General features: G+C 48.5%; 1 protein-coding gene across 2 annotated transcripts; it reads left to right on the plus strand.

Annotated features, from left to right (window-relative positions):
- The first annotated feature begins 7,902 nt into the window (after positions 1-7,902).
- JDP2 (Jun dimerization protein 2) lies at positions 7,903-49,238 on the plus strand. 2 transcript variants are annotated; one of them, XM_080920234.1, is made up of 4 exons: positions 7,903-8,407; positions 17,439-17,671; positions 41,425-41,529; positions 48,215-49,238. In XM_080920234.1, exons 1-4 carry the CDS (start codon positions 7,993-7,995, stop codon positions 48,398-48,400), a joined length of 939 nt encoding a protein of 312 aa, XP_080776360.1. In that variant the 5' UTR covers positions 7,903-7,992; the 3' UTR covers positions 48,401-49,238. The 2 variants fall into 2 exon arrangements, with proteins under 2 accessions (XP_080776360.1, XP_080776361.1); XM_080920235.1 differs by lacking the exon at positions 7,903-8,407 and adding an exon at positions 8,559-8,794.
- Positions 49,239-71,020: the final 21,782 nt, after the last annotated feature.

The following is a 71,020-nucleotide window of genomic DNA, read 5'->3' on the forward strand; positions in this document are numbered from 1 at the left end:
ATGATTTCGATGATTGATCTGGATTGTCAATCCGTTGAGATCTAGAATTGCTTGGGAGACGGATCTTTTGATACACCTGTGAGAGAGTATCTTGATTAGGTTGAGGTCAGAAGACTCACCCACAGTGGGCGGTACCATTCCCTAGGCTGAGATGCTGGGCTGCTAAAAAAAAAAAAAAAAAGGAAAAAGGAAGCTGAGAACCAGCATTTATTACTTTCTTCTTCCTGACTGCAGAAGCAATGTGACCAGGTGTTTTAAGTTCCTGCTGCCTTGACTTTCCCACTGATGGACTGTGCTCTTGATCTGTAGCCAATATAAACTCTGTCTCTCTAAAGTTGCTTTTATCGGGGTATTTTTTTTTTTATTAAGTAACAAAAAAAAAAAAAAAAAAAAAAAAAAAAAAAAAAAAGAAAAAGAAAGAAAAGAAAAGAAAAAGAAAAAAGAAAAGAAACTAAGACAATGATGGTGTTTATGAAAATAGCAAAATGTATTGATTTCTTTGCACATGGCAGATATTGATGTGGTTCTAGACCCTCAATTTACAAACAAAAAAATTAAGGTTCAGCTGATTTATTCCCTGCCTTCCTTTCTTCTTCTTCTCCTACCTTGGTATCTCAGGTGGCCCAGTTTGTTCTCTAACTCAGTAAGTAGCTGAGGATGGCCTTGAACTCCTTATCCTCTTGACTCTATTGCCTAAGAGCTAGGATTGCAGGTATGAACCATTGAGTCTGGTACTAGGTTTGGACTTCTTACCTTTAAAGTCTGGTTGGTCTGCAGCAACACCTTGGCATGGGAAGCAGGTATAAAGGAGGAAGGAAGAAGTGGGAGGTTTAGTATCTCTAGAAGCATCATTGTATGGGGCTAAGTAAAAGCATTGTTGGATTCCCTCTTGTAAAAATACCCTGCCCTTTCTTCATGGTGCGTCTCTGAGATTTTAATATGCTCTCCAGACCTAAGCAAATGCTCAGACTCATCTCAGGTCCCATTTCTGTGTTGTGTTGTTTCCTTCCTTCCTCTCTTCCTTCTGTTTTTCCTTCCTACCTTCCTTCCTCTCTTCCTTTCTTTATCCCTTTCTACCTTTCGTCCTTCTCTCCCTTCCTTCCTTCCTTCCTTCCTTCCTTCCTTCCTTCCTTCCTTCCTTCCTTTCTCCTTCCCTCCCTTTCTTTCTACCTTTGCTTCTTTCTTTCTTCTTTCCTAGCTTCCTTTCTTCCTTCCTATGTTTCTTCCTTTCTTTCTTCTTACCTTCCTTCCTATTTTCCTTCTTTCCTTTCTTCCCCTGTTTTGCTTGTTTATTTTGGAGACAGGATCTTACTATGTGGCCCGTGTTGGCCTGGAAATCACCACGTATCCCAGGCTGATTTCAAACTCCCCCTTGTCCTGCCTCAGCCTCTTGAGCACCAGGGTTGTAGATGTGCGCCATTAGCCACAGCTTACGTGCCTTTTCCTATTTGCTTCATGTTGAATGATAAACTTGCTCTAAGTCCGGGTCCTATTCAGAATCTGTTTATTCATTCACTGATTTAGTCAATACTTATTTGTTGATAACTTATGACTTGAAATTACGACTGAAGCATCATTTTTGATCTAACAGAGTTTAAAGAATCTACCTACAAAGCTACTGTTGCCTTCAGGGACTATTTACTGTGGGGCTCATTTATTGCCTCAGTTCTATGAGTAATACTTGTCTTCCTGGACCTCGAGAATGGTTTTCCTTGTTGTTTTTTTTCTTGTGTGTGTGTGTGTGTGTGTGTTCTATTATTTTTTATTTACTTATTTATTTTTGAGGCAGGGTCTCCTATGACTGAGGTTGACCTTCAGCTTGCTATGGGGCTGAGACTGACTTTGAATTTCTTATTGTCCTGCCACGAACTCTTGAGTGTTGGGACTACCGGTGGGCCAATATACATGGTTTCTGTGGTGCTGAGGATCAGTCCAGGGCTTTGTGTGTGGTAGCCAAGCACTCTACCCTCTGGATTGAACTCCCAGTCTACGGGCTGCCATTCTTTACGGGCCAGGAGAAATGGTATTTTCTTTTTCCTTTGCTTCTTTTATAAGGGTGGTGTCAGCTCCTAGCAGATATTCAAATGAGGTTGACTGACTAGATTATTTAAATGACTAACTCAACTGTGAACCTCGAGAAAGCAGTTCCAATGGTTCTGCATTTAGTTGCAAATCAGGGGTTGAGTGGCATTTGATGGATGAGCAAGAATAGAAGCAGATAGACTTCCACGGAGCCAATCCATCCTTCCTCTCAAAGCTTGCCTTTGGTTATCTTCTTCCTATATCCTTCAGCATTCTTTAGCGGTGAGAGCCAAAACCCCGACCCAAGCTATGCTTATCAAGACAGGAAGAGGAGGTTGATTTCATCACTACAGTGTCTAAAGGCTGATCATCATGCGCTCGTGACATGTTAGACTCAGTGACTCAAACGGTGAACTCGTGGCTAGTTCTCTTCTTATACATCTGAACTTTCTTTTCCTCTATATCTATGTGCTGGTTTCTTTCTGGGTCAGACTCTTGTCAACGTGACAGGAAAATGGCTACCAACAGCTGCAATCTGTATGCCTACAATGACAGTTTAAAGAAACCACTCTTTCTTTAAATTTCAGGGAAGACTGGCTGTTTGGGTCATGGACTTATCCCTAAATCAATCTCTACAGTTTGAGACATGGACTACCACAACCGGACTACTCAGGTTATACCCTGAATTTGCTGTTCTGGGGTTGCTATGGTCCACAATCCCTCAAAGAAACAATTTGAAGGTGGAGAGATTCGTTTTGGCCCATGGTTTCAGAGTTTCAGTACACTGTGGCGGAGAAGATGTACCAGCAACACTGTGTGAGAGAGGCTGGTTGAGTTGAAACAGCTCTGGAAACAGTGATACAGGGAGTAGGCAGGGATAACACACTCCCAAGGCTCATTCCCAGCCTGTTCCTCCAACCTGCCTCAGACTAGCACTACCAGCTGGAGACCAAGATTTCAAACTTGAGCCTGGGGGATTCAGGGGTAGGACAAAGATAATTCTGTAATATTAGGAATATACAATAGATGGAAACTGAGATTAGCTTATCTCTATCAAGATTTGCAAAATCAAACATCTTGAGAGTCGAGGCAGGTTGTGTAAGTGACTGAAAACAGATAGGACTGTATTAAACTGGGGTACTAACAGCTCATGCCAAGGGAGCGGCTCCTCATGCTAGTTCCTTGCCATAAGGGAGTGCATGCTGTGGTAGATATTACCTGCTCACTAATTCCTGGTTCTCTACTGACTTTGAAATCAAGGGCCACATTACTTTGGCCAACAAAAATGAAGCTAATGTGATGGACTCCCAGAGGAGATGACGGAGCTACTGCTGCCTGGTCCTCTCTCCTCTTTTTGTTATGGTGCCCTCGCTGACAGGAGGCACACAGCTCTGCCCTCAACTATAGGGTTGCCCTGGGCAACCACTGAGATCCATAGTTGTCTTGTGTGAGGGTTGTGTAACCATTTCACCCTGCAGGGAAGCTCCTTAAGCACAAAGGTAAACAACTCCAAGGAGCACCTTAGAGTCCCGGAAAGTGACCGGATTCACCAGGCCCCTCCCGGCCAGAAGAAGAAACACAAGCCTTCTGAGAATGGCAGAGCAGAGAAGCAAAGAAGACTAAGACCACCCCAGCTGAAGAAGTGGAGTTGCCTGGAAGAGGTTTAAACCAACTGAAGTACCTGGAGAGGACCTCAGCAACTGGCTGAGCAGTCTGCAGGCTGTGGTTCCCAGCTTTTGTGAGATGTCACCCATGCTGGGGGGTGGGAGGGGGCTTTGGTGATGCAGCTGTCTTTGAGTCATTTCTGCTCCTGTGAGTAACCTCAATAAAACACAGGGTTCCCCAAGTTGAACTCTAGTCGTTTCTCTTTTGGTCTCTCATGGCTTCCTTCTCTGGGCTGAGTAGATATGTTGCATATCCTCAGGAAAAGTTTTGTCCTACAGCAGTGAGGAGTAACCTTTCCTTGTGTTAAGTAGGTGGATTGGTGGATGCTTGCTACTTATGTAACTAGCTTTCACTCCTGGATATATACCCAAAGTTGCCCGGCTTTGAGATTTTTGGTTGTGAGCCTTTAGCCTTTCATGGCTGAGCTATCTATCTCTCCATCCTTGGCTTGATTTTCTGGCCTTGAACTCGCAGAGATCCACCAGCCTCTGTCTCTGAGTGTTGGGATTAAAGGCGCATGCCACCAACCAGGTTTGGCTTTGCTTTTTAAAGAGAAGTTAGAAATGCAGAGTTTGAGTGAAATATTTGGTACCTAGAGAGGAGAATGAGAGGAGGGAGGCCAGAGGGAGAGAAGGAGCAGAAAGACAAAGATTAACTCAAGGGAGGTTTAATTGAGAAAACAATGCCTAGAGGGATGTGGGTGTCCGGGAGCCCCATCCCATGCCCAGGGTCCTGGACCTAACAAAAATGAAAACAGGAGAAAGCAAGCTAGGCGCAACATGGTGTCCCCCTGCTTCCTGATGTGTCTAAATGTGCCCAAGACTCTGCTGCCTTCCTGCTTCCCTTACTAAGATGAACGCTATCCGCTGAGCCATGAGACATAACCCTTTCCTTTCTGACAGATATTTACCATAGCAATGGGAAACAGCAATACAAAGGCTGAAGCAGAAGCCCAGTCACTGCGGCCCACGGCCCACGACTTACTGCTGCACACGGCCCCCGACTTACTGCTGCACACGGCCCCCGACTTACGGAGACTTGATGTACCATCTTTCAGATGTATGCTGGTGTTAACACCCCTTCGTAAAAACGTTCTGTTTCTCTCCTTCAGTCAGTCCGGCAGTTGGTAAACTGCATCAAGTATGAACATATAGGATACGTTCTGTGTTAGAACTCTTTGCCCAGGTGTAGACCAAAAAGCTGTGTTTTGAGCGAAGCTGAAGGTAGGTTGGGCTAAGCCCTGATGTTTTGTAAGCCAGATGAATTAAGTGCATCTTTGACTTATGGACTCTTCAGCTCACGGTAGGTTTGCTACGGCATAACTCCATCATGTGTTGCCACGGCATAACTCCAAGCATCAGCGGTTTATAATTTAGGTGGCTGCAGCTTGAATGGAGACTGAAGCCGGGAGCCTGCTTGGGCTCCTGCCACGCCTATGTTTGGTTCCTGTCACACTTGACCTTGCTGCTCGATTCTTGCTTTTCACTCATTCTGCGTAACTAGATGGGAGGTGGGAACAGGTGAGGAACCATGTCTGTGTGCACGTCACAGGTTACAGGCATATAACATATTTTCAGTAAATACTACAGCATAAAGGCGAGCCGTTGGTTAGTCAGAACTGTTGCTTCCTCTTTTACTGTCGAAGGGACAGTTCCGGGGAATCGTTTTTTACTTCATCAGTGTACCTTTTCCTCTGCAAAGAGCCTGGGACTTATTAATGTCCATTGAAAACAAGATAGTCCAAATAAGAGATAATAACAGCTAGTGCACATTTATCTCCATAGCAAGAGTCTCGTGTATACTAGGCTGGCCTGAAACTCACTATGTGGCTGTAGTGGTTTGAATAGGTTTGGTCCCCAGAGACACCTTCTTTTGAATGCTTGACTCATGGGGACTGGCACTATTATGAGATGTGGCCTTGTTGGAGTAGGTGTGGTCTTGTTGGAGGAAGTTTGGCATTGTAGGGGCAGGCTTTGAGGTCTCCTATGCTCAAGGTCTGCCAGGGTGGAATCCAGTCTCCCCCTGGCAGCCTTCAGATCAAGATGTAGAACTCTCAGCTCCTCCAATATCACGACTGTTTGCACGATGCCATGAAGATAACAAACTGAACCTCTGAAACTATAAGCCAGCCCCATAACATTATATCTTCTAAAAATGTTTGCTTTTATAAGAGTTGCCTTCTCCACAGTGCCTCCTTAAAGCAGTTACAAACCAAGTTACCAAACTAAGGCAGTGATGGAGGGTGACTTTGGACTCCAGGCCCTCCTGCCACCAAAACATTGACCTTATAGGTGTGCTTCACTATGCCAAGTGTGTGCTGCCGCTGGGGACTGTGTGTGCTAGGAAGCACTCTACCAACCAGGCTTTATCTTCTCCCCGACACCCGATCCACTGATGCAGACTTTACCAGCAAATGATAGGAAATCTAAACCCAGGTTACTGCGGAGAAGAAACAGTTTACAGATTCCTTGCAGTGAAATCTTTACAGGTAGGAAGGAGAGCCGGCCTGGCTGGATGCAGGGACTTTGTAACCAGTGTTCCATTAGTGTCTTGGTTTCTCTCTTTTGTTATTTGCATTAATATTATTACCAGTAAACAGTTTCAGGTCAGCTTCTCTTAGCCTCTCTTCTTGGCCAATCCAGAAAACACCTAGTTTCACCCACTTTATCTGGGTTGGTGATTGTCTCTGAATCAGCCCACCAGCCATGGATGTGTGTCTTAATGGGGACTTTTTTTTTTTTTTTTTTTTTTTTTTAGTTGCAAGAGACAAGAAGGTACCTAAATTCAGACTGCCTTAAGCTAGATCATTGTTTCCCTAAAAGCCTAAGGTAGATCAGTTGCTTCAAGCGACTAGAAGTTTGCATAGAGGAGCCAGCTGTGGCCTTCCCTTCAGCCTTGCCCAGAAGCAATGACTACACAGAGAGTTTTGGTAGGAAATGGTGTGGCTAGGAGGGAGGTCTTGAGCTGTATTTGTATAACATCCTATATGAAACCGGGGAACAACTATATCAAAATGGGGGAGCCCAATAGATATTATGGGGAGATGAAAGGGAATAAAGACCCCCTAGTGCTCCCTCCCCAGTGTCTTTCCTGTAGCATATTTAATTTGTGGAGGAAGTAAAGGCCTCTCAGGACTATGGTCACCTAGCCATGATCCAAAGGCCTTGGAGAAGACCAGCTTTAAGCACGCTTTAATTATTAGATCCTGCACAGAGATGAGTTTAGCTTTTTCAGAGTCCCAGTAGAGAACACATAAAGTAATGCTTCCCTTGTTCAGTGTTTTCTTTCACATAAATATCCAGACCCTCATCTTAGGAGAGAAACATCGTGTAAGCCAGTTTCCCAGTCTCCAGCTTTGATCATTGTGAAGATGTTGCTGGCTTTTCTGGGATGCAGACTCATGTTCTTTTACAGGGCTATCACATTGCCACCGAGTTTGCGGCTTGTGTTCCTCCAGAGTCTTTCTTTTTTCTTTAGTCAGTGTTGCCAGGGAAGTTGCTAATGGTGACCAGGAAGATGGACAGTGATGTCATTGGGCTTGGTCTGTCTCTTTCCACTCAACCTGTTCTCCCCAGCAGGAAGACTTAAGGGTAAAATGAAGATTGATTCCTCGCTGTAGGCAGGCACGCACGCACGTGGAGACCTGCTTGTCTGGCTTGGCGCGTGTACTTCCTTCCCTCCCTGTTGGTCTTTTGCTCTCAGCATTTGCACTCTATGAAGATATGAACTTTTTCTTTCACTTCCTTTCTTCTATGGGTGATGACCTGCTGTCTCTCTGAGAAGGAGGCCGAAGGTCACTGAGTGTCAACATTGCCACTCCTCTCTGGCTTAAGCAGAAAGGATGGGGGGGGGGGGACAGACTGGTCACCCAAGGGTGACCTGTGTGTATGTGTGTGTGTGTGTGCAAATAGTTCTCAGATGCCACACGCATTTCTGCCTGGGGTTTCTGTGTACCAGCCTTCAAAGGATTGTCATATTTTCTCTGGAGTGTCCTTTAACATGTACCTCCGTAGGAGTTTGGGAAGAGGGCACCGAAGCTGGCCCTGGAGTCCTTGAGTAAGAAAGCATTTGGAAGTCTTGCTGGTCGGCTCACTTCTGCGTCCGGTCAAAGGGAGGCAAAAGCCTGCTGGAGTTGGGCAAGGAGCCCTGGGTCAAACTGGGCCAGCCACGGACAACAACGGTGGCCTCAGGGAGTAGTTCCACTTCTGGATCTCAGTCCACTCATCGCATGGCCTCAGGACGTCAGGGCGCTTTGGTGGACAGTGGGTAGGGACTGAGGCTTCCAAACGCCTTAAACCCCCGCCCATGCTTCTCACGGCAAAACAAAACAGGCTTGCGAGATCCTGCAGCGTCCGAAGACACCACTGCGCGGAACGTCACCCTCGCTCTGGATTTGGGGGAGAGCGCACCGGACGCAGGAGGATGGTTCGGCGTGGGCTGAGCTGGAAGGGGTTCTCTGCTCATCCGGCCGCCGCCTTCGCGTCTCTGCCTCCCGGGCTGTGCAGCATTTTGGGGGTGGCGACCGCGAGGCCGAGCAGGGGATGCGCTTACATAACCGCTCGCCGCGTCCTGCTGCCTCGCGCTCTCGGGAGCCGCGGGCGGGGCGCGCCGCCGGACCGAGATGCTGCCGGGACAAGCGCGGCGGGGCCCGGACCGGCCCCGCAGGCGGAGGAGCGAGAGCATCGGCGGGAGGAGGGCGCCGGCGGCGGGGGAGGTGAAGGTCAGTGGGTGTGAAGCGCGCGATCCACACCCCCTCCTCCCCGTCCCCTCCTTCTCTTCCTCTCCGTCCCCCTCTGACGTGTGGAGCTGGCAGCTCGGCCGGTTCCGCATTCCCGACCCCTCCCCGCCACTCTGGGCCCGCTATATAGCCGGGGCTGATGCAACCCGTCCCGCCGCCCGCCACAGCCTGCGGGAGGGACGCTCGGCGGCCGCGACGGGGGGCGCTGGCGGCAGCGGACGCTGCAGCGGCGGCGGCGGGGCTGGCGCCGCGGCGGCTCCCGGGCCGGGACGGGCCTGGGCAGCGGGCGGCAGCAGCGCGGAGCGGGCACGGCGCCTGCAGCAGGGTTCTGGGCCCGGAGCCGCCGCCTCCGCCAGTGGCTACTGCACGGTGGGTGCACGGAGGGAAGAGGCGGGGCTGCGGGCACCTGGGGCGGCCAACCCCCCGTAACTACCCCTGGGGCTCCCGCCACCCCAGGGCCGGAGCACTCTATCGGAGCGCTGGAGCCGCTGCCAACCCGTGGTTCCCCAGCTGGGCCGGACAGCCCTGTCTGTGGCTGGGACAGCGGGGCGCTCCCTCCTTGCTTTTCTTCCCCCCAGTGCGCGTGCTGGGAGGTGCTGTGCACAGACGACAGGGAGGGCGGGGTGAGCGGGAGAAAACTGTGTCTGGGACTGCGGGGGGTGGGGGGTAACGGAGACTCGAGGCGGCATGCACACCCCAGACCTGCTGACAGGTCGCGCCCCAGCCTCTTCCGCAGCTCCGCAAGACCTGGAGGAGGGTATTGGGAAAGGCATCTAACCAACAGGGCTTCCTTCTCTTAAGAGCATTGCTGCGGGCTCTGGCTGGGTTAGGAGGGAACCACAGGGTAGTCCCGAGTCCTCTTGGGATCCCATCTGGCACATCAGGTTATATAAGAAGGTAAGCAGGCTTCTTTAGGTACCTGCCCAGTTTCGAAAGCATTCTTCTGTCCTTCTATTCCAAGGCTAGGTCTTCTATCTGGACTCCTGGACCCTGGAGCGACAGAGAAGGGCTTTGCCTTGGTATCTGGGGGAGCTGGCAAGCCTGAGAAGCCTTGGCTCATTTGCAGAAATGGATGGGCCATTTGGGGATAGAGGTGGAGAGGCGGGTGCAAGGAGGGAATCAGTCAACCGAGTCAGCTCCAGGTTGTCCAGCCCTTGTGTGTTGGAGTGGCACCTTCCAGGGGACTGTGGCACAGGTCTGTGTATGATTAAATCTTGGTCCACTCCACCCAAGATCTTTATTCAGGCAGCATTAGAAACATGGTCTACGCCGCAGCTGGGTACCTGCTTGTCCCAAAGGCTGTTAGCAACAGTCTTCCTCATCCCTCCCCGTTACCCCCAAGTCTCTCTTCCCTCTGGGTTTAAAAAGCACCCCCTCTTGCTTTCACAGCTTTTCAGCAAATCTGGCTTCAGCTTGGATGGCAGGCTTATCTTCCTGTGCAGGTTTCTAGGGGAGAGTTTAACCAGGGATCAGGTGTGAGCCAGGCAGGCTCTTGATTTTGCAGAAACCTGAGGTCCCGGGGATAGAAACAACTATTCTTGTGCCCCTGGGTGCTAGAGGTTTCGTTTTGCTTAAAGTAGTAGGGAGGGTGGGTTTTTCAAAGACTCTGCTGTTTCCCTTCCACGTTGGCTTCAGTTCAGAGGAGCTCTAGAATCTTCCCGAAGAGCTGGGTGCTGTGTGGTTTAAAAGGTTGCAGGAAGGACTCAGGGAGAATCTTTTGTCAATAAATTGGTTACAGTCATCTCCAAGGAGATAGGTCTGTCATGGTGACCATGTCACCTAGGAAAAGCTTCAGTACTGTCTCCCTTACTCATCCACCAACAACATTTGCAGCTACCAGGGAACTGCCTGTCTCCCTGGTCTCTTTATCTCTCCCACCTGTTGGCAGCATGTCTCCTCTCCCACCTTTTCAACCTGGAGAACTAAGGCCTACTGGGCCCTAGTTTGTTATGGGGTTACAACTGGTATTGCAAATTCATGGCCCCACTCCCTCCCCATTTCCCTCCCCATCTCCCTAACTTCCTTTCTCTCTATCCACTCAGGAAAGGAAGAAGCCAGCACAGACACTAGGCTGGCCCACCTGGTATTCATTCAGCTCTAATTCTCCCTGACCTTCTAACCCTCCAGGGCTGGAGACAGCTCTTGCTCTTCTCTTCAGCAGAATTCGGACTTTTCATGGCAATGAATTGTGTTTAAGACCCAAAATGTGAGGAAGAGAAAAGGAATAGCCGCGCAGGGGGTTTGTGTGGGAGTACCCCCACAGGCAGGGGGAGAGCAACAGGCATGCTATTTTTCCATTTTCCTTTAATTAAGGCTCTGTGGAGGTGTGTTTGAAAACAGAGGGTCTCCTATGCCTTTGAGGAGGGTGAGAACACACTCTTTTGGCTGCGTCCCGGGCCATATGCAATGTATGGTGGCCAATGAAACTGGGCCTGGCTCACTCTGTTGCTTGTCTTGGCAGTCAGCTCCATGGCTTGTGTTACCAGCTCTCTGAGCTCAGGGGCTGCCAAGCTCAGTATGCCTGTGTGTTCGTGTGTGTGTGTGTGTGTGTGTGTGTGGTTTATTGAGACTCAGCAGAGACAAATACCTAGGTGATCTAGGCTTGGAATTTCTAGTCTTTCTTTGCATTCACTGGTGGTGAGATGCCTGACCAGAGTCCACCATTAAATCTGATTGCTGCATACGGCCCATGGGGTTTGGTGGTAGGGCTTTATTTGCAAAACTTAGCTGGACAGTGCCTCTTTTCTCACGGGCCATCATACACCATGGTGTCTAGACCCCGAATTGTCTCCCTGAGGGACAGAGCTGAAGAGAGGCAGGAGAGGAGAGAGATAGCAGTAGGTCCTTCTTGGTTCCCAATAGAACTCCTGGGTTCTGGCAGAAATGACTTGGAGTCATTTATTAAGTCTCTATGGGCAGAGGATAGAGCTGTATTTTCAAGCAAAGCTCTGTGGAAGACATCTTTCTGGTCTCCAGAGAAAAGCAGGCATCTATTGGGGAATAATTCCAGCTTCTTCCATGACTGGGACAGCTCCGCAGAGCCCATTCCTGCCAGCATACTGTGGTTTCTTCTGACCCCAGCTGCCTCTCTCCATCTTCTCATGACTACCCAGAGAGTAATCCCTAATGACCAGCCAAAGAGGTAAAAGATACTGGCACTGTGGTTTAGGATCAGGGCCAGTGCCCTAGTCAGTCGTCAGTGGATCCCGTGGCCAGTAGTGTGCACTGCTGAACTCTGGCCTGCAATGTTCGGGACACTTCAGGAGAAACTAAGGAAGCTGCAGGTGCCAGGCTTCCTTTCTGTCCTGTCTTAGCTGTGACTCAGCACCTTTCCTTTCTATCCTGTAGTTTACTGTCAGCATTTGCTATGGATCTGCCCCCTTGGGACTTAGCATTGGGAAGAGGGAAAGTAGGGAGTCCTAAGAGGAGACTGTGACTCTGGAAAGAGAGAGCATTGTTAGATAGGAACAATCTAGAGGTTGTCTTGAGTGGGTCATCTAGGACTGGCACCTCCTCGGGAAGGAAGACTGCTACCCTGACTTCCTCATCAAGTGAAAGGTTTTGCTACATGCTTTGAGAACTAAGTACTTTAATCTTCTCTACTGCCTTACAAGGCGGATGATGTCATTGCACTTTATAGTGTTGAAAGTGATACATAGAAAGGTCAGAGAACTGTCCTGGGTCACAGAGAGAGCAAAGTTTCACACTCAGCTATCCGGCTCCATTGATTCTCTCTCTCCCGCCTGTAGAGTTCAGCGCAGCCTTTGCAAGGGCAGCATTTGTGGTTTGGGCGCCTGTCATCCAGGCGCCTTCTCTGCCCTTTGCTCCTTGCCCTCTGGGTCTCTTTGGTTTCAGAGGCTGTTTGGCAGTGCCATTCAGATCTCAGGAAATAAATCACCGCCTGATTTTGTAGCTCCAAGGAGCAGCTTGGCATCACTTGCTAGCTGTGTGACTTTAACCAAATTCCCTAACCCCACCACGTCTCACTTTCGCTGAGATCCCTAACTTTTGATCCTTTGCTCCGTGGCCACTGGCCTTGCCACCTCTCTGTCCCCCTTCCATGGGGTCCTGCTCTACATCTTCTCCCTCCTGGGAATCTTCCAGAATCCAACTCCCAAGTCTTCCTGACTCTGCACCATTGCTCCCTGCCAGTGACTTGGGGATTACAGGCACCCCGCTCATTTCCTGCTCTGTTCTCTTTTCTCAGCTGGGAGTCTCAGACCCGAGGTCATCTTGCACACTATCTGCACACCATTCTCTACGCAGACCCAGACTATCTGCTTATCTGGAGGTCCTCTGCTCCGCTCCTCTAGTCTTTTTAATCATTTTTGTTATTCTGGATGAAGAGAGACCTTTCCGAAAGTAGCTCGCCAAAGTAAGACTTACAGGCATAGGGAAAGACGTGGGATATTGTATTGCTTTCCATATGATAAATGAGAACGGGGTGGAGGAGCTGAGTAAATCACTACCACCTTTATTCTCTCGAGTGGAAGAACTCTTTGTGTTAGTATCTGCCACTGGGTATTTTTGGCCTGGAAAAGCTTTGTGGCTTTTTATTCTGCACATCCAACGCAGCACCCAACTGTGTTCTTCCAAGTCCCCAAGGAAGTCAGCACAGACATATAAATACTAGACACTTCCTCCACTTTTTTCCCCCTTGAGGCCATCTGGCCCATTTTCTTCAAGCTGATTTTCAGGGGGCTGTGTCAGCTCTCCTGGTAACTTAGCTCTACAACAACCGAGGAAGGTCCCTGTGACTCTCTGAGCTTCTTCTAAAAGTCTTTTTTATACTGGGCTTTGGGTGTCTCCCAGGTCTTCTTTTTGCCTTTTTCCGTTCTTTTTAAAATTATTTTTGTTTTGCATACAGAGTAAGCGGGTGGTGCCTTGATACATATGCACCTGCCTTGGGTTCTTTCCTTGGCTTACTTCCAATTTATCCTAGGACAGTGTCCCAAATCACCAAAGTCACTTTGGGTTCTATCCTCTATTTGGAGGCAAAGCACACAAATGGGACATTTTGCCAGTATTGTACGCTTGGCTTATACTCACGATCCTAATTGCTCATGGAGACATGGAGGGTGTGTGTCTGCACTGCTGAGCGCCTAGGCCCTGGAGGGGAGGAAAGCGCCGGTCTTTCTTCTTCAGCATCCTGGCTTCACCTCTTTCCCTCTAAACTGCTTCCGTCTGGACCAAGCACTGTGGAGGATGACTTGGCCTCATGTCACCTTTCCTGTGTCTTCTCTGGAATGGGAACTTCCTCCTCTCTGTAAAGAGTTCCTTACATGTCCAACCCCTTCCGCTCTTACAGATTTCCTAAATCTGTATTGTCTTGTATTCCAAAACACCGAAGCTGCCTTTTGGCTTCAGATGGCCAACTGGTGGCTTTGCAGTTAATGGGTTCCCATTTTGCTGCAGCGTCCCGGCCCTCCTCCCACCCCCTTGCATCCCCAGACAGCTGGAATGACTTCTCCCTGGTGAATGTCAGTGCTGTGGCTGTCTCCCAGGAATGGCATGTATTAAGGACTTTGTGGTTTGCCTCTGAGCAGTTAGGGGCTTCCAAGCAGGGGGAGGAGAGATTGAGTTTTGCTTCTTCAAAGAAAGCCTGGTGCCTGGGTCCCCTGGCCAAAATTTGTCTTTGGGATGAATCCATAGGGGAATGTAAAGAATTTGGGGGGCAGCTCTTCAGGAGGGGGGCTCTTCGGTAGCAGAGAGTCATGTGTTGTGAGTGTTAGTGTCTCATGTATATCATCTGGAGGAACATAAACAGAAGCTGCAAACAGAGCCTGCTGTTCCGGGAACAGAATGAGCTCTGGCTTCCATCTCGAAGGGATGGCTGAGGCAAGAAAGTGTCAGAGTCCTTGGGGCTTCTCTCCTCTTAGGCTCTTCTATGAAAATGAGTGGCCTGGAGGGGAAACTATGGCTTGATAGAGAACCCGGAAGATTCCATCCCCTACGTACCAAAGTCCGCTGCCGTGAATTTGCTGTTGTTCATCTATTAACACATTCACTCATTCAACAAGGCTTTCTTCATTGCTCCTTGGGGTTGCCTGTAACAACCATCCATGACCTGTTTCCAGGTGTAGAATTGCTGGGCACTGGTCTAGCTTTGCCACAAAGGAGGAAGACTTGGTACCTGCCCCTTTCCTGTTCTTTTAGGAGATGGCAGCTTGCCTAAGGGTGCCCTGGATATCTCTTCCAACTTTACCTTCTGAGCCTTTACAGCACAGACCCTACTCTGTCACTGGATACCATCTTGGGGCTAAGGTGTCTCATGTGGGAGAGGCCTCAGGACTGTTTTTAAAGATCTATTTATTTATTATATATCAGTACACTGTAGCTGTCTTCAGACACACCAGAAGAGGGCATTAGATCTCATTACAGATGGTTGTGAGCCACCATGTGATTGCTGGGACTGGAACTCAGGACCTCTGGAAGAGCAGTCAGTGCTCTTAACCACTGAACCATCTCTCTAGTCCCCGCCTCGGGACTGTTTTACATAGGCTTCTCCTACTCAAGCTGCTTTGGTGCTATTAGGGGAAACTTCTTAGAATTGGGTCTCCATAGGAAACAGAGCATCCTATTCTATGGTTCCTACATGAACATTTGTCACTGGGAGACACTGCCTTCTACTGAAGACATGAACACCTTCTGAACCTCCGAAGGAGAAATGAGAAAGGCAGAGTCCTAAAACTAGGGACCAGAGTCTGGTCTGCCCTCATCTGGCTGTGTGACCTTGGGCGAATCATTTAGCGTCTCCGAGCTTAAGTCTCATTGTGCAAAATGAGGATGTAGGTTTGGACCAGTTCAGGGCCTTTTCTTTATCTCTGAGACGTATCCTCAATGTGAGTGAGTCTCAGGTTTCTGAGGTGGTCCAGAGCACACTGGGTTCTCAGGGGGTGGGAAGAGGGTGTGTTGTACCCGGGGAGCTGAAGGGCTAGATATTAAGGGTGTATTAGGTGGAGCTCAGGTGAGAAAGAACCTGAATGCAAGGGAAGGATTCTGTGTAGATGATTTGATGGACAGAGGCCACGTGGGTACTGAGAAAATGACCAGACTGCTATCTATGTATGCCTTTATCAGTGGTTCTCAACCTGTGGGTCTCAACCCCCTTGCACAAAGGTTGTAACCAGTATTTACTACAGCAGCAAAATTCCAGCTATGAATTAGCAACAAAAATAATTTTATGGTTGGGGTCACCACAACGTGATGAACTGTGTTGAAGGGTCGCAGCACTGGGAAGGTTGAGAAGCACTGACTTAGATAAAGCAACATTCACTGGAGTCTGTAGTTTGAAGGTGCCGATCACTTGTATGTTTTTAAGAAACAAGCCCAGGGGACTTGAGAGGCTCAGCAATGAAGCACACTGGCCTCTCTTCCAGAGGACCTGGATCTGAATCCTAGCATCTCCATGGTAACTCACAACTGTCTGTAACCCCAGTCCCAAAGGATCTGACACTTTCTTCTGGCCTTCAAGGGCAACATGCCCACCATAGTGCACAGATACACATTGCAGGCAGGACACTTTTAGACATCAAGTAAAATGAAAAAGAAAAGTCAGTAGGCCCCAAACTTAGGGAAGCAGATTCAATCTGCAGAAGAGGAATGGAGAATGTGTAATGGGGAATATTCATGAATATAAGGCTTCCAGACGTACCGTCCTCTTCATTCTAGATCTGAGAAATCGTATGAGGACAGGGTGGGCTACTCTCTAGGGTAACTTACAAATAAGGACAAACATCATGGCCTTATGAATACTTGAGCCCTGACAGCAGAGAAGCCTGGCCCAGCAGATGTCCGTCTCCCTTGGACTCATCTGTGTGACCTCTACAAAAGGACAGATGGATATGGGACACATGTTCATCGACTGCCCACCCACCTTGATTTCTAAAACTGTAAAGATCGGGTTTTATGGACTTGGGCAGACTTGTGGGAAAAAGGAGAAATTACTTCCCTTACAGCACTGGAGTGTAGGAATGGTTTTGTTTTAGATTGTTCCACACAAGGACGCTTTGAGGCTGGGAACCTCTGACATCTATGTTGTAGTGCCTGCTGGATCCTGATAGCTGGCCGGTCAGTGGATGGATGGAAGGGTTATAAGAGGATGGATAGATGGGCTGGAGGACTAGATACATCTGTACTCATTGACAGACTTCTTCCTATCTGTGCCTGCAAATGACTGTCTTACCCGTGAGATTCCCCCAGTAAAGGGAAAGAAGAAATAAGAATTCCCTGGGTGTTCATCCCCATTTTATATAACCTTTCAAGTTTGCTTCTATCATTTTTGTATGGTGCTCTGAGAATAGAAAAGTCTTGAAGGAATTTTCTGCTGGTGCCTGGAGAAAGTACATGCAAATTAATTCCATCCTCTTTACCCCAGACTCTTCCTTTGGGTTTCAGACACATACACACACACACACACACACACACACACACACACACACTCACACACAGTCACCTTTAACTTTGCTTAGGTTCATCTTGTATTCATGCTGTCTTAACGAGACAGAGTAGGATGTGTGATTTGAGGGGAGGCTCCATGCCAGACCAAAAATAGCTGCCTCTTGAACAGGTGTGAAGGTGCTTCGGATTCCACGGCTATGCTCTCTCTCTCTGGAGGCTGCCACTGCTGTTTAAATCTAGCCCACTAGCTTCAACTGTGCAGCATCCTAAGGAGATCTTTCTGTCTTGCGAGAGATTCTAGCCAGGTCTGCTGAGGTGGGTGGGTGGGAAGACTACAGGCATTCTGGGGCCAAGCCAGGGCCGGACAAATGTTGCCCACAGTTGGGCTAAGGATGCCTTTAGGAAGGGCCAACTCTCCTTGACACCAGAGATGGATGGCCTTAGTGTGAGTCAATTGGCTGAGTTTCCTAGTATCACAGGGCCTTGGAGCTTACAGGTAGGAAGAGCAGGAGGAGAAAGGATTCGGGGAAACCCTGGTGAGAGAAAGGATGGGCCCTGACAGCTCACAGAACCTCTTCTCCTCAAGCTAACCTTCCCATCCTGCTTTCTCCAGCCCCTCCAGGACAGCCTGCCACTCCTCCTGCTATGATGCCTGGGCAGATCCCAGACCCTTCCGTGACTGCAGGCTCTCTGCCAGGACTCGGCCCCCTCACCGGACTTCCCAGCTCTGCTCTGACCACAGAGGAGCTGAAATACGCTGACATCCGCAACATTGGCGCGATGATCGCGCCCTTGCAGTTCCTGGAGGTGAAACTGGGCAAGAGGCCCCAACCCGTGAAGAGTGAGGTGAGACCTTTGTTCTCCCGACAAAGCCTGTGTTTCCTGGTTTGGTTCTAAACACTGGACCCTTGACCTTGCTCTTCAATGTGTGGTCTGAGAAAGAGCAGGAGAGACAGAGGCTCAGGCTTCATTCAGCCCAGCCATGCTCTCTCAGAACCTGTATTTTTTACCAAGCTTTGGGGATTTCATGCATGCATTCAGGTTTGAGCTGCACAGGGCTAGGGCAGGAGGCTTACCCTGCCTGGGGGTCTAGGAGGTGAGCGGAGAGTGATAATTCTGAGCATGAATACTATCTGAGAAGTCTCTCTAGGGTGCTGGGAGGACCAACAGAGGTCCTGGAGATGTATGCGTGTTTTGAAAAGCATGGTGGGGGGGTTGCGTTCTTATAAAAGTCAGTGTCAATGGTCACATCATGTCTTCTGCCCTTCTTGGCCCCCATCTGGAGCTGCACAAGAGAACTTAGGAAAAGGATGGCATGGCCTTCCTCTTTACCATGCAAAGATGGGCGTGGTTTCAGTGCCCAGCACCATCTGCATGAGATGAGGATTGCAAGGGACTCATGCACCCCATGAGAAGGTCTCCTGCACCTGCTGCTTGCAGGACTGCCCTGTGTCAGGGCAGCTGTTACCCAGTGATTAGAGAGAGGCAGCAGTCCCTAGCATGGGTACCAGTTCACCAGTGTAATGCATGCCTCTGGCATTTACCCAGAGGCCTATCCTGTTTAGGGCTCCTATAGAGCTATTTCTTCCAAAAGCTACCACCTGGAAGGAGCCAGGGGTAGGAGGTAGAGGAAACTGGAGTGGGCTGGGAGTAGGCAGTGGCCCTGAGTGTGTATGTGTGTGTTTCTGCCTGGATAAAGTATTCACGTGCAAAGGTGAGCTTCAGTGGGGTCTCAGAGTTTGGAGGGCTGGAAGCTATGGAGGTGGGGGCTTCTGGATGGAGAAGGTGTCAGGCTACACACTGTGCATTTACTGATCCTTGTTCTCCCTGTTCGCTTTCTCGGTATGAGCACCATTCAAACTGCCAAGAAAGGCTTCTAGGGACTTGCCTTGTTAGCAAGCTCTCTCTTTGCACACTGAATTCTTGGCTTTCAGACGTGTTTGGTTTGGCCTGCTTGGTGTTTTAAATGCAACCCAAACTGACATTTCACTTACATTTTTCAACAACAACAACAACAACAACAACAACAACAAATTGGAAAATCTGGTCACACACTGCCAGGCATCGCAAAGGACAAACGAATAGAGAGAGTCATCTTACTCTTTCGGTTTGTTCGGGAGACAGTTTCTTTGTATAGACCTGGCTGTCTTGGAACACTCCATAGACCAGGCCGGCCTTGAACTCACAAAGATCCTCCTGCCTCTGCCTACCCTCAACCTCCTACCCCGAGTGCAGAATTAAAGCTTGAGCCACCAGCATGTTATTTGTATCTATTGTAGACACCGAGGGCTCCCTAGAACGCTGACTCTGCTTTTCCTGTTGGGGTCACCTTTCCTTCCACTTGCTGTCTTTATTCCCTTCTACTGCGTGGTCCCTGCTGGAGCCTGAGACATGTGGATTAAAGACATTCGAGGTGTCTACTGAAAACTTCAGATTCTAACGTGGGAACTGACTGACTATTCCCTGAGTTCGCTGTCAGTGAATGTTGTGCTATTAATCGCACCTCTGCAAATGGAAGACCCTGTCTTTTGGCCCTGTGCTCCTTACCTTCCCCAGCCCAGTGCCTGAAAGTGGTGCCTTCTGGATGGTTCTGTTATGAGAACCGCTAACTGAACTTTGAGGTCATGATGAAACCAGAAGCCTCTGGTGAGCATTGACCCAGCTGTGACCTGCCTGGGGTGCAATACGTTCCCCTTGTCGTCTCCCCCAAAAACCTTGAAGGAGCTTCCTTTTTTTTTTTTTTTTGGAGGAAAAAGCCCATTTTGGAGTTGGGTATTTTTACATTTCACAGGCACCCCCAGACTGGTGGCATATGCCCTGTACCTGATAGTGACGCTCTGTCCTCACAGCCACCCACAGACATGTACCATCCAGGCCGTGAAGATGACAAGCTGTTTTTAGGGCGTATTTGCATGTCCCCTCTCTCACTGTCAGGCTGCAGCATTGTGGGGGCAGAGAGGCAGTTGGGCCTGCTGAATTGTGCCTCTGAGGGGAAGGCCAGTTGTGCCTCTAGAATGTACTTCCAGATGTCCCCTAGGTCATATAGAGGGGTTAGAAGCCCTATCTTGGAGAATCTTGCAGCTGACGAAGACCTGTCTGTGTATGGCAAACAGCCTTTGTGAATTTTTCCCTTTGGCATTTGAGGCTCATACAACCTTGTGCAGGGATGCTACAGCGCCAGCTCACATCCATGGACCGGGCCAGGCCCCATGCAGAGTTCTTACCACTCTTGATCTTTCATTCCTTAGCTAGTCATGTGACTGTGTGCTCTGCATAACGGAACAGGAATTTGAGGTCTAGGATGGAGGTAATGTGACTTAGCTCATGCTGCTGAGCAGGGCCTGACAGGTCCTGGTCCTGGTGGCTAAGCTGCGGTCATCACAACTCCATCTCCCTTGCCCTGGGTTAGGCAGCGGACATCGTCATTGTGTGAGGATCCCTGTTTGCCTCACAGGCCCCTGTCACCCCCTCGGCTCTCTGTGCACTCATGTGTGTGGATGCAGATGCTATCATCATCATGGTTTGTGTGCAGAGGTTAGAGGCATCAGACCTCCACATTCCATCTTGAGCAGGGTCTCTGCTGTTTTCCACTGTGTGTGTCAGGCTAGCTGGCTCGAAAGCTTGGGACGATTCTCCAGTCTCCACAGCGGAGCAGTAGGATGCTCAGGCTCTGTGTCCAGGTCTTACAAGAGTTGCGAGGATTCTGTCTCAGGCCCTCAGACTTGTACAAAGTGCTTTTACCCACCGAGCCCCAAAGTCACAACAATAGTTGTTACATGTGAGGTCTGCTAGGCTGAGTGACTGCCAAGGTCAACCGCTAGGAGGACAAATAAGCAATAAGACCCTGGAACCAACGGGTTTAACCTTACACAGTGTTGTTCCCTTGTTTTTTGTTTCTGCCAGGCTTCTAACTGAGCCCTCTCTTGACTTGAGGATCCCAGACACTCTAAGCTCTAAAACACGCATCCATTCAAAGAGGCCAGTTCAGTAGTGAGTGTCTCAGGGCCGCAAGGAAGCATAACCCCGAGGAAGCCCTGTGCTTGTAGCTCTTGCAGAGGTGCTCTCCTGGACCACATCCAAGCACACCCAGAATTTCAGTTAGAGAAAGCCAAAGGGATTAAGCGACGGGTTGTGAATTACGAAGCATTTTGTGCTGATGTTGTCGATATTAGCAGGTGACATGATATTATAATAGTTTGGGGCCAATTACTTATCTGCAGTCCATCCCCTAAGTATCCCCTGCATAACATTGTGTTATGCACCGGGGATGGAACTATCAGTAAAGGAGATAGACTCCTTCCTCTCTTGGAGCTCTTTATGATTGTGAGCATCACTAACAAGGAAGGCAATTAATTCATAGTAGTGGTCAGTCATCCCCATCTGGTGAAATGCTTCGTGCTTATTCTGGTGACTGGCCAGGGACTCTAGGGACATTCTGTCTTGTTGTGTGTGTGTGTGTGTGTGTGTGTGTGTGTGTGTGTGTGTTAAGAGACAATAGTTCTTTTTTGTCCACCTTCTTTTCAAGGCAGCATTGCTTTCTAGAAGACTATGATTCTTTTCTCTCCTGTTATTTTAAGTCCTATGTCCTCTGAGGGGGTATCCCTTGGCCAGCCAGCTAATCCATTCCAACCTGGAAATGTCAACCCTGCTACAGTGGGCAGCTGTGGCCTGGTGGCCTGGAGTGCATTTTTAGTTGGGAGGGAAGGAGGCAATGTACACTCAACCACACAGCAAGCATTCACTCACCCTAGTTGGACAGGCCCCTCCTGCAGGTCCCTGACTGCTCCACAGTGTCTGGAGGAAGCTTAAGGATTCAAAAGGAGATGGTCTGAGTGAGCTAGAACAGGGGCTGTAAACTCAGCCTGTAGACTGAGTCTTGTTGGTGCTGTGAACTGTCTAAACAGCCAGTGGTCTCCTCCGTCCCTTGCCTTCCCCTCTCTTCCTTCTTTATTTTGATATTTTTCCCCTAATCATCTGTATCTGTGTATGTATATATGTTTGTATGTATCTGTGTGTGTATGTATCTGTATTCATTGTGTATCTGTGTCTGTGTGTGTGTCTGTGTATGTGTCTGTATCTGTGTGTGTCAGTATCTGTGTTCTATGTGTCTGTTTGTCTGTCTGCCTCTCTCTGTGTGTGTATCTGTGTGTGCACCTATATATACATCTGTATCTGTGTGTCAGTATCTGTCATCTGTGTGTCTGTGTGCCCCCCCCCTCTGTGTGTGTGTGTGTGTGTGTGTGTGTGTGTGTAGATTTCTCTTTTAACATAGCCCTCTCTGGCCACTGCGGGCCGACACCCTTCTACGCACAGGCATTTCCCATGTCACCGTGCCCCACTCTGCACAGCCCTGTTTGCTGTCCAGCATGGGCCCACCTCCCACTGTGTTCTCTGCAGCAGAGTTGTGAGTGTGTGCTGAGCTCAGGTGCAGGGCTCTGACCTTACATTTTACATCTTCTGTCTGGTCCTTTAGCTCCTCACGGAGATTGTGTGTCCCGAACCTTATTGTGATGCCTGTTATTAACTGTGCCAACCCTCTCTGTGTGTGTGTCTAAGTCTTACTTTCCCTGGTTTTTCTATTTCTTTAATTTAAACGGGGGGGGGGTGGGGGGATAAAAAGTGAAAGAGAGAGAAGATGAATCAGAACATTCTCACACTTGGTGGATCATCCATATCTCCTGGGAGGCTTTTTCCAAGCTTGCTTTCCACGTCCTATCCACCCCCTGCCCCCGGAATGTACTGGGTGTAGAATTTAGGGGCACTGTATACTTAGCAGGCTCTGGGTACCCTCAGATCGTTTGGGAAGTAACTCTTGGGCATCTATATCTCCAATATCCACGTCCTTCCCAACTCAGAGCTGGCTCTACCCCTTGTTGCTTTCAGAGCAAGAGAGGAAATCTGCTGTTGGCAGATCTCACTTAGTGACGTCCCACCATCTCCAGGACTCCAAAGGACATTTCAGAGCTTTCCCCCATTAGATGGAGGTGAACTGGAGTCTGTGGGCCCAGGATGACCAGTTCACAATCCAGTGCAAGTGGTCCTCCGGGGAGTATTCACAAAGGGAACCAAGACATAATCCTTGTTCTGGCCTGAGAATATGAAGTTTCATTAAGCCAGTGCCGGGCTAGGTAAACATTGGCCCAAGCTTGCTAGTGTTTTCAGAAACTTGAAACACAAAGGCAGTCCACTGACATTTTTAGCAATCCTTGCACAATTGGTTTTTAATTTGTGGCTCTTTGGAATAGGCTTGGCCTTCTTCCCCTGGCTCAGGTTGATTTTTTTTTTTTTTTTTTTTTTTTTTTGTCTCATACTTGACTGGCAGAGAAAAGCCAGTCTGACCTTTCTGGGAACAGACACACAGACACTCCCTGTTCATCTTTAAAATCTAGTTTCCACTTTGGCCCCATTGGTTTGCAAGCATGTTTACAAAAGTAGTTGACTGTTTAGAATGTGAGTATGAACGTGTATGCTCCTGTGTATGCAGGTACACGTGCGCAGAGGTGTGTGAGCGCATAGGGCAGAGGGTACCCTCGGATGTCATATTTCCTTAGTCATGGTCCACCTTGATTTTTGAAACCAAGTCTCTTTTTGAACTGTCACTCCTCAGCTGCAGCTAGATTGCCTCGCCAGTGACCGCATGGGTCTTTCTCACCTCCTGACAATAAAATTGCAAGCATGTGCCCAAGTGCCCAACGTTTTAGGTTTGCTCTGGGGTCAGAATCAGCTCCCTGTGCTTGCTTGACAAGCACTTTGCTGACAGAGCTGTATCCCCACAGCCCCAGATTTTGTGTTTTTAAGCAATTAAATTGAAGGCCTAAGTGATACTGGCTCTCAATGATGGATATGTCAGATGTTGGCTTCTGTGGTCCTGAGTCTAAGCTGATACCAAATCCTGAGCATGTACAAGGCTCATGGAGTTTTGTTTGCTTTTTTTGGGGGGAGGGGGGATCGAGAGTACCTCAGTGGTAGAGTGCTCAGGGTCCTGGGTTCGACCCTTAGCACAAACACATGGGTCATGGCTATTGTCCTGACACAAGGTCCTTTGGAGAGGTGATGGAAGATATGGACGAATCTGTATTTTTTGGGGGGAAAAAAATCAGATGCCTTTGAAAAGCTTGTGGGGGATGGTTCTTGTGTCTTTATGCTCCCACCTTCTGAGGGGCATGGTTACGTCATCCTCTTAGGGTTGATGTAATCCAGTGAATTAATGTAAGTTACGATTTTCCAGAATGCCTGGCATGAGATAGAAGACACGCAGCCGAAGTGTTGATTGTGCAAGTTCATTTATTGATTAAGTCCATTCCATGGACTCTCATTTCCTAGACAGCCCTTTGTCCCTGGAAGTCCTGGACAGCCTGACTGTTTGGAGGTGTCCAGGAGTCAAGGGAGTGAACACTGTCCTGGCTTCCTAACCACCGGGGCCACTCCTGGGATCTGGGAAGAGCACTTGGCTTGAGTTTATGCTCCTGAGTTTAAAACAGAATGCACTCATTCCCAGTGTGACTTTGGGCAAGTCGCTGGCTGCGCTGAGTGGTAGGTAGATGGAGAAAACTCAGACTCAGAACTGTTGAGTGAGGCACTGGACAAAGATGTCCTTGACCACAGAGTGACCTCCCCTGGGAACGGATGCATTTGCTCTGACTCAACTGTCCTGGAGGTGCTGGTCTCATGATGTGTGGCACTTGTGACCTGGGCTGCATGGAAGCAGCAGACATTCCTGTTTCTGGTTGTTCCTGCCCCAGAGATGCAGCTGGAGCCTGTCATCTTCAGACTCTGGGTGGGGAGGTGCTCTAGCCCTTTGCCACCTGTGGTGTTAAGGTCACTGATGGATGCCTCTTGGCCACTGTGTTTTGTTTTGTTTTAAAGCAGCCTTGTAAAGTAGCCTCGGTCTCTTTTGCTGTCTCCAGACCCATAGCAATATGGATGCTAGGTTGGGAAACTAACTTATTGAATTCATCTGGCTGAACAATATGGAGCCAGTCAAGGCTCTCTCCCCTCTACTACCCACAAAGGCACCGAGCAGCTTGGCTTCAGGTTGGAGCAGAAATCCCTAGAGAGCTGTGTGGATGGACTGAGATCGGTTCTGTGGGCACCCTGAGTGGGTTTAGCTGCCCTGGATGGTTGCTGTTCTCTGCAGTGCCAGCCAGCGCCCCACTTTATTGAGCCCAGGGTGTGGGCTTGCTGTGGGTGGCAGGACCTCCCCTGCCTGCCACCCAATCTCAGTGAAGATTCTAGTAATGTGGTGATGGTGCAGCGAAGCGCACACTTCTGCTCTGGGGCTGGGCTCTAGCGAGGTCATGAGACACCCTTGGAGGTGAAAATGAAGAATGCGGTGAGAAGCAAATAGTTAGCAAGAGCTGGAAAAGAAACCCAGTCTGGTTGGTACTGCTGGGACTAGGCAGGAGATGAAAACCCAAGTGCATTTGTCACGGTGACTGGGGTCTCTGGTTATAAGTTTAACGTCTTATTCACCAACCTGGGCTCATTTTACACTGAAGTACCAGTGAGGTTTTTTTTTTTTTTTTTCTTTCTAAAAGAAAAAGATAATTATTAGAAGAAGCAAGATACATATTTTTATGTCCTTGGACTAGGTAGTGGTTGCTTAGATACACACACACACACACACACACACACACACACACACACACACACTGCTAGCAGTGAAATAAGAGGAAAATTAGACAACTCATCGGCAGATGAGAGCTGTCCAATGTATAAAGAGTGGTCATGGAGCAGGAGAAATGGCTCAGTGGTTAAGGGCACTGGCTGTTCATTCAGAGGATCTGGGTTCAATTCCATCTGAGCTCACAACCATCTGTAACTCCAGTTCAGGGTTCTGACATGCTCAGACAGACAGACAAACAGACAGACACACACTTTTTTTTAAAGAATGGTCAGGGGCTTGGGGAGATGGCTCAGTTAGTAAAGAGCTGAGCCTGGGGACCTGAGTTGGGTCCTAAAGCCCAGGCACCATGACGTGCATCTGTAGCCCCAACACTGGAAGTGGAAAATGACTGAGGAACACACCTGTTGTCAGCCTCTGGCCTCTATGTACACACACACACACACACACACACACATGTGCATCCCTACACGCAGGTACATGCACACATGAGCATGCAGGCCCACACACAGAAGAATGATTTCAACTCAATATTGAAAAGAAATAACCCAGTTTGAACAAACGAACAGGGATCTCAGTGTACGTTTCTTCCAAGGAAATTTTTATTCTTGATTTTTAAAATAGTTTTCATTGGAATACAGGAATCATCAGTTTCATTATGATAGTGTCCCACAGTTGTGTCATTTTCTTTGCTCACAGTCACCACTACTGTCACCTTGTGCTGTTCCCTTCAGGTGGCTCTGTCGCTTCCCCTCTGTCTAGACCCCTTTACAGTTATTTTTGTTTAAATTGCGAATTTTTTGCATGTGACAGAAAACGTGTGATATTAGCCAAAGAAAAGAATTAAATGGCTAATAAATACATGAAGAAGCTCAACAACCAAACCTACAGCGACCTGTCACATGACACCCACTCATGGGATGGCTGTGACTAAAAGGGGATACAAGGATGCAGAGCAGTGGTGGTTGGAAGCTTCTACTGGGAGTAGAAATGGTACAGCCTCTTTGGAGAACAGTCTGGAACTTTCTAACAGACTTATATATAAACAGTTACCAGAAGACCAGAGGTCCCACTCCTACACTCATTAGAAGAAAAAAAAAAAAAAACACGTGGGGCTGGGGACCACTAGGTAGGTAAAGTGGAATTTCCAGGCAGGGGGGAGGCTGCTTGTAATCCTGGGGAGACCGACCTGAGATCGCCAGAGCCAAAGGGCTAGCTAGACTAGCCAGAGTTGGTGAGCTGTGTTCAGTGGGGGACTCTGCGTCAGTGAAAGAAGTGGAGAGCAATCCAGAAGACATCTGATGTCCACTTTGTGCTTCCTTGAATACACATGCACACCCTTGAGCAAACCATGGTGCAACCACGCAGCAGAATGCTGTTTGATCATAAAAAGGCTGAGGGGCTGGAAATAAGGGTACTGAGGAGAAGCAGCCCGTCACACAGGATCAGATGTTCATGACGTGTGGGGTGCTCAGAATAGGGAAATCGACCTAGAACTCTTCTCCTGGTTGCCTTAGAGAGACAGGAGTGTGGCAGGGCTGGGGATTAGGGATGTCATAGGGAGGGAGTGTAAAATGGTTTAAAGTTGGCTATGGTTATGCAAGTTATGTATGGTTATACAACTCAGTATACTAAGAGCTACTGAGTACATGGTTTGGTGAGTTGGTTCTGTATGTGAATTTTACCTCAATAATACAAATTGGAAAGCAGTGTCCGTCTCACAGGATTCCGGGGAGGTGTAATATGACAATTCTCCCAGCATGCAACTGTCTTCTGGAATTCACATCTATGGCTGTTAAATACTCCTCTGGGGCTGGGGAGAGCTGAGTGGTTATGAGTACTTGTTTTGCAGAAAGCCCAGGATCGATTCCCAGAATGCACATGGTGGCTCACAGCCATTTGTAGTCCTAGTTCCAGGGGCTCCAACAGGCACACACATGGTGCATGCAGGCAAAACACCCGTACACATAACATAAATAATAAATAAATACAAAAGAAAGAAAGATAATCAAATAAACCCTCCTCTGGCACTAACAGCAGCCAAAAAAAAAAAAAAAAAAAAAAAGCCCAGAGCTTATGAAGGTCATAGTTTCTTCTTCCTTTCTGTTGCTAATGGCCATCTGGGAGCAGGCAGCATGGTCAGGATTTTGTGCAGAATTCCAGGAAGTAGGGTATACTGGGGTGACCTCTAACTCTGGCTACATACCTGAATCCGCAGTTAGGATTCTTTCAGTCTTCGTGGGACTGGCAGGTGCCCCTAACTGGTGTTCATTGGTTGAAACCCTCAGCATGGTAGAAAGCCACCGGGGCTCTGTGTGTAGGGCCGGAGGCTTCCTGAATATTGTCCTTGATGGTCAGCTACTTTTGAAGATGTCAACATTCATCTGCTCCAACCTCCATGTGAGTAGCTGGAGGACCATCCGCTGTCAGGAAATGGAGACTCAAAAACAAACAAACAAAAAAACAAACAAACAAACAAACAAAAAAAAAAACCCACCAAAAAATCAAGCCACAAACCAGGGCCTTATAACTTTATCCTCCTTAAAAGAAAGCTGTCTTTTGCTATCAGATCTCTATAAAGATCTCATGCCCAGAAGTTAGCTAATCTAAGGTTTTCTGGTGCCAGGGTGATCTATTCAGAATAAGTGCCTTCCTGATACTTTTCTTTAATGGATGAGTACCCAGAGAGGCAGGCAAGGCATCTTTTTTTTTTTTTTTTTTTTTAATTTGTCTACTCATCTGCTTAGCTCCCCAGCTTCTAGCTGACTGATCTGCTGTTGTAAGTAAATTTGGAGCCCAAGGCTTTCCGAACACTACCACTGCCTCGGCTAAATCTGAGTTTGAAGCTCTACATCAGTCAAAGCATACCCGGTCATTTCCATTGATTAACTACAAGTATTGATACAGTTAGGGGGCTCTTGAATGAAATTCTGCCATTTTCTAGAGTTAGCTTTTGGGGTATCAAATGGACAAAAGGCTTTTGCTGCTAAAACTGGCGTGGAATCCATTGACTGGTACTGATGCTCTTCACTGTGGGGTCCACAGGCCAGTGAGCCTGCAGCCAGGAGTATGCTAGAGTGCCGTATTCCAAGCTGACTTTGCGAAGGGTGGGGTTCAGTACTCCTTCGGGCAGTAAGCCACCAGAATTTGGATGCTGTTAGGTGAATTTGTCTTCCAGCCCTGCTTGGCAAGATCCTATCTGAGAAATGACTGACAAGAATCTAAAACCACATATTTTTTTTCTTTCAATTTACTTCCAGCTTCTTGCAAGGATCTGCCTGCCCTTGGGCACTTATTAAAGCATGTGGACCCTGGCTCTGTCCAACCAGAGGTTGGTCTGACTCAGCAGTTCCAAACCACTTATTTTCATGTCCTAAGATCTCTGGCCTGACATCAGCAGTGTCCACGCCCTGAGGACTTTACCCAATTCATTAAGCTGGCTCCTCTTGTTATTACAGGAGGGACAATCAGATAAATCGTTCCGATGCCCAGGGAGCCTGCGTCTGCTGTGGCTGCTCATGAGACGTCTCATGAGTTCTAGGACTAGGGAGGGAGTCACTCCATCCCTCTGGCCAGGGACAGCTGTCTGCCACACTTCATCTGTGGTAGTGTGCCTAGGCCCTTCCTTGCTCATCTAAACTGTCATCTCCATGGTATAATCCTCCTCTCCTCCAGGCCAGGAATCCCTGACTGTGACCTCATTTGACCTTGTCACACGTAGGATTTTTATTAGCCAGTGTTCAGTTCCCCTCGATGGAGCGGTGGCCGCTCTGTTGAGTGATTTGCCAGTGATCTATTTCTTGTGCCTGAGAGAAATTGGCCGAGATCTGTGGTTCGGCTGTACAACCTGCATACAGATGAACCGGAAGTGCCTTGGTGGAGAATAATTAAGCTAGGGACCTTGTTTTTCACCTTCACAATGCAAGACAAATGACTTCCAAAGGCTTTAATGGGTTGGCACTTGAAAGGGCATGCTTTGGCCAACTCAGGCTTTCAGAGTCTCCCTGTTCATAAAGATTCTGTGCAGTGCCCGAGCCTCCCTCTAATTGTACAGAGTCAGTGTGCAAGATCTCATCCCTCGGTTCGTAGACCAGTGGCTTCCAGACATTTCACACCACACACTATTGTCAGAGAATCCATTTTTGTAACTGGGGAGATGGTTCAGTCAATAGCGTGCTTGCATAAGCATGGGGACCTGAATGTGATCCCCAGGAATGACATAAAAGCCAGGTGTGGTGGCACATGCCTGTAATCCCAGCTCGGAGGAAGCAGAGACTAGAAGGTTCTCAGGGGTCAGCCAGTCTAGACAAGCTTCAGGCTTTATGGGAAGCTTTGCCTACAAATAAATAGGTAGGTAGATAAAGTAAGGTAAGGAGCTATTGAGGAAGATGCTCAATCTCAACACCTCTGGCCTGCACACACACACACGCACACACACACACACACACACACACACACACACACACACACACAAAGTTTCAACTAGATTATTAACTTTTGAGAAGGAATAAAATTATCCCTTACCATTTGTTTTCTGCTTCATGCTGCCTTTGGGGGTATTGAGAATCATCTCATTTTTTGAATTGTCAACTGGGCATAAAACTAGATTGATGGGCCTAGCAGAGAGCAAGCAGACCCCACTAACCAGTAAGTGTAGACCAAGCCGGAGGCCAGAGCCAGCTCTTCTCTTGGGTGTTAGCGCTGATTCCTGTCTGTGTCAAGATGGATGGCTATTCCTGGGTCCCCTCTATTCTCATCCCTGGTAGCTCTTTCTCTAACAGTGAATGGGTGTCACCCTCCTCAGCCTGGTTTGCAGGCTTTGTTTCGAACACAATGCTGTCTTTTCTTAGCCTTGGAAACAGGCCGTTCTGCCTGCTCCCCCCACCAAAAAAATGGCCCTTTCCCGTGTGTGCTGTAAATCAGCCCACGCATAGCAGCCTTTTGTTTTACAGGTTCTCTCTTGACCCAGAGGAGATTTTTTCCCCTGTGGGTGGACAGCCACAGTCTGGGGAAGGCCAAGGACAGATACAGGCATCACTTTTTGGTGAGAGGTAGTGGGAAGACAGGTTGATTTAATGGGTGAGCCTGTGGCACTGGTCTAACAATTCATAAAGGAGTACTAGTTTCTAAAATATGGCGTTTTATACTTCTTCCTGGAAGACAGTGGTTTTCTGCCTGGCCTGCCAATGTCTCGCCTGGGACCTGGGCATGCTTGCTTCCCTCTGTGAGCATTTGGCCTCATGATGAATGGGGAATTTTAGGGTTTTGTCTATTCCAGAACCTCAGGCTGGGGTTTAGAGTCTAGCCCAGTTCCCCTCTACTGTTGTCAGCCAGCTGGTGCAGGCACCAGCTCAGCCTGGGCCCTGGGGAGTTGCGCAGGGGAGCTGGTGCCTCCATCAGTGCTCCCATAGAGCCTTCTCCAGGGTTGCCAAGGGGCCTTGAGGGAGGAAGGCCTGGTGCTTGCATTTGTCATGGTTACATCCTTGCCCGGCAGGCAGCTAAGAGCAGTAGCAAAACACTGGAGCAAGAGTCAGGGATCTTGTACTAGGTCCATAGGGCTGGTCCCCAACACTGGAAAGGGGTTTTAAAAAAAGCCCCAGGTTCTTATCTAGATTGAAGTTTAGCAATCTACTAGGCATACAAAAAGCCAACAAGACACAAGGCTTTGTCTTCATGAAACTCCCAGTGTGGTGGAGACAGAGGCTTAGAAAATAGCACTGCAGGGTGGAGGGTAAGTTCAGGGTTGAATGGCAGTGCTTGAAGAGAGAGTGTCTCAGCCTGAGGGCTCAGAGTCAAGGAGGACCTCCAGATGAAGATGATAATCCCCTGAGTATTTAAGAGATGTGAAGTGAGCTAAGAGCATAATGAGGCACAGATACAGGCCAGGAGAGCCTGAGGCAGATAGGGATGAGAGGCTTCAGGACTGAGAGGTAGGTGATGGTGGCCGCAGGTGAGGCCATGCACAGGAACCGTGTGTGATGGAGCAAGCAGCTTGATCTGTGAAGCAAGGAAAGCCACTAGCGATGTGAGGGTCAGCCTCCGGTTAGGTTTGCATCTGAAGATTCAGTGGCTGGTCTGGAGTGAAGGGAGATCAATGCAGGACCAGGGGCCCTCCTAGGAGGCCTTTGTAGTGTTGAGGGTCCAGGCGTAAGGCGGTGGAGACGTACGATGGTTTGATCCACGAGCATCTCAGGTTAGCTGTGGAAGACACTCAACACGTCTATAGATAACAGTGTCCTGTTCAACGGCGGTAGGCCATGAAATTGGGCATCCAGTAGAATCAAAAGTAGAGATAATGAGGAAGATAGGAGAGGCTGAAGTTGGAATTTGTAGCTCTAGGAAGTGGGTGGGTGGTGATGCCAGCCAGGGTAGAAAACAGAGATGAAGCAGCAACAGTAGCTCAGTGATCCTGCCTTCCTGATGCTGCAACCTTTCTACAGCTCCTCACATTGTGGTGACTCTCTACCATCAAATTATTTTCAGTGCTACTTCAGAACTGTAGTTTTGCTACTATTGTGAGTAATAATGTAAATACATGATATGCAACCTTTGAGAAATGTTCACTTGACAACCCCCCCCAAGGGGTTGTGACCCACAGGTTAAGAACCTCTACTAGTAGATGACACAGTCTTTGGGAGCTGAGACATATCACAGTGAGTGCCCGGGGGTCAGTTGGCTATCTGGGTGTGGAAGTAAAGATTTGGTTAGTTGTTGTGTACAGAAGGTCACCACCACAGGAGTGAATGACACTAACCACAGGCATATGGGTGACATGACGACTGGGTAAGCCAATGGTAAGCTAGAGCATGGTGTGAAAAGACCAAGAAGCGGTTCCCAGCAGAGTCTGACAGGGTCAGGGGACAGAAAGGTACAGTGGCTTGGACCAAGGTAAGAGAGAATTCAAGATAACAAAGGTGGCACAGAGTAGTCAAGTAGCCAAAGAGGATGAACCCTTCAGTGTCCTTTAAACTTGTCCTCTAGGACCCAGTTCCTGTCCCCAAGTGTCAACCTGGAACCAGCCTCAGTTTCCCATGTGTAGAACCTAGGGGTAGGTTTGGGTGTTTGCCATTTAATCTGTGAGTATAGAAATATCTTAAAAGGGATCTAGGGAATGTCAATGTTCTTCCTGCATGTGGCCATTACTGCCAAAGGACAGAATGAACGACCCTAGGAAAGATCATAAAGGAGGGTCTAGCCCAGTCAGCCACGCCAGAGGTAGCCTACCATCACAGGATCCAGTAGTTTCCCTGCCTGCAGAGCTATAAGCTGACCTTTTTGTTTCCAAACTGTGGTTTGTCCACTGATGAAATGAGACCCCCTTGGGATCTCTTGCAGGTCAGAAAGAGTTCTCTTGCACTGGTTAAAGTGTTTTCGTGATCCAAAGAGGTGATTGGCCCATGGTCTCAGTATAGGGTTGACGGTGATGATGATGAGACCTCAGGTGTCTGGTGGCACACCCCACTGGAGTCAGATACTAGCTGGAGGCCATGCAACCCACAGATTGTTTGTTTTGTATTATTTATTTTTATTTTACGTACATTGGTGTTCTGCTTGCATGTATGTCTGTGTGAGGGTGTCAGGTCCTCTGTAACTGAAAACAGTTGTGTGCCCATGTGGTTGTTGGGAATTGAACCCACGTCCTCTGCAGGAGCAGTCAGTGCTCTTAACCACTGAACCATCTCTCCAGCTCCAAGTGGTTTTACAACTAAAAATTTGTAATTTTAGCTAGTCTTGGAAACTTGGAAGATTGGGCAGTATTAAAACTGCTTTGCTGTTGATAATCTGGGTGTCCCTCTGAAGATACAGCCCTTCCTAGCCCTTCTTCCTTATTAACCATTAATTAGCTGGCCTCACTCTCAAAGGTGCCTTGAGTTTGCACCCCCCACCCCCGCTTTCCAGTACCATACATGTGAACCTGTGCATGAGGCCCTGCCCAGAAGCAAGAGAGATTCAGCCCTTAGCCACTTATACCACATGGCTTGACTAGGGAAGAAAGGTGGCCAAGGGCAGACAGTTTTCAGCACTCAGTCTTTGGAAGTGCTTTGGAGGGCCAGAGGCTTGGCTCCTGAAGGCTTCAGAGAGACCCTGAGATTTCCTCATCCCTGCAAGAGAGGTGGTGGGCCCAGCCTAGCTGGCCTGGGCTGGCCAAGGTTTCATCTCTGGACTGTCCTGCTTTTGTTGGTAGCGGGGTAGGGGAACTCAGTGCAGCCAGTTTATGTGGGGGAATGTCTGGTATGTTTGGCATTTGGGTGTTTACTTCCCAGAGTGCTCATAGGTCCCTGGTGTTGAAATGTGGCTTCTCTGTGTTGGAGAGGGGTCTTGTGGGCCTGGCTAGTGGCTTTGAGTCCAGAGCTACATTTGGATACTGCAAGGCTATTTCTCCCAACCTGTCTCTCCTTTCCATGCCAAGGAAGGAGGCTGGATGTGCCTCTAGAACAATCGGGTGTTTTAGTTACTTGTTGCACACAGAGAGCGATGTTCACAGGCTCCAGGCTCCGGGCTGGGCAGGGCTGTGTCCTTCCAAACCCACTCTGTGCCATCCGTGTGCATTCAGGAGACTTGCCCAGGAGCCCACAGCCTTTCTGAGTGTCTGAAGAACTCAGACCCACCGTGAAGAATGGTACGACTTGTGCCATGCCCACGCGCTCAGGCCCAGCTCTCTCTGCCTGTGCTTCCATTCTTAGTTCCTACCCTTCAGATCTCCATCCGAACAATACTGTTTGCTTCTGCCTTTTACTGTCTGCCTGCCTGCTCTTCATGTTCCTTTATTGTGTTGTTCTTGTTATCTTGTGCAAGAGAGTCTCTATATTTTCTGTACCTTGAGTTAAATGTGCCCTTTTCTTTTTGTTCTCAAAAAAAAAAAGAAAAGAAAGAAAGAAAAAGAAAGAAAAAAATTGAGATAGTCTCATGCAACCTAAGCCTTGCCCTAGATACTATAGCCAGAGATGACTGAACTTCTGATCCTCCTGCCTCCACTCCACAGGTGTGCACCACCACACCCAGTTCATGCAGTGCTGAGGATGAAGGGGGGGGGGGTGCTTCTGTACCACAGGCAAACACTGTCAGCTGAGTCATAGCCCCAGCCTTCAAAGGACATAATTTTGAAACTGCTTTGTAAATGTCAGATGTCACACATCAGTCTCATGTGGCTACCAAAGTGTGTAGCCCGAGGAACATGAGCAAAGACAAGACTGAAGCAAGCAGGAGGGGCTCCTCCGTTAGCTCTGCAGCCATTGCCCATTCCTGTTCATTGTGCTATGGGCAGGTTTTTTTTTTTTTTTTTTTTTAATTTAAAAAAGAGAAAAATGCAGAACAAACACTGCTGTGTGGACTAGAAGCTTCTGTGTGGTTCCGTGTTCCCACTGTGAGAAGGCACAGCTGAAAAGGCTATGTGCGGGGGGGGGGGGGGGGCAGGTGTTACACATACGTGGAATACATGTAGACCATAGGCCTTTCTATAAGGCAGGATTGCTTGGGCCTCAGGGGCAAAAGACCTAGATTTGAACCCTGAACCATCACCGATCATCCCAAAGGCTTTATGTATAAAAGTATGTGGGGGAGGGGACAAGAGGGAGCTGTGCTAGATGACTGAAATGACGGAGAAGTAAATATTGCTTGTTTTTGTTTGTTTTTTGAGACAGGGCTTTTCTGTGTGGTTCTGTCTGTTCTGGAACTCACTCTGTAGACCAGGCTGGCCTTGAACTCACAGAGATCCACCTGCCTCTGCCTCCTGAGTGCTGAGATTAAAGTGTGCACCACCAATGACTGTCAAGAAGTGAATATTCTTGATTAACTCATGCATATACATTGAGGGCCCTTTCCTTCCACACCAGGCTCAGCTGGCTGATGGCAGGAGAGGGAGACTAAGATATTGATATAGACAGAATAACTATAAATAGATTGATAACCTCGGGGAAAACTGACAGGAGACAGAAGCATGTGTGGAAGGGATAAGCACAATTCATCAAAAGTCCCTGGAAGGAAACAGACAGGAAGATGAGAAAACGGAAGGCACTTTCCGTTGAGGCGGCAGTGAAATCTAGAACAAAGAGTCCCAGTAGAGGGGACAGCTTGTCGAGCATCCGGGGTCAGGGAAGAGCATGGTTTTCCAGTGGTGAGACAGGAGGCCCTGTGGCTGAAGTCAACGGGAGAGAAAAGACAGGCTATGGAAGAGGGGGCCAGTCAGGGGACCGGTCTCCTTCTCCCACTGGGCCCTGCTCAACAGACAAGGGTTTGTGCTCTCTAAGGCTGTGGAGGGCTGAAAGCAGAGAGGACTGATAGTTTAGCCAGGAGAGCCCCCGGGGAGCCTTTGAGGTGGTGAAGGGCTGAGCAGGGAGGGCTTGACTGGTAGAGACCATGGTGATGTGATCTGCTGGTGCCTACACGGAAGATTCTCGTAGGCTGTTCAATGGGCTGTTTGTGTGTGTGTGTGTGTGCAGTGGGATTAAGGTGATTTCAGGTTTGGATATGGTTGAGCCATCAGGCAGATGACAGTACTTACAAAAAGAGCACAACCAGAAGAGAAATATGTTTGTAGAGAGACTGGCCAAGGGCTCACCATGGCCTCCTAAGCAAACTCCTGTGCCCACGAGTCCCCCAGGAATCCGATTACAGGTTCCAGTCCAGCAGGTCTGGGGTGGAGTTCACGAAGGAAGCTGATAGGCACACGATTGTCCATAGATCTGTTCTCTGAGTCTTAGGGTGCTGGAGCCCCCATCCTTACCACCAGCCTCACAGCGCCTGGTAGCAACTGTCCAGAAGGAGCGAACTATGAGGGTGACCTCCATCCCTGCATCCTGTCCTGCCTGACAGCTCTGGGTGGGGCTACTATTGCAAGTGGGCTATTGAGGGGTTACAGAAATCTGTTTGGGATATTTTTACTCATCTGGCAGATCTGTGTCTATTTCACTTGCTTGTGACCCGTCACAGCAAGGAATGTTACCCAGCATCCTTTGGTTTAAGGTTGGCCATTAGGAGGCACTAATGGGGAGGAGGAATTTTATTTATTTATTTAGTTAGTTAGTTAGTTATTTTAGTTAAATTTTAAGGTATTTTTAAGTAGATTGGGAGGGGGTGTTATGCAGAATTTCCATGATACACCTGGTGTGTTTTGATCAAACTAAACTCCATTCCCTCCACTCCAGTTCCTCTCCCATCCCCCACCACGATTTCTTCCCAGTCTCAGTGTTTACTATTTTCCAGTGAGTACACGCATGGCTGCCGGGATGTGTATGGGTGCAGAGCTATTTGCTGAAGCAAAGGTGGCCTTTCATGGGCCGCATCCCTGAGGAACGCTGAGTCTCCTTTCCTGAGCAGTCAGCTGTCAGTTGCTAATAGCTCCCTGCTAAGGTGGGACGTGACGCCCACCTCCCATCTCCAAGCTGGTGTTTTGTCTGTCTGGAGCTTGCCCGTGCTGTCATGACCGTTGTGAGTTTACATGCACAGATGCTCAGATGTGTCCTGAGAACAGCTTTGCTGTAGGCATCCACCACCTCCGGCACTTACAGCTCCACCCTCTTCCACAGTGATCCGGAGCCTGGGAGGGAGGGTGTGCAGTAGGCATCCCTGCTCAGGACTGAGTTCTCCTCGATCGTTCTCTGAATGTTGATAAGCTGTGGGCTTCTGTTGGTTATCATCTACTGCACACGGAAGCCTCTCGGATGAGGGCTGAGAGACTCATTAATACCAATTATGACAAGTTGTTAGGGGTCAGCTGGATACTGTGTTCACTTAGCAGAATGGTAGGTTGGAAGAGAGAATTTTAGAGATCAGTTCTCGAAATCTCTCCCTGTTGGCACGGTCTGCTTGCCTCTGCAGCAGCTTGTGTGAGGGGCCTCTACATCTGTGCTCTGCCACACTCTGGGTGGCTGGTTCTAGAGACATTACTGCTGGGTACCTCTTCCTAAGATTGCCGGGGACCACCTTCTGCTCTTCCTGTATCACTGGGAACCCCTGACTTCATGGGGGGGAGCCCAATGTCGTAGACATCTTCCAATAGCAAAGGACAGAAACATCCATCAAACTTACTCCTTGCCAAAGGAGAGAGCCTCAGGTCAAGCAGCATAGTCACAGACAATCAGTCAGTCAGTCAGTCAGTCGGTCTGTCTGTCTGTCTGTCTGTCTGTCTGTCTGTGTCTCCACAAGCTCTACAGCTCTTCATCCATCTTCATCATCTGTGTTCTACATGTATCTGTTTTTGCCTGGTTATGTCTCTCAGGGACAAGGCCGGGCAAGCCAGTGAGGGGCCTATATATGACAATGAAGGATATACTCCCTCCCCTGTACCTATCATGTGCTTTCAGAAACCCCAGAGTGAGGGCCCCCTCCAGTGTGTGGCCTGAGCACCTTGTTCACCCTCATTGGTTCACAGTTCTTTTCTATGCCTGTGACTCCCTCCTGCAGCTGAGCAGTTCCCTCCCATCTCTTTTTATTCCTGTACACACTTCAACCGCCTGACCTTTCTGCCTCAGGCGACGGTGGGAGTTGGTGACCCTGCACATCTCTTGTTTCTGGGCACTCAGAATCTTCAAATCCCAAAACAGCACAGCTCATATCAGTCGTTCTTACCTTGTCCCCATCAACTGTTCAGGACCTTGGACTTGCCTATTCCTCCTCAGAGACTTAAAAACAAAGATGAGATGGGGTGAGGAGGGACACTAAAGTGGCGGGTCCCTGAAGAATCTGTTCCTTCGATGCAGAGTTCAATGTAGGAGCACTTGCCACTGAGCACAGGTGTCTTTCCCTTGTGGCTTCTGGGAATTGGGGAGAACACAGACAGAGCTAAGGACAATGGCTGGGAAGGATAGGCTCCCAACCCCCAACTCCATCACACTGTTCCCTAAATGCCTTCTGCATCCTCTTCAGACACTCCAGTTCTTCCAGCTGTGTCTGTCAGGAGCCCCACCAGTCCCCATTTGGGGTTTTGGTTTTGGATGGCTGCTCTGTGTGTGGTGAGAACATTCTGTAAGATGCTGTCGAACCCAAGAGGTATCTGGGAAGCAGAAGCCCAGCTTCCTCTGGAGGAAAGCAGGAGTTGGCTGGGGGAGGGCAGGAGAGCAGAGTCCCTGTCCAGTCAGGGCCACAGACACGTTCAGCCTCTAATACAGGGTGACAAGCCCAGTGGCTGTGGGATGCAGAAGGCAGAGGCCCTGTGAGCTCCTGGCCTGTTTCTGGAAGGGCTTTGCCAGCCACATCTCCCCAGAGCAACAGTTGTGGATGAGATGGGTTGAGAAGATGCATCTCTGTTCTAATGGGGAAGATGTGGTAAGTCTTGGGCCACATCTCAACTTGGTGAGATGTCATTTACTAAGAAAGGTTGGTCAGGATGTGCACGGATGGAGAGATGGCTGAGGGTGGACACAGGCTGTGGCAGCTGCAGAATGGGGGACTCTGGACTAAATGCACACCCAAGAACTTCATAGGATATGAACAGACCTGTCATGGTTATTAGCACCCTGCACCCCAAATCTAGATACTACCTTCAGTCACTCTGTTGCTAGGGGAGACAGACTCCAGACTTCCAGCTCCCTCCAGACAGGAAAGAGGCATCCTGGCAGCTTTCCCGAGTGCAGGGCAGAGGTCACAGGGATGCCAGTGCAGCAGCTGACAGCTCTGGACAATTAGAATCCACCCAGCGGCACAGTTCTCTACAGTGTGGTATCCCATTCCTTCACCGGAGCCCATCATGACTAAACACCATGCTCAGCTGCCCATCCTCCACCCTAGCAGGGAAAGCTGGTGACCACTTTAACTGGGGTTGGGGTGGAATTCTGTAGTAGCACAGGGGTTCTATCGGGAACCTCAAAGGGACCATCCTAGAGGAGGTGACTTTTACTCTGGAAGGATGAGGAGAAGTTTGACAAGTAGGAATGGAACGTCTTCTTGACTGGGGTAGATGGCCTGACCTGCATGGAGGAGGATGTGGCTTCCAGACTAAAAAGTATTGACAGAAGGGTTTGATGCACTCAGAGAGTGGATGGAACAGTTCGGTGATCTGGGTGTCAAACTGACCCAGGTGACTTGTTAAACTGCAGTCACAGCCCCTGAATGTGTTAGTCCCAGCCCTCTGGGCTCAGGCCTTGTGCAGGGGTTAGTGGGTAGGACCAGGTTTGGGGGACAGGGGAGATGTCTCATTTGGGCTGCTTAGGGTAAAGCCTGAGGTCCTGGAGCCCAGCACCCACTACTATGGCAGTTTGTGGGCAGAGCCTCTTGGCAGAGGGGAGATTGCGCTGCCAGCCACTTCCTCCGGTTCCTTCCCTTTGCCTGATGTCACGGTTACCTCGGCCTGCTCTAGGGTGAGGCTGAGGTCGGGCGGAATCAATGTCAGCCAGGTTTCTGTACCCCAGATGCGGGTCAGCCAGAGGAGCTGCCACTTCTGGTTGGGTTTCAAAGGAGGCCAAGGGCATGGGAGGTGTCGGGTGCGAGGCGTTGGTGAGGCAGCTCTCCAGCAGCCTCCCGGATCGACAGCGTGGCTCAGGAGGAGCCTTAAGGTGGTGTGGGAGGAGGAAGCCCATTGCTCTGCCAAAGTCAGAGGCCGGAGTGCTGGTGTGGGTCCTGGACTGGACCCTCCCCCGTGCTCTTGACCATGCCAGAAGTGCACGGAGAGAGGATGCTTACTTTCCTGGCTGATGTCCCTTTGGACTGAGACTTCGTCACAGGCTGTGGACTGCCAGAGTCACCCCTTGACCTTACCCCACTCAAGAAGTGACAGAGTTGGCAAGCCCAGAGTAACATCACAACTCATGGCCTCTGACTTGGAGCTGTCCCCAGCCCAGCTGGCCTTCTGAGGCCTTCAGATTTCCCTGGCTGGCAAGAACAGCACAAGGCACCCCAACAGAAAACCCCCGAAAGAATGTGGCTCATTTGGCAAAGTATTTGCCTCGCATGCACAGGCCCTAGGTTCAGTTAAGAAATCAAGTGTGATAGTCTACAGCTTTAATCGTAGCACTCAGGAAGTCAGGGAGGATGCTTATAAACTCAAGGTCACCTTTGACTGGATAATCAGTTGGAGAACAGTCTTGCCTACTTGAGACCCTGCCTCAAAAAAAAAAAAAATGTTTTTGTCTTTTGCTTTTTAGAGTAGAGAGGCTGGAACTTACAAACCTGAGTTCAAAAATCCAGCCATGTCCTTGTTGAATGGATGGCTGTAGATAAAGTGATTTTTTTTAAGCCTCAGATTTACTGCCTGCAAAACGGGACAGTAATAGCGCCTTCCCACAAGACTTGGTCTTGAGGATGGAGTGGTGTGTGTTGAAAGGATTTGTCAAAGCAGCTTTTGTTATTGCTGATAGTGAAAACTCAATAACTGCCTGGCAGGATGGGTGGGTGGTGAGTTTTTGCCCCACCTGGGTTATGGGCCTTGCTTTATGAGTCCTGAGTTCCTTTGAGGAGAAAGGCTCAGGGGATCCTGAGATGTGTCCAGCCAGGTGAGGAGGCAGAGTCACTGTGACAGCCTGGGGAAATAGATCAGAAGTTTGGGGGATGGAATGAAGGAGCCATACTGTTAGGAAGGTGTGGCAAAGGTTTGAAACCCCAACAGAAGAGGTGGGGTGACAAGAGTAGGTTGGGTGCAGAGTGAGAACCTGGGTCTCTGCCCAAGGTGTTTTTAAAGGAAGTGCCTAGGAGCTGCTGGCCTGGAAAAAAAATCACACCCAGAGGGCTTGAGCCAGGCAGAACAGGTTGCCCCACCCTCTTGCAGGGAGCTGCCTGCCTCTGATGAGTGGACTGGCCAGGTTCCCAGTCCCAGAAACTCTGGCTGAGCCAGGTAGCCCTGCCCTCAGGGCTCCTCCCCGGGATGCCCACCTGCTCCAGAGTATCCTCCTACAACCACGAGTCCTCTCCATCTCAGCAGCCACAGGTGTTTGCTGAGATGTGGGAGAGAGTGGGGAATCTGTCCCTCTGTCTGTTCCTGTGTCAGGTGGGAAGCTGTGTTCACGACCACCCATGGTGTCTAATCAGTGACTCTGTGCCCTCACAGCTAGACGAAGAAGAAGAGCGAAGGAAAAGGCGCCGGGAGAAGAACAAAGTCGCTGCAGCCAGATGCCGGAACAAGAAGAAGGAACGCACCGAGTTCCTGCAGAGGGTGAGTGGAGCAGCTGCTGTGGGGAGGTGCCTTGTCCTTTGCAGAGGCTGATGTGTTCTGCATCCAGGGACATCACTGGACACTGTGCAACCCAGAGAAGGTAGAAGGACCTATGTTTTCCTCGACTGAGCTTAGATCCTGGGTACTAATTGACGCAGTGGCCCAGACCTGGAACTATCCATTTTGGTCCCTTGTGGCTACCACAGTGTTCTGGTGTTCATGTTAACGAAGTACAGAGTTGGGCAATGTCATATCTGTGGGCAGTGGGTGTAGCTCCCTACGTTTCATCCACACTGCATACCCCACTGGCCAGCCCTTAGCTCCATTGAAGATGACCTTTGACTCTTTGCTGCTGCCCCCAGGAACCTGAGGCCTGGCTAGTGTGTGAAGGTCAGCCTCCAGTAGCTGTCATTGGCCATTGTACATTGTGATATGTCTGGCAGGGTGTTTGCCCTTTCTTACCCCTGGGTCCTATCCCTCAGTCCCTGACTTTGTCTCGAAAATGGTGCTAGGGAAGGAAGTGAGTGGAAAACTGATTAGTTCCCCAGTAGTCAGCAATACGCCACCCCAGTCATCGGCTTGTTACCGAACAGTAACAGCAATGGTGCTGACCTAAGAGGCGGGCATTATTGTTCTACAAGCCACCACAATGATGATCAGTAATCATGAACATTGCAAAGCCAGGCACTATACTAAGTGCTGGGTGTGATCTCATTTCATTGCCAGAGTAGCCGGTGAAGATAGAGATCTCTGTGGCTCCCCTTCTGCCAGTGAGGTAGGCGCGGTGAAGATGTGACCTGTGAAGCTCTCTTAGCCACCAAAGGATAGGACTGATGTCAGTGCCTGCTACCAACCCCTCCATGTTCCTATTCCTGCTTGGATCCTCAGCTCCTTAGCCGACTCATTCATTAACTCATTTACTAATTGAACAAGTGCAGGAAATGTTCATGGGTGCCCTAGGCACCCTGTTAGAGGGACATAGCAAGAGTAGCCTTCCTTCTGTGAAAGATGAAAGGGTAAGGCTGGATGGCCTGCTGGTCTCTGACACCGGGAACTGTGCCCTCTTCCCATGTCTGCCATGGGCAGAGAGCTGTTCCGGGCTACAGGTGTGAACAGTGTGGGCCATCTGCAGACCCTTAGCTGTGGTCAGCTTGGGCTGGGCGGTGCTTATCAACAGAACTGAGGCTGGGAGGTCTTCGAGGTGTTATGCAACAGTTTCTAAGATTCGGGCCTGAAAGATGAGGGGAGTGTCCCATGCTGAATGCCCAGCATGAAGTACCCAATGGACAGAACAAGGAAGTGCAGGCAGGCTTCTCAGGTGAAACTTCCCATAGGACCCCAGCTTCCTGGAGCTTGTCAGCCAGCTAGCAGACAAGATGTCCCCACACCAGAGGCTCCCAACTACACACCAGTTCAAGTACCTACTGTGCCCCTAGATGTCAGTATCAGGTGAAGTTGTCAAATGCCTACTGTGTGAGGGGCATTTCACAGGGCTACAACATTTCAATAAGATAACACTAATTCTTTCCATTTTAGAAAGTGATGCATGGTTCCGAGTTGCTTGCACAAGCAACCCTGCTAGCAGGTGCAGGGCAGGAACTTGTCCATCTGTCTAAGTGATAACCAAGGGCCTGCTGCACTGTGGGTCAGTGGGTCCTGTTCTCCCAGTGGACACACTATGGGTCAGTGAATCCTGTTCTCCCAGTGGACACACTATGGGTCAGTGGGTCCTGTTCTCCCAGTGGACACACTATGGGTCAGTGGGTCCTGTTCTCCCAGTGGACACACTATGGGTCAGTGGGTCCTGTTCTCCCAGTGGACACACTATGGGTCAGTGGGTCCTGTTCTCCCAGTGGACACACTATGGGTCAGTGGATCCTGTTCTCCCAGTGGACACACTATGGGTCAGTGGGTCCTGTTGTCCCAGTGGACACACTATGGGTCAGTGGGTCCTGTTCTTCCAGTGGACACACTATGGGTCAGTGGGTCCTGTTGTCCCAGTGGACACACTATGGGTCAGTGGGTCCTGTTCTCCCAGTGGACACACTATGGGTCAGTGGGTCCTGTTCTCCCAGTGGATAACAGATAGCAAGTGAGAGCCAGAAGCCAGTGAGGAGTGTTGTTTCAGAAGTCAGAGTGACTCTTCCATTTGTAAGATAAATAGAGGAAGACAGTAAAAGATGAAGAATGTGAAGGACAGAGAGACAGGCTGGCGGTCCCTGACCCTCATTTGTAAAGTGATCCTACATGTTGGGTGTCAGAAATGGACCAGTGTAAACAGACCAGTGTGTCCACACTGTCCTGGCACTCCTGAGGGTCCTCATTCTATGATAACATCTACAGTCATGGGAGCCATGAAGGGTTCAGGAGGAGGGGAGTCCCCTGACTGTGAGGCAGGCCTTGGGTTATCCAGAGTTCATCTCTCTGGGACAGTCAAGGTCAACTTGGGTGGGCTTTTGGACAGACCAGTCCATATCCCACAGACCTTGGGCCTACCCCAAAGCCTCTTTCTGCAGTCAGAAACATCAGCTTGGGGTGTCTCCCTGACATGCCACTGTGCCTTGGGGCAATGAGACCATTTTACATTCCCAAGATACTCTGTGCTCTCTCCCTAGGCACTCTCCCCTGGTGGTCTTATTGGCCCTGGGAGGATGAGAGGGCTCCCCTCTGCTGGCAGGTTCCTGATGAGGGGTGAGTGGGTGGACTTCCTCAGCAGCTCAGAACTCTGTTCAGGCTGCCCCGACTCTCAGAAATAGGGAAAGCTGCCTACAGTAGTGTAACTAGCAAATAGCCAGGATTTAGCTCAGACACAAGCTGCTTCCCAACCCTTAGAAAAAGTTGATGGAAGCGATGTCCCCTTGGGCATTTGAAGATATAAAGTCAGGGCAGGGTGGTGGTGCAGGCATTTAATCCCAGCACTTGAGAGACAGAGGCAGGTGAATCTCAGTGGGTTTGAGGTCAGCCTGGTCTACAGATCAAGTTCCAGGACAGCCAGGGCTATATAGGGAAGGGAAACTCTGTCTTGGGGTGTATGTGTGATACATAATACATACATACATACATATATATGTCTATGTATATGATGTATGTATATTATATGGTGTATGTGTATGTGTGTATGTGTATATGTATATATGTAAGATGTAATATGTTTTAGGGAATCTTAGTGCTTACAGTCCCCTGAACTAATCATTATGTGTGCATGTGTGTGTGTAAACTCAGGCCTCTGGGGTCAGTAACTTGGATGAAGAGCTAGAATAAGACACTGGAGAGCCTTGCCTAACTCTGCAACTTCTTTCTACTAACTTGGCTATGACAGTGTAGGAGACAAAAGCTTTTTAAAAAGATTTTATTTATTTCATGTATGTGAGTATACTGTCTCTGTCTTCAGACACACCAGAAGAGGGCATCTGATTCCATTACAGATGGTTGTGAGCCACCCTATAGTTGCTAGGAATTCAGGTCCTCTGGAAGAGCAGTCAGTGCTCTTAACTGCTGAGCCAAGAGACAAAATCTCTCCAACCCCAAGAGACAAAAATCTTAACTTACACCATTTATGTTCTAAGAGAACAAATAGCTTCAAATTTTCTAGTGCAATAAAGATCTACCAGAAGTCAGCACAGAAAGCAAAAGCAAAGGCAGATTCGTCCGTCTCCCTGTAAGTGAAGTACAAAAAGATCCAGGCCTGGCCACTTCTTTCATAGTCAAACACTGCCGTTAGAAATCTAGAAGTCACTACACAGAGAAACCTATCTTGAAAAACCAGAAAGAAATCTAGAAACCTCTGCATACCTATATACCCAGCACTTGTGAGTCTGAGGCAGGAGGATCACAGTGGGATGTTAATCTAGGTTACCTAGTGAAAAGGAGTATTACAAGTATGAGGCTAGCCTAGGCTACCTAGTGAAAACTGCCAGAAAAACGAACAAAAAATTTTTAATGTAGTTTTTAAAAATCCTGCAAGGTTTTGTTTGTTTGTTGTTTGTTTGTTTGTTTGTGTTTTTAGTTGTTGTTTCTGGAGATGGTTTCTCTGTGGGGCCTTGGCTGTCCTAGAACTAACTCTGTCTCTCTCTCTCTCTCTCTCTTTCTCTCTCTCTCTCTCTCTCTCCAGATCAGGCTGGCCTCAGACTCAAAGAGATCCACCTGCCCCTGCTAAGGAGCCACTGTTATAAATATGTTTTAACAATATTCTTCTGAGCACAGATTCTATAGTTGCACAATAAATAACCCTGAAGCACCAGCCAGTAATTCTTTGAGGGAGTCTAAAGTAAGAAGAGGTTAGTGATCCTAAGACAATCAGGCCAAGTTGCTCCAAGTCTCACCTGTCTGTCTTTTGGAGGTAGATCTGTATGATATTGAATATTGTGTCCTGTTCTTCCCCAAGGCTTTTTGTTATTATTTTGGGTTTGGAAGACAGTGTCTCACATAGACCAAGCTGGCTTCAAGCTTGTAGCCAAGGCTGGTCTTGAACCCCTAGCCTCCTGCCTTCAATTTCTGAGGGTTCGAATCACAGGCTTATGCCACTGTGTTTATGTTCAACTAGCCATGTGCCGCTGCAACCACACTGTGACCACACCCAAACTCCTTCAGGACTCCATTTAGCACTGTCTAGCCCTGCTCTCCTCTCGGGTGTCACTGTAGTGGCCACAAGGCCACCTCTCTGCCCTGTCCCCTTCATTCTCCAAACCCAGGTGGTCCCCAAGACTCACTGAGTTGTCTTTGAAGCATCTCCCCCATCACCACCACGCTCTTCCCGCTCAGAGGTGAGAGGAGGGATCCTTTGAGCCCCTCTAGCTCTTCAGTTTCACACAGCGCTTTCCCTGTGGGAACTCTTCCAATCTTAGGGAGCATCACCTCCACATCAGGATAACTTGCTCTAGACTCAGCTTCTAAGCATGCTGCCATGTGACTCCATCCTGCGTTCTCTGCTTTCTCCATCTTGTACCTTACTGTGTCCTACAGAGCAGTGAACACAGTGGTCCCTGCTGTGTGTCTTCACACAGGGCAGCTTGCCCCAATCTCTCCTTTTCACTGAGAGTTTCTTACCCAGAGTTCCTCATCAGCTACACTCAGAATGGCGGTCATTAGCTGCGACTTGCTGTGTGCTGAGTGAACACTCCTCAGGAGCTTTGGGGAGTGGAGTGGAGGACTGGGGGAAGGGGGGAATCCTTCATAGGCTTTGAATTCCCCAAAGCATTCATCTTCGCTGCAGGTAGAGGCACATCCTCAGAGGTGGGTAGATAGCCCTGAGGCTTCTCAATACAAAGGCTGAGGACAATCTGAAGATTGTGTTAGCAGTTGGGCTGGGGGAGGTGAGGAGGACGAAGGAAACACTAGCCACCTCTCAGAATTCTGAGAATTGCTGACCAGGCCAGCATTCCAGTCTTGTCTTGGCCTGTCCCATTAAAAGCCACCATAGATTTTTTTTCCCCTCTTGGCTTTTCTCCATTTTAAAGGCATTGCTCTGGGTGTCTGGTTCTAATACCTGCTTCCCTCAGACATCCGGAGCTCTCTGAGAGCCTGCGCAGCCACCTCAGAGAAGGTGCACAAGGAACAACTCTGTCAGGCCTGTAGCGTGAGGAAGATAGCTTTTCCCTGCCTCAAGGTGTGGGGACCCCACCAAAGGTCTCACTCTCAGAGAGAGGCTGTCCCCAGCTGCACCCCACTGGGCAGGAGGACCTGTCACACAGGCAGCTGCAAGCTTAGCCTGCTCTGGGACTAATACTGGTCCCTCAGCATCTGAACCCTTGGTGTCTGGGGCTGGAAGGTGAGGGTTGTCTCCTGTGTCTCAACCCCAGCATCTTTATTCTCCATCCCTCATCTGCCAGTCACTCTCCCTTAGCCGTGACAGCTGGGCACTTCTCTAGAGCAGGGGACCAAGTTATCCCCAGTGAAGAGCTCGCTGGCCTGAGGCTCCTCAGCTCATACGCATGAGGAGAACGTTCGGTCACGGGCTGTTAGAAAAGCAGGAAGACCCCGTTACTGTGTGAGCCCCAGGCCTTGAATAGACATGCTTGTCACCTGCCCTCACTGTGAACACACAACCCCCACACCCCAGCACATCCTTGGTGTCCCTTCTTCTGCCCAGGGCATTGGGAGCTTTCATCTGACATCAGTTTGAAACCTCGTTTCCTGTCCAGCAGGTTGATTTCCTGTCTGGGGTCAAAGCTCCTAGATGATGGGGGATCCCAAGGGAAGAGGAAGCATTCTAAACAGTACACACTAATGGGCAGGAGGCACGTGTTTTAGGGGGAGATGGCTCACGCTGAGCTATTCAATCCCACCACACCTTTACCACATAGCAAATCACTTGGTCTTCCGTTGCCCCCTGCGCGCCACCTTGGACCCTCTGTCTGCTCTTCATCCAGCAGGGGAGTTTTGGGTGTGTTTTTAAGTCAACAGCAAGAAAGTTGTGAGGATGGAGAAGTAGAGTCAGACAAGGGAGTGAGAAGGGATCTGAACTGAACTAACCCCCATGTATCCTCTGGGCCCATCCTGCAGTGACAGTGGCCATTACTGTGTGGCACGGGTGCTGCCTGCAAAAAGTCACCCCAGACGCTCAGCCTTCAGCGAAACCTGGCAGGCAGAAAACCATGCCAACGGTACAGGCGCCAGCCCGAATGGCTGGGCACCTCTCAGGAGCAGGCTGACCGTGACGGCTGATGGTGTGTCTCTGTCTGTACAGGAGTCGGAGAGGCTGGAGCTCATGAACGCAGAGCTGAAGACCCAGATAGAGGAGCTGAAGCTGGAGCGGCAACAGCTTATCCTGATGCTCAACCGCCACCGCCCCACCTGTATCGTGCGTACAGACAGCGTAAGGACGCCCGAGTCCGAAGGCAACCCACTGCTGGAGCAGCTGGACAAGAAGTGACTGTAGGCCTGGAGGAGGCATCGGAGGAAGAGGAAGGGGAGGAGCAGCAAAGGGGAAGAGGAGCAAGGTGATGGAGGGCCCCTCCCAGGCACGTGACAAACTCTAAGACGAGGCTTAGCATAGCTGGCCGCCAACTGGCTCATTTTTGAAACTCAGCCCAGCCGCGCAAGCGCAAGAGCAAGAGCAGACTGAAGAGACCAGAGGGACCAGGTGCTGTGACCAAGGCTGTCCTGCAGATAGGGGCTCTCCCACTCCTGGGGCCCAGCTTGAAGGGCACCTGAACCAGAGAGGTGCCATACCAGATAGCCACCTCGGGCACTCCTTTGACCTCTCCGTCAAGACTCCCACCCAGGGGATTACAGAGCAGCCAAGAAAAGCCATGCATTGCAAACACAGTGTGGCCGAGGATGGAACTCAGCGTAGACTGTAATCCACCTTCCCCAGCCCTGCCCAAGCCCGTGGAAAGGGGGTGCACTATAGGGCTGTGATGGCTCAGCTGGAGTTTGCTGCGGCACTGAGGCGCGGGCGCCCTTCCAAAGCACACACTCAATCAATGAATGTTTACAGACTGGCTGTCCTGGCGGGGCTTCCAACTGCACACGGTTTTTATACTTTCTTTCTTTTTTTTTTTTAAATATTTTTTACAAAAAAAAAGATTTTATACGAGCAATACATATATATGGATTTCTATAATCACTCGATGTGACCGACATAGTACAAATATGCTATGGTCTGCTGTTACGGACATCCACCCACCAGTTACGGCCATTGTAATTCCTAAGTACTGTAGGCTCTGGGTGTTGGGGGGTGGCCAGGTGGGTGGGGTACATTTCCATCCTTGTGACCCCTTCCTAGTACTCAGTCCTGTATCGCTCAGTAAACATTGCTCTTAATTACCCGGCTGCCTCCAGTGGTGTCTGCCCAGGGAGAGGGCGTGCCCAGGGAGAGGGCGTGTCCAGGGAGAGGGTGTGCCCAGGGCAGATGTTTAGAATAGTTTCCATACAGGTAAACCTGAATATGCCCATTCCACAGATGAGGAGCCCGAGGCCTAGAGATGTTAAAGAACTCTGCACATATCATTTTGAGAGTACTTGCTTCATTTATTTAGGCCAATTGTTTTAAAAGTGTGTGTGTGTGTGTGTGTGTGTGTGTGTTTTTGTGGTGGAGTATGTATCTTTGTGTAGGTATGTGCAGAGGTTAGAGATTTTGGATCCCTAGGGGGGCTGGAGTTACAAGCTGTTGTGAGCCATTTGATGTGCTTCCTGGGGAATGAACTTGGGTCCTCTCACCCCAGCTTCCTTTTGAGTGTACCCTCGGGTGTCCAGGCACCGAAGTGAACTGAACCTTAGCTGGGGAACAAACCAGCCTTGGTTGTGCACCGTGGATCCCTCAGTAGGTTTCCTTTGTGCTTGCTTCCTTCAAACTTGTCTCCCTTTATCTGCGTGGCAGCCTTGTCAAGGGGCAGCTATTGTCCCCAGTCATAGATGGGGAACTGGAGACTCTGGGAGACAAAATGGAGCCACTACTTGTTGAAGTCTTAACTGACAGATCCGAGGTCCCATTTACTTCCTACGGTAGCACAGAGCAGACCTTCTCATTGTACAAATAGATTAACTGAAGCTCAGAGAGAGCATGCGACTCACCCAAGGTCTCTCAGCTAGCAAGAAACAGCTGGTATTTGAACTCCACCTCCAGACACGCATGGCTTTCCCCATCACCTGCTGTCTCTGATTGCCCTTAGGGATGAATGCTGCATCTCTGGGAACAGGAAGTTTGGGTCCCACCACTACAAATTTGGGAGAGAGCTGTAGACTCTAGAGCAGTGGTTCTCAATGTTGGGCATGACCTTTGTGGGGGTCACGTCAGATAGTCTTTATATCAAACATACACATTATGATTTATGGGAGCAGCAGAGTTGCAGTTATGAAATAGCAATGGGGATAATTTTGTGGTTGGGGTCACCACAACTCAAGGAACAGGATTAGGAAGGTTGAGAACCACTGCTCTAGAGAGTTTTAGGTTTGCCCATGATGGTATAGTGAACCAGCTTTCCTAGCCAAGGAGTATATGGCCTAGGGACACAACTTCCTTTTATCTCCACAGTCAGATTTCCTGCTCTGGAGAGCTGGAACAGCTCACTGTCACACAGCATTTACTCAGCAAGCTAGGTGTGTTAGCTCAGTTTCTGTTAGGGCTCTGTGTGACAGGCAAGGTAGTTGTCATTAGCTGCCTTCTACCCAGAGGGTTCCCCAGCTTAGTTTACCCAGCTGCAGAGAAACAGCATGAGAGCAGATTTGAAGATGCTGCTTCCTGGGAATGTGCTTCTTCCAGGCCTGAGTAACTTCTTGATGTTGGATAAAGATTGTCAGTGACCTGGATCACAGATGAAGCCTGGCTGGGGGTGGGGATGGGACAGAAGTGGAAAAGAGGTCACTAATTGTTACAGTAAAAAAAATTTTTAAAGGTAATCTGTACTGTTGCTACCGGTCCTGCAGTCTCACTCCTTGGGAGCTGCTCCAGTGTGGAGCCAGGCACCAGGTCCCACACGGTCCTCTAAGCAGTCACTTAGCAAGCCTGGCACCTATACATCTTTTTTCACGGGCCTCACACATCACTTCGAGCGGGCAACAGAGCTGGAACTTCATGCTCCAGCTGCCTCTCAGCCATTGCTTTCACACACTCTCCTCCACAGCCCGATAAAAACATGACTCAACAATCAGTAACTTATCAAACAGATTTATATGTTAAATTCTCAATCCACAATACTTCCAAACAATAAGTTCACTGCCAATTAATACAGACATAAACTGCCCACCTAGACAAGATAAAACTGATTTAATTCACCTTGCTCTGAACCATCCTCCTTTGCTGCCTTCATCTTGAATCTCCCACTTTGTCCCCGGAACTCTCTACTGTGCAATCATGTATTGCCTTGACATCAACCTACAACTAATAAACAGTTGGTTCCTCTCTTCTCTTTGAGTTAACTCCATCCAGTTTTCATGGCATGGTCTAATTATTTAGAGTCCCAGCCTAGAGACAAGCCTGACCAACTTACAGTCTGCCATGGCAACACACAGTAATAACGTGTCACCTGTGTTTTTTCAACCCTGTTCAGCCAGGAGAAAGAGGAAAGTGAGACTCTGTAAAAATGCCTGTAGATGCTCTTGCAGGGTTAACTGTTTACCCCCAGGCGGTGACTCTTCTAGTTCCCCGCAGGGATGCCAAGAGCTGGCCTTTTTTAGAGCCAGCTCTTCTTAGGGTATGTAGAAGACTGCCCCAACCCCTACCCCATACCAGTGATCTGAACTACTGTCCCTGCCATAGTTAGACCCACTGGATTCACCATCAGAGAGCCAGCTCATGGGAGTTTCCTGTGTGTTGCATACTGCGTGTCTTTCAGCTGGTTGACATGGCTTTGGGGGGAGGTCCACGCTACAATCTCAGAAAGGCAAGGAGAAAGGAGCACCTCACCCAAGGTCAGAGATCTGTTTTGTGGCAGTGCCAGGGTGCTATTCTAAACTCCTCTGGTAGATAACAGCTGGGCCTGCACCTCCCTGGGAAAGGAAATGCTCTCAGTTTGGTTTGTCTGTAATGAGACCTCAGCTGCTAGAGGATCATGAAGGAGTGATGGCAAAAAACCTCGTGCTCTCACAGCGCACAGAGTCCCCGGCCATAGCTTCTTTCTCCGCTGCTAAAACGGTCCAATTTAAGACAGATTAGATTATATTAAAGGCAGATCTGTTGGGAAGTTGTAGTCGGGTGAGTTCACTGGCCCTAAGGACCAAGTCCAGGGAAGCCACCATGGGAAGGGGGTGGGATAGGGGAGGGAGAAAGAAAAGAGCAGAAGAAGAAAAGAGAGAGACCAAAAATGTCTGGATTATATATGGAAGAACCTCTGGGAGAAGGGTAGCCTGGCCCCTGGTTAGAAAGTTCAGGGTTGGGGGCAAGGGTATGACTGAGGGAGGTGCCAGGTCTGCTTTGGTAGGTAAAATGTGCACCACCTAGCTCTAATGCCCATCTACAAATGAGAGCTTTTACAGAATTACATATATATATATATATATATATATATATATATATATATATATATATAATATGTAAAGTGGGACAGTAAGATGCTTATGGGGGATGTTGTCAGGATCAAAGGAGAAATGGAGGAATGGAAGTGGTACTATCCTACTTTCCGTTAGTGATGCTAGTTGGTATTTATCACATAACATTATTTATAAATACCTTTTCATCTTCCAAAGGCAAGCCGCACAGAGTTTGCGTTCTGACCACATCTCATCTCCGTGATGTGATAAATGCCTGAGACCCAAGACTCCTGGGCTCCGACATCATTCCTAGATGTCCAGGACAAAGCAGCTGAGTTTTGTGCAGTCACAGCCTTAAAAAGATAGCTGAGACACATTCACGTCACCAGAGTAGGATGGTCAGGATGTCGGCTGCAGGAAGCAGCCTACCTCCCTCCGCCAGCGGGACTCTGGTAAGAGAAATGTATGTAGTGGGTCAGTGCAGAGCAGGGTGGCAGAGCTCTCTCTGACATAGTACTTCCTACTTCAGAATGGACTTGGCAGGAGCTCTGTCGAGCTCCCAAAAATGCCCAAGAATCCACCGAAGCCCTATTTATGCTAAAGGAAAACGAGGTGATCTAATCGCCTGTGGAGGTAAGACAAACAAAAGGACAGTGTTTCACAAAACTGAGTGTTAGCTCTTAGAAATGAGCTGTCTGTCATTATGGATGAATCTCAGAAACAGCGGGGGAGTGAACTACGGAGGGACGTCACACATGGAACCTTTCTCAACACGAAAAATGGTTCGTTATTCAAGACACACAGAGATCTGGGTAGCAGGCAGAAGAGCAAATGCAAGAATGCTATAAATAGCAAGATTGGTGACAGGGACAGACTTTGCGGCTGGGCAGGGACAGGCAGCCGCTTCTACAAGGATAAGTAGGACACAGGGCTTTGACTGCATGTGTGACTGTTTCCTTTTTTAGTATAGTCATCAAAAGTAGAGTGACTCCAGACTTGTCAGAGGTGGGCTGTGTGCTCCTAGGCACCATTTGTACTCTGCCTTTGTCTAGTTTGGGTTTCCTGATAAAAGAGGGCAAAGTCGCAATGCAAATAGAAGATTTAGGGTTTTCTTCTGTCTTTTGTTTTCCCATTCTTTCCTTAGCAAACTCAGGAAATAAAAGCCACTCTGAAATTACAATGGATTGCAACACTTGGTTCTGACTTTTTGCAAGTTCAATTGCATGTCTGGAGGGAAAGGGAAGCAATTCACAGTGTGAGTCTAGTTGGTTGTGCCCTGGGGAGGGTGCTCTGAGGGTATTACCCCAGAGAGCATGGCTTTGCTCTGGTTCAGCAGCTCCTGGTGCCCTAGCGCTGGGGCAGGCAGCTAAGGTGCGTTCGAGGTTAATATCTGCTCCCTAGATCATACCCTATCTCCCTAATACTGACTTTGCAACCCAACCCCGTGTGCAGACTCCATAATGCCCCTTCACCAGAGATGCCAGGGTGTGGGGACAGCTTCTGGAAGATGAGAACCCAGTATGAAATGCTTGCAACCTGGATAATGCCAAGGCTTTGGCAGGATGATCCTTCTGAAGACTAGGGGAGAATCTGTGGCCTTGGTTTTTCCAAAGCTGATGCTCACAGTCCTCAATTCAAAGCCTCGTCCCTCTCCAAAGCTAGGTATCTATCTGCTCAAGTCCTTGCGTGTCCTATTCCCCAATACCTTGTTCTTCTCACACAGCTGTCCATTCCTCCATCTCCCTGGCCCCTCTATAGTGTAAGAAACCTCGTGATAACATTGTTCCCATTTGGATCATCTAGGAGAATCTGTTTTTAAGGCTGATTAACAACCTTATCTTCAGATGCAAACTTAGTTTCCTCTGGTTTATGACTACAGGTTCCAAGGATTAGAGTGTGGCTTTCTAATCATATGGCCAGAAGGGCTGCCTATTATTCTGCCCACCGCTGAGGAAATGAAGACTTGGAGATCATTCTTGCTACCAGGAAAAAATAAGCTACCTTCCCCATAAGCACCACAAGATGTGTGATATACCTCCACCAACCCTTTTCAGTGCCCGGTCCACAGACCAGCACATAAATGGACAGATCTGTGAAACACTACAAACAGGGGCATGGCCCTATACAGAGACAAATACACAGGACACCAAGACACATAGGGTTGTTCACAGACACACAATAAAGACAAAATAATGAGATCCTCCTACTCCTTCATATTAAGTTCTGAAATTTTGACACAAGCTTCTTCACCATAGTGGCACATGTTCGTTGTCTGAGAATGATTAAATTTGGTTAATAGGGAGGTTAGTTGAGCTGGGTGTGCTGTTTCAGATTAAAAACTAAGACAAGACCTACACAAACCAAGCCATTCAACAGTCCAGCACAGAGCAGAGAGGGGCTCAGAAAACTCCCACCCCTAGCTGAGGAGCCATTAACAGTTGCTTCGAAGGCAGGAGGCCATTTTTACTTAAGAGTATGGCCCCTGGTAGGTTGACTACATGCTCTAGCGGTTGCCTACATCTACAATGTATGGGCAACACCAGCTGGACTCAATGATATTTTTAAGGACTTGAAGTTGGGAATGAGTGAAAAGTGGCTGCAGAGGAATGAGGGAAAAGTAGAGGGTTGCTTATGGTTACCTTTCTGTCAGCTGTTTTTGAAGTTAGCTGGCCATAAGCTCTACGAGTTCCATGAAAAACCAGAACTGACCTTGGCGGTGTGGAAGGGAGCCCTTGGCTACATAGCATCAGGTCACGCTGTGCTGAGAACTGAACCCAGAACCAAACTGTAAATGTAACAGACCTATCCATGAACGAATGACCCATGATGAATTTCCCTTCAAGAAGCCACTGGGTGTGGTGATGATGCCTTTAATCCCAACATTTGGGAGGCAGAGACAGGCAGATATCTGAGTTCAAGGCCAGCCTGGTCTACAGAGTGAGGCGCAGGATAGTCAGTTCTACATAGAGAAACCCTACCTTGAAAAAAAAAAAAAACCTAAAAAGGAAGAAAAAAAGCTTACACTTATTTGTCTGTCTGTCTGTGTGTCTACACGCCACAGTACGCTTATGGAACTCAAAAGAACAGCCTAAAGGAATCTGTTTTCTTCTTCCACCATATAGGTCCCAGGGATCAAATCCAGGTGGTCATCCTTGGCAGCAAGCTCCCTCACCTACCAAGTGCATCTCACCAGCCCCTTGATAATTTTTTTTTACACTAAATTCAGGACCTTAAAATAAAAGAACACTTTAGAATAAAAGACCCTAACACCTGAAATTGAGAGGGAGCGTTTGGGTAAATGCAAATCATGAGCCCCCAGAATCTGTCAGATGTTGTGGACAAGCAACTTTTCGTCCCTTCTTAGAGGAGATCAATTCCCTCGCACAGGGAAGCAGGGTGGTATTCAGCCTCAGGACCACCTCCGCCACACTCACTTCCAGACAGACATGCAAGGTTATGTCAGCACAGACCAGGGAATACCTACTCACTTGTTGGAGGAAGCACAGACCCTGGATGACAGGTATCTGCAGGATCCAAGAGAAGACATGTGGGAAAGGTTGCATCTTATCAGTGTTGAGCTACAGACTTGGAAAAGTGGAGTGAGAGCTCACCCTTGACTGGGGCATTGGCACCATCTGGGATGCATGCTGCTCCACTGCCCATGTAGCTCCCCTGAGCCTGCAGAAGATGCTGGCCTAAGTGATGCTGCTGAGAAAGGGCCAGGGATGGTTGGCACAAGATAGGAAGATCATCATCTGGCTGCTCCTTTGAGACCCAGAGGCGTTACCCCAGGTGAGAGGAGCACTCTGGTAAGGGACACCAGCATCTCGGAGAAACTTGGCACTGGCCACTCTGCAGCAAGGACTGACCATGGAAAAGGTGTTGCTGGCATTAATAGTGATTCTGTAAGTGTAGGATTGGGGAGGTAAAGACATGAGGGGCATCGTTATAGTGTGGGTGCCCTCATCAGTGTCTGGGTGGATGTCAGCTTGCAGACCCAGAACGCAGTGATGGAAGGGCACTGGGGACTCTGCTGAGGCTTTTCTACATCCCCAGAGCACCCTACAGTAGGGAAATGGATGTCTGAGCTCTCCTGAGGACAGTTGAATCTCATCCCTCCATGTCCCCAATATAAAGGGTGCGAGATAACAGTAAGACCAGGGAACCCGTGCTGGCTAGGTTTCTGTCAACTTGATCTAGCTAGGAAGAAGGAATCTCAATTAGGAAAATACCTGCACTAGATTGGCTTTGTGGCCAAGTCTGTGGTGCATTTTCTTGATCAGTGATTAAAGTGGGAGGGCCCAGCCCATTGTGGGTGGGGCCATCCCTGTGAAGGTGGTCTTGGGTGCTATAAGAAAGCAGAGCAAGCCATTAAGAGCAAACCAGTAAGCAACACTCCTCCATGGCTCCATGGCTCCATCAGCCACTGCCTCCAGGTTCCTACCCTGTCTTCCCTCTGTAATGAGCAGCACTTAGGGAATTATATGCTAAAATGAACCTTTTCCTCCTCAAGTCGCTTTTGGTCATAGTGTTTCATCATATTTCAGTGATAGAAACTTAACCAAGATAAAGCCCAAGAGCTGTCAGTCTGGGGACTGGGACAGTGTCAGAAAGATGGATGATGTCTGGCCCCAGTCTGCCCCACAGTGGCCCAAGTGGTGAGTTACAGTCATATCCTTCTTGTTGGTGCTAGCCAACCTGGAAAGTGTGCACTTGGGATGAAGATGCTTGGGGACTGCAGAGTCCTCACGTTTGTTCTTGACGTTCAGTGGCTTTTGATGGGAAAAGCTGGGTAGATTCATTTAAAGCTGTTTGCACCCCAGCAAGAAATCAGAAATGATACTTCATCTTCTGCACAACTGTGTAGTAAGAATCCAGAGGATGCAGGTGGTAGTGGTCCCCACCAGACCATTGTTGGGCTCACTGATCCCTGAGAAGGGTGCATTGCAGAGGGTGATGGTTGACTATGGTTATCCTAGACTATTGTTGCCAGTGTGCTGGGACAGATAATGCCACGTGGTCACTCAGGAAGTTCCTTCTTACTCTCCATCAACAGGTAGGATAAAGAATATAGTAGCTCACTTTAGCTGGTACCATCGCTTAGATGTTGAACGCCCCCTCCCCCAAAGGCCCATGCCTTAGTGACTTGATCCTCAGCCTGTAGCACTGTTAGGAAGTGGTTGAACTTTTAAGAAGAGAAGTTATGTAGGAGGAAGTTAGGTCACTAGTGGTGTGTCCTCAAAGAGGATATTGGGACCCCAACTCCTTCCTCTCTTTTTGGGTTTTCTGGTTGCTAGGAGGTGAGTGGCTTCCTCTATTATGTACTTGGTGCCATGGTCTCTGTCTCATCACTTGGAACCAAAGCCTCAGAAATCCTTAAGAAAGACTAATCCCAGCCGCATGGTTATCTTGGGTATTCTGTCGGAGGGATAGAAAGCTGACTAATACAGATGGCAGTTCTAAGTGGTGAATATATTCTTCTTACGGTTCACCAGTGGGGGGAAGGGATCTAAACCAGCTTCTGCTCACATGGGAAAGACAGAGGTGTCCATTCAGTAACTAGCTTGGGGATTCCTTTGACTCTCTTGCTCTCCATCCTAGTGTGACTCATGGGAAGTTTGGGCCTCTTGACATCCCATAGTCTCCCAAAGCTCCCGCTGGATGGAGGCCATTATGCTCACGAGACCCACAGAGCAAGAAGTGGCAATCGCTAGACATTTAGTAAGCCACAGAGGTGATAGAGACAACGGGAAAGAAAGCCTCGGTGGATCTGTAGACCTGCCACATCGATGGCATTCTCACTTCTCCACTGGTCTGAAATGTCCCAAAACATCCCCTTCGAAGTGAGGCTCAAGCTACTCCTTGTTATACCAGCCACAGAGAAAGAGCCATGGCCTTAGCAGACCTCTGAGATTTGGAGACTACGTACATAAGCATTAGGGATAGCGCTCCTGCCCACACCAGTGACTGGGAAATCTGCTGGTGTTGAGACTCTGCAGCTTGTCTATTCTGCAGCTGTAGCTCACCCACCATTTATATCATATAACTAACATACATCAGAGCCAGAAAAGGCCATGGCACATCTGGCCTCCTCTAGATGGTTCCACTAGACAGAGCCCTGGGTAGTCCACACTAACCTATACCTGGTGTTGGGAAGTCCTTTGCCATCCCTTGCCCAGAGACACTCAGGATATAAAAGGAGTCTACTCAACCCAACAGTTTTTGGAAATGGCCTCTTCTTCCTCCTCTTCCTCCTCTTCCTCTTCTTCCCCCTTCAGCTTGGGCAGAGGAGGAAGTTGTGCAGAAAGCAGCAGTCCTTCCCTCGTGCTGGGCTATGAGAGGAGAGGATGGGTCCCAGAGGATGCTGTTTTGCTTTGCAAAGCTGTGTCCACTCTTCCATGCTCAGATTCCCAAACCAGGCAAGACTACAATTATCCTAAAAACAGTTCTTTCTGCACATGGTGACCTGCTGTGCCTTGCTGTCTCTGCTCATGCCTCAATTAAAAAAAAACTCTTTTATTCTATTTTATATTGTTTTATATGTGGATATTTGTGTAGTGCCTACAAAGGCCTCTTAAGGGTCTGATATGCCCCTGGGATGTGAGCAACTCTGCAGGAGCTGAGAATCACACCAAGTCCTTCCAGTGCTGCTAACTGCTGATCCTGCCCTCAACCCCATGGCTTTAATTTTAACATCTGGATTAACCGTTTTCTGAGTGAAAGTCCAGATGTTCCTTAAGCCTCTTATTACCTAGCTTTACAAAATCAAACTGTAAGTTCTGCCACTCTTACCTGGCACAGATAAGCCCTGGCCTTGATCCCTAGCATTACACGCACACACAGGGATATACACACACACCAACTTGTGTGCAATTACAGCAGGCCACATGACTTCCCAATGCCCTAAGATGAACAAAAAATGGAAACCTTTAGTGAGCACTTGAGACACCTGCTGGGTTCCTGTGAGATTGCGTGTGGTGAGTTAAATAGGAATGACCCTTATAGACCATTATTAAATACTTGGTCCATAGGGAGTGGCACTATTAGGAGGTGTTGCCTTGCTGGAGTGGGTGTGGCCTTGTTAGAGGAAGTGTATAAAGGTGGGTTTTATGGTCTCAGAAGCTCAAGCTAGTTCACTTCCTGCTGCCTTCCTATCTGGATGTAGAGTTAACTCTCAGTTATCTCTCCATCCCCATGTCTGCCTAGACGCCGCCATGCTTCCAGAGATGATGATACTGGGCTAAATCTCTGAACTGTAAGCCAGCCCCAATCAAATGCTTTCCTTATTAAGACAGTTGGTATTACTGAGACTCATTCTATGGATGAAGAAACAGGCTTGGCTGAGGATAGTTCAGTATCCCATATCTAATGCTGCTAGATTCAATTTAGCCAGCATTAGCTGAGCTCTGTTATGTTTTTGGAATGAAGTTAAAAAAAAAAAAAAAAGACCTGGTTCCCAAAGAAGTAGTGCTTGAGGTGGGGCGTCATGAAGTGATTGGCTCCCGAGGGTGACAGCTGCATCAATGAAGGAATCTTTGGTAGATTCCCATAGAGCTAGAGAGGTGGGGCTTTGTTGGAAGAAGTAGGTCAGTGGGACATGCCCTGGAAAGATACTTTGTTCCTGTGTCCTTTTTGTCTCTTCTGCTTCCGGGACAGCCTGAGATGCACACCTCTGGCTACCATGTTGCTCTCTTACAACAGCATAGAGATGTTAGAGACAGGGGCCGTGGACTTAAGACCTCTGACACCAAGCTCCAAAACAGGACGTTCCTCCTAAGCTGATTCTCTCGGCTGTGAAAAGCTAGCACAGGTGTCTTCCAGGCTGGAGAGCAAGTATGGCTGGACCCACAGTTTCTTGGGCAGTGGGCAGGCCTGTGTAGTGAGGGCTAGGCTGAGGTAATCGTGAGGTAACAACAAGCTGCCTTTTTTTCCAGTAGAAAACAAAAGCCTTCTTACAGCAAGCATGTGCTGTAGCTTAGGCAATCTTGCCCGGTTTTGTTTGTTTTGGTATGCCAACATTTCAATATTTTTACAATAACCCCGGTCCCTGCTCCCCATCTTTACAGTACAGGTGCTGTCCCTCAGGTCTCCTGGAACTGCTTCATCTAGGAACCAAAAGCTGTTCTGTAACTTTATTATTTTTTTTTCAAATCTTATTTTTAATGATGTTTTTTAAATGCTTCAACCTTTCCTTGTAACCCACTACCCACCATAGGTAGTGGAAAAGAAAGGATACAGGGGAAGTGGACCTGTTTAGAAAGGTCCACTTTGGAGCAACTCCCGTCTGTGTTGTCTGGAAGTCAGCAGTTCAGTTCACAGGTCAGCAGGCAGCTGCAGCTTGGTCCCCTCGCAAACACCTCACGGAAACACCAACAGCCCAGTTCGGTAGAGTTGGGTTAGCAACAGTGGTGACATGACCTAGCAGGAACACAGGAAAAGTTGTAAGCTGTGCCTCTCTTAGGGAAGCAAAGATCAGCAAAGACTTGAGACCCACAAGCACTGCACAGCTAGCTGTACCAGCAAGCCAAGCTCTGTTTCAGTCACCCTGTGGAGTTCTATTTATACCCTTCAAGCATCCTGTGTCTTCCACGTGCCTCAGCATGGCTCTTGCCTCAGCATGTGCATCCAATCAGCCTGAGTCTGCGGAAGCGGCAAGAAACTGCAGCACACCACCAGAAGCTTTGTGGCTCATTTCTTTTAATGGCATCCCAACAAATGCAGCTCAACTGTGCAATGCAAGGCAGACTGGCACATGCATGCTGTTAGCGAAGAATCCTTTATCACATGTCCTTTCACATGCTTGCTTTAGTAGAACATGCTTTCTCCTGTGTCTGCTTCAGCTAAATACTCCTTCATGAATCTGCCTTGGCCTTTTACAACCTGTGTCCACTTTAAAGAAATGCTCCTTCACGTATTTGCCCCAGCAAAATGCCATCCAACTGTCTTTCCAAAGAACCCTCAAGTTTCCACTTCACTGCCCTGTCTAGAATCCATGTCTTTGGTGCCACAAGAGTCTCAGTAGCTCAGCAGTCCTCCAGAAAAAAGAAGTCTCAACAGCCCACCACAGGCCTCAGCAGATTCACCCTCTCTGAGCCCCAAGTCTTTCTAGCCCTGCTTTCTGCAATATTTATAGCCCAAGTGGGAAAGGTAGGAGTGTTCTCATTCCCTGTTGTTTTGTTGGGTTTCCTCCCTTCATGAAATAAAGGTTCAGGCCACCCTTCCAGAGACTCAGCATTGTACAATGCTGTTTGCAAGACAACTTCACCAGGTCTGGGGACTTGAGTGGCCGAATTCTCCATGTTATTCAGAGTTGTGGAAAAGTGCTTCTTGTGTGTGTGTGTGTGTGTGTGTGTGTGTGTGTGTGTGTGTGTATTGGTGGGGACAGGGTCTCTCATATTCCAGGTTGGCCTCTGGAATGCTATGATGACTGCATGGTGTTGAGGATTGAACCCAGGTCTTATTACATGCTAGGCAAGCACTTTACAACGGAGCCACATTGGGCATAGGGCAAAGCCACAGAGTCGTCTCTTCAGTGCAGTCAGGTCCATGAGCAGAGACTTTTTCATTCCTTTCAAAGCCTCCTACAGGGCTTTAGAGCAGTGGTTCTCAACCCGTGGGCCACGACCCCCTTGGGGTTTCATATCAGATATCCTGTATACCAGATACTTACATTAGGATTTGTAACCGTAGCAAAATTACATTTATAAAATAACAACAGAAATCATTTTTGGTTGTGGGGGGGGGCGTTAAGGAGGGAGGGTTACCATGACATGAGAGACTAATATTAAGGGTCACAGCATTAGGAAGGTTGAGAACCATTGCCCTAGAGACAGCCTTGCTCTGTTAGGAGAGGGAGGGAAGTCCAGGGCATTTGCTGGGGTCTATGGAATAAGCACAGTACACACTACGGAAGGTTCAGCTTCCTTGGGAAGGGCCAGTAGGTCATGGTCTGCTTAGGGTGAGGCAGTTGGAAGGCAGGTAGCCATTACTGCTGAGTCCACCTGCATCTGGACTCCTCCACCAATAAGCAGGTGACCCACATGGACTCTCTGTTCCCATCCCTTTGATGCTCAGGAAGTTGGGACTTGGAAAATGGGATTGGCTTTCGTCATAGATTGATATATTCAACAGTGGCTGGGACAATGAAAACGTTATGAGTATAAATTCCTTGGGCATGGATTGCATTTCCAGCCGGTTTCTCCTCTCTGGAACAGCCGTGTTAGTGCTGTAGCTAGGCAGAGGCAGCTAAGCAAAGCCACACTGCTCCTGCTCAGCTTTGCCTTGTTTTAAAACGCTTTCTTGGGGAAAGTGTGGAAGTGTTCCAAATGCCATAGTTCAGAGAGTGGTAAGAAGAACCACAGGCTACAAGAAATATCTGCAGAAACATTGTGATAAAAGACTCATCTCCAAAATATGTAAAGAACAGCTCAAAGTCAATAAGAAGACAGCGGGTACTGGACATGGTTGCACACTCCTTTAATCCTAGCGCTCCGAAAGCGAAGGCAGGTGGATTTCTGTGAGTTCTTGGCCTACCCAACAAGTTCTGGTCTACACAACAAGCTCTAGGACAACCGGGGCCACACAGAGAGATCTGGTCTCAGAAAAGCAAAAACGAGGAGGCGGGAGAAGCAGCAGCAGAGGCGAACCCTTGCATGTTAGGGCAAAATGTTTCCGAGGCGCTTCACCAAAAAAAATACACAAATGATGAGCACGTTTGTCAGAAAAGGGTTATAAATTGTACGGACTTGCTGCTACAGCCCCGCCACAGGTACCACTCAGTTCTGGGGAAGCTGAGGAGGAACGGGGATGCTCACTCATTGCTGGTGGGAATGCAAAACCACACGGTGCTTGAGAATCGAAAGCCACATCGATGCTGACCGTATACTGCTGGAGCCGTGCTTCCTTACAACTTGACCGAATAAGCTAAACTATGTCTAAGCAAAGGTTCACAGAAGTCTGCTCAGAAGTGCTCCTGATGAGGCTGGGTGAGGGCTCCGTGGGTGAGGTGCTCACGTGCAGACCTACGTTTGAATCCCCCGCACCCATGTAAAAAGCGGTGCCTGTAAACTCAGAGTTTGGGGGCAGAGGCAGGTGGATTCTGGGAACTCACTGGCTGGTCAGCCTTGCCAAGATGGCAAATTTCTAGTTCAATGAGAGGTCCTTTCTTAAAGGGATAAGGTAGAGAACAAAAGATACCAGATGCCCTTCTCTGGCCTCTGAATACACACACTTGGGCACTCATCATGCACACACACACACACACACACACACACACACTCACTTATAGACACACATGGTGGGAGGCAGCATACACCTTTTATCCCAGCACTTGGGAAGCAGAGGCAGCTGAATGTCTGTGAGTTTGAGGCCAACCTGATCTACAGAGCAAGTTTCAGGACAGCCAGTGTTAGATAGAGAAACCCTGTTCCAATTTTTTTTTTTTTTTTTAAAGATTCTAAATAGGCAGCAACCGCAATGTATTCTTCAGTGAGTGCGCAAGCAAGCTGGAACGTTCTGCAGTGGAGCTGTATTTAGGTCTGAAGAGTCCAGGGCTGTCAAGATGGCTCGGGGGCTAAAAAACACTTGCTATGAAAGTCCAAGTTTGATCACTGGAGAAATGAGGCCACAAAGTTGTCCCTTGACCTCCACACATATGCCAAGGTATGTTCCTGTCCCATACTATACACATACACACAATAATAAATAGATAAAGATAATAATGTCCCCAGAACTGGAGGACCAGGGTATAGCCTGGTGGTAGTACATTTGCCTAACATGTGAGGGCTGCTGGGTTCAAACCTCACCGCTATGATAAAGAAAATGAAAGGAAGGAAGGAGAGGAAAGGAAGGGAAAGGAAGGGAAGAAAAAGCTATCAACCCACGAAGATCTATGGAGGATGCCTAGGTGTATATTGTTCCAGTCTGGGAAGGATACACACTGAGTGTACTGGATAATCTAATGTCAACTTGACATAAGCTAGAGTCATCACCAAAGAGAAAGCCTCAGTTGATAAGATGTCTCCATTTTATTCAGACATAGGCAAGCCTGTAGGGCATTTTCTTAATTAGTGATCAATGGGGGAGGGCATAGCCCATTGTGGGTGGTGCCATCCCTGGGCTGGTAGACATGGGTTCTATTAAAAAAAAAAGCAGGCTGAGCAAGATATTTTGTTACAACAATGGGAAAAAAGCTAAGACACCTGAGTTGTATGTATGTGTATAAACATATGTATGTTTGTATGCATAATCTGCATGCATGCATATACCTTCATATCATGAAAGTCAGATCATGCCAGAATCATGGTTTCAGACATTCTCAGTCCACGGCTATTAATGTTTCACTGCCGAGGGTCTGACAGTCATGCCAGTGACTTCGAATGCTGACCCTCCTGTCTCAGTCAAGTCTTACCTCATAGCTCTGACTGAAACATTTACTACAACTTTCTGAAGATCCCTGAGCCAGAGTCATCCAGGGGAGCCACCCCTGAATTCCTGGCTCTCAGCACCCCCAGGAGAGTGCCAGTTCTTGTTTTAAACTGATGAATCTGGGGGTATTTTGTTCCCAGGCAATAGATGACTAATACATATTTGCACCTGCATTTCACTGACTACAATTCAGATACCTGGTCACACCTAACCTCAACAGGGAGAGAATTGCAGCCCAGTCGTATGGCCAGGAAAAGGGAACTGGATTGGCTGAGCAGCTGACTATTATCTATGTGGAGGTTCTGTGATTCCTTTCTCAGTCGACAGATGCTGTGGTCAAACTCATCAGCTCATGACACGTGAAGTGCGAGAGGTCTCACTTCTGCCCTCTTGCCTGTGATGTGCACCACGGTAGCCGCGGATAGCCACAAGGAAGTAAGAAATACTGAGTCCAGATTTTAATTTTATTTTATATATCTAGAAAATTCTAATTGTAATTGTTCCTTTAAGCTTTTGCCTTTTTATTTGTGTTTTGTGATTTCGTTCTGGTGTGTGCGGTGTGGGCCTGTGTATCACAGTGCACTTGTAGAGGTCAGAGGACAACCTCTGGCAGTAGATTCTATCCTTCTACTATGTGGATTCTGGGGATTGAACTCTGGTCCTCAGTCCTGGTGACACGTGCCTTTACATGATAAACTGTCTTGCAGGCCCCAGATTTTACGTAACAGTTTATAAAAAGCTGTACTGTGTGATCAAACAATCTCAGGAGCAAATACATTTTCATGTGCAATGAAAAAAAGACCTAGAAAAGAATATAGTAGAAAAGCAAAAATATTCTTCATGGTAAGGATTTTGGATGGCTTTCTCTTGTTCATTTTATGTATATTTGGGTTTATTTTAATGTTTCCTTCTTTTTGTAGAAAGAACAGTTTTTTGAGCACATTACGTGGGCACTGCCTGAAGCACAGATTGCTTTTAAGATTTGTTAAAAACCGCTTGTCTATTTTATTTGGCTTCAGTTTTAGGTGGTGCCAGGGATGAAACCCAGGGTCTTATGCATGTGAGCCAAGTACTCTGCCAGTGAGCTGCATCCCAGCCCTGCAGGTTTTCATAAGATAAGGAAGTTGGATGGTGGTGGTAATGGTGGCAGAGGCGGAGACAGTGGCAGCTTAAGCCTTTAACCCCAGTGCTCAGGAGACAGAGGCAGGCAGATCTCTGTGAATTGGAGGCCAGCCTGGTCTACAGAGAGAGTTCCAGGATAGCCAGTCTCTGTCAAGACAAAAAAATCCTGTCTTGAAAAAAATTTTTTAAATAAAAGTATATGCATTGTTTTTATTAGAAAAGACATAGTTTTAAAAACAGGGTCTCACTATGTAGTCTTAGCTAGTCTGGACCTCTCTGACTTTGAATTTCCTGCCTCAGTCTCCCAAGGGCTGATATTAAAATCATAGAAGACAGTCTTTGTTCAAATCAAATGGAAATATACAATGCCAAGTCCTCTACACAAGAGACACAGCGAAGGGAGCAGGCAGGGGAGGGGCAGGTTGGGAAGCTGTGCTCTGTTCAGGCTGAGACTGCGCTATCTGGGAGCTCTTGGGGCCTTTGGGAGCTGCCTGTTAATGGAGCACAGAGCGGCTTCTCGGATGATTGGTTGGCACACCGTGCTCAGCGTATTCTCATGCCTGAGCTTTTCCCATCAGACGTGCCGCAGGCCTCCTTGACGTTGCAGCCTGCCTAAGGACAGATCTTATTTCTATTTCTTACAGTGGCTGAGAAGTGGCATCCTCTGAATGATCCCCGCACCCATCCCCCCCCCCACTTCCTGTTTCTTTCTCTCTCTGGCCTACAGGCTCTGAGCTAAGCCTCACGGTAACAGACCATGGTAGACTAGAGATTCCAGGTTATTGATTCTGAGCTCCTAAGCTTCCTGTTTTGCGATTTGGAGCTAGTCACTGGGCCATTTGACTTTAGTTTGTTGACCTGTAAAATGGGTCTGAAATAATCTGTGATGGATGCCACACATCGAAATGTGGCACACAATAAGACAGCCACCGATGTGGGGACGGAAAATAGACAAACTCCTTGCCCTCATGGAACACAAGCTTAGGGTGTTAAATAGAGTATTACAGATTGAACAACTGAGAAACAGGGGCGGGGGGTTGGGGGAGAGTGGAACCGGCTGGTCTGAGAGGATTTTCAAGTCGTCAGATGAACTAATGTCTTGATAGCATCCTTCAGGTCTTTCTCTTAGCTGGTGTGGAGCCAGATTCATCTGATTACCTCCTACCCGCCCTGTCCCCAGATCTTCATTAAGCCGTAGACACTTTGCCCAAAGGCCCTTCCTGCCTAAAAAAAAAAAAAAAAAAAAAAAAAAAAAAAAAAAAAAAAAAAAAGGTATGGGTTTTATGTAGTTTTTCTCCTTCGTTTAAAAGAAATGATGGGCCAGGGAGATAGTTCAATGGGCAAAGTGCTTGCTGTGGAGGCATGAGGACCCCAAATTCAGAGCCCCAACTCTACAGAAAGCCGAATGTGTCTCTAATCCTTGCATTCCAACAAGGAAATGGAAAGTGGAGACTAGATTCTCTGGAAGCTGGAGGGGTGGCTGGCCTGGCTTACATAGCAGTAGACAGATTCTACCTCAGATAAGGTGGAAGGTGAGAAGGTAAGAACAGACATCAGAGGGTGTCCTTTGGCTTCCGCATGCATGCCTATCCCCAGATCTCCCCGATGGAGAGCATGCATACACACATACACACACATACACACACACACACACACACACACACACAGAGAGAGAGAGAGAGAGAGAGAGAGAGAGAGAGAGAGAGAGAGAAATTGAAACATTTCCATGTGCCCCTAAAAGTATCAAAGGTCGCATGTACTTCTATAGGACCTAAAGCAGAGGCCCCCAACCTTTCTCAAGCCTTTTGTACCGATCGATCGATCCTCGTATTGTGGTGACCCCCCAACCATAAAATTACTTCTGCTGCTACTTCATACCTGTAATTTTGCTACTGTGATGAATCGTAACATAGATCTCTGTTTCCTGATAGGCTTAGGTAATCCCCGTGAAAGGGTGGTTTCATCCCCACAAGGGGTTGAGAACCAATGGCCTAATAGCTAAGTCACTGTGGCATGTCAGAGGAAAGTGAGCACAGAACAGGATATTCAGCCCTCCCAGGAGATTTTAGGCCAGTAGTAGAGGCGGGGGGGGGGGAACCCTATTTTAGTTACGAAGAGTCCCACTAGGATGCACTTAGCTCTTGCACCTCTTGGCTTCCTTCAGTCACCAAGGGAGTTCATAGATAATTGTTTATAATTGTTTATACTTATCTTGGTTTTTTGAACATGGTCTAAGTTGCACTACAGCCTGGCCTGGCCTCACCCTTACAGAGATCCCCCTGCCTCAGCCTTCTGACTGCTGAGATTATAGGTATATAGCATCTTGCCCAACCTGATGATATATTAAACTGAGCAAGCAATGAAACAAAGGCTGAGAGAGTTCACCTCACTGGCCCGAGGTGCTGAGCCTGTCAGGGGGAGAGTAGAATTTCAATCAAGGTCTATGTGCCCCACAGGCTGGGGTCCTCAAATTCTGTCCCATTGCCTGGCTGCTTGAGAAGGTTGAATGAAGTCAGGTTGTGGGGGAAGTGTGGCTGCTTACTACAGTTCTAACACTTTGGGCTCCTGCCTGTTGCCAGCCAAGCAGGGGAGCCTGCCTTTGAAGATCACTCCTTTGCCACTACCCAGGAGCCCTCACCTGCTCTAAAGGCCTCTTTCCTTCTTCCTCGTCTCCCCCACCTGCACCCATAACCCTAACTTAGCTAGGTTGCAGGTTGTGGATTGCCATCTCTTTATGGTTTCGAGCCACCTAAGAAGGTAGAGATGACAAGCCATGTGTGGGCATAGCTAGGGTGGAGAGGTGGCCTGGGAAGCTTGCCCAGTTGCCATGGAGACGATAGGCACCCCAAAGAGAAGACAGTGACAGGTGTGTCTAGCTTACAAAGCACTTCCTTTGATGTTCTTTGTCCCTTAACTCTTCATTCAGGGCAAGACTGCTGGTATCATTATATTATGGACTGGGGCAACAGTTCACTTGGTAGAGGGTAGCATGCATGAAGCCCTGGGTTCGGTCACCAGCATTGTGTAAACTGGACATGGTGGTGCACGCCTGAGTTTCTAGCACTTTGTAAAGCATGGTTTTAATAAACATGTTTCTTAGCCCTGCTCACTGAAGGAATTTAGGGATATCCTCGGCTACATTGTGAGTTCCAGGACAGCTTGGGTTCCATGGGACCATGTGTCAAAAAAAAAAAAAAAAAAAAAAAAGTCAAAACAATATATTATGTGTCATGGTAGCTCCTGGTGGTCTTCCCAGCTGTGGCCCTAAAGAGCATTTTTCTTATTTTCCTTGGCTCCTTTCCTCCTGCTCCGACTAAACTGCATAGTTGGTATTTCCTAATTAACTTCCCTGTATCTGTACTTGGATCCCTTTAGACCAGTTCATGTTGTTGTCGGGTCACCAGAGGAAACTGCTCCAACACGGGTTAAACCAACAGAAAGTCCTTATTAGCCAGCCGGTGACTCCACTGTGTGTTCGGGATCTCAGGGTAGCCCTGAGCCTTTCTTGAGATGAGCTTTTAAAGCACAAAACCCATGTTTGGGGTTGACATACTTCAGTTAACAAGAGCAGTTAGCCGGAAGTGGAACCACAGAAACTAAAAAGTAAGGCTAGTACATTCCGAGACTTCCCCAGAACTGTGGACTTTGATGGATTAGGCCTTTGTTTTAGCTTTGGCAGGTGACGGTGTGTTCGTGATGAGTTTTACAGCCTGAGTGGCACTTCCATCATGGAGTAGTCTTGCTAAGGTCTCAAGCCCCACTAAGCCTGGTACCCTGTTACCAGAGAACAGGAAGTCAGGATGTAAGGGACTGAAGTCCAGAACAAGACAGGCCCACCTCCTGAAACACATGACAATAAATTCCGTTGGGGCAGTGGCACCCCCACCATTGTGTGAATAAGGCAGTGTGGTTCCTGAATGCAGGTGGTGGGGGCCTCTTCACCTGGTGCACACTAGCTTGTCATTTAAGGTTCTCTTCAGGCGTGGCTGCACTTTCAGTGGGTTTTTGGCTTGAAGTTCACCCAATAGCTAGCCACTGACTGGGGAACTTAGGCTTAGCTTAGGGGGTACAAAGAAGTGGTTTGGAGAGCAAAAGCCCCAGTTTGCCTCTCCTTGATGGCCCAAGTGAAAGATGCTTCTGTTTGAAGTGTAGGATGTATCGGCAGGGGACCAGGAAGTGGTAACTCCTTAAACCTTGCTGCCTGTTCACACCTTCAGTGACTTATTTTGATGAAGCTCAACTGAACTCCAAACACCTGCACACAGTGGAGTATTTTCAGACAGAAAGCTCCACAACTCCCTTCTGCACAGACCCCAAGAGACTGAGACCCAGCAGAAGGACCAACCTGCTTCTTCTTGCCCACCCCTCTTTCCCGAACTCCTGGATACAGTGGGCACTGGCCTTGAGAGGCCCAAGGTGAGCGAGTAAAACACACAGGGTGACTATTTTACACACACACACACACACACAAACAAACATATACATATGTAGGGATGCATGGGGTGTGTCTTTATAAGCAGATCACTAATTTGCATATTATGATGTCGGTGTTGGCAAATAAAAATCCATATGATGTGTATATCTAAATCCAAGTATCTCTAGGTGGTAGAATTTTAATAGTTCAATCGTACTTTCTTTAATCAGATCAGTAACTTGATTCTTTCTTTTCTTTCTTTCTCTTTCTTCCTTCCTCCTTCCCTCCCTCCTGTTTTCAGATCGCACCTTGTTCTGTAGTCTAACTCACTTCCAGTTCTCCTGTGCTGGGGCTATGGGTGTGCGCTCTTCACCTGCTTTGATTCACTTATGTCTTCATGAAACTTTCTATAACAGCCGGGCATCTGTTACATGACCCTAAAAACCAGCATAGAGCCAGATCATCTAAATCCTTGGTCTTGAGGATGTTCCTTGAGCCAGCCGGGATACCCGCTAAGGATTCCCTTCTGAGCTGGGCAAAGCCTGCCTCCTCTAACTAATCTCTTTGCTGCCCTCCTGTGGTTATTTGGGGCCTCAGCATGCCTACTCTCCCAAACTGGCT

Source organism: Micromys minutus (genome assembly GCF_963924665.1).
Source record: "Micromys minutus genome assembly, chromosome: 1".
Lineage (NCBI taxonomy): Eukaryota > Metazoa > Chordata > Mammalia > Rodentia > Muridae > Micromys > Micromys minutus.

Excerpts from the sequence above, each read along its gene's own strand:
- JDP2 (XM_080920234.1), top strand. The coding sequence starts at position 7,993 with ATGCTTCTCACGGCAAAACAAAACAGGCTTGCGAGATCCTGCAGCGTC. Across the intron at positions 8,408-17,438 it reads CGGCGGCGGGGGAGGTGAAG|CCCCTCCAGGACAGCCTGCC; the intron begins GTCAGTGGGTGT and ends TGCTTTCTCCAG. Across the intron at positions 41,530-48,214 it reads GCACCGAGTTCCTGCAGAGG|GAGTCGGAGAGGCTGGAGCT; the intron begins GTGAGTGGAGCA and ends CTGTCTGTACAG.